The sequence below is a fragment of the Heloderma suspectum genome, chromosome 4 (assembly GCF_057233095.1).
Source record: "Heloderma suspectum isolate Gila_16-S chromosome 4, 16-S_ref, whole genome shotgun sequence".
In the NCBI taxonomy this organism is placed as follows: Eukaryota; Metazoa; Chordata; class Lepidosauria; order Squamata; family Helodermatidae; genus Heloderma; species Heloderma suspectum.
This window is the reverse complement of record NC_139461.1, coordinates 140,781,984-140,854,072: the sequence shown is the minus strand read 5'-3', so window position 1 is coordinate 140,854,072 and position 72,089 is coordinate 140,781,984. Positions and strand designations below refer to the sequence as shown.

At 44.5% G+C, this 72,089-nt stretch overlaps 1 protein-coding gene and 1 long non-coding RNA gene across 3 annotated transcripts; one reads left to right on the top strand and one right to left on the bottom strand.

Annotated features, from left to right (window-relative positions):
* Positions 1–40,014: 40,014 nt before the first annotated feature.
* Positions 40,015–44,074, bottom strand: LOC146347459 (uncharacterized). Its single transcript, XR_014790308.1, has 4 exons — positions 43,728–44,074; positions 43,069–43,169; positions 41,153–41,763; positions 40,015–41,026 (listed from the first exon to the last, which is right to left on the bottom strand). It is a non-coding gene; the product is annotated as an uncharacterized LOC146347459 (long non-coding RNA).
* Positions 43,203–54,245, top strand: MED10 (mediator complex subunit 10). Of its 2 annotated transcripts, XM_084850672.1 has the most exons (4): positions 44,252–44,495; positions 48,464–48,547; positions 49,195–49,297; positions 53,497–54,245. In XM_084850672.1, the coding sequence occupies exons 1-4, from the start codon at positions 44,374–44,376 to the stop codon at positions 53,590–53,592; spliced, it is 405 nt and encodes a 134-aa protein (XP_084706798.1). In that variant the 5' UTR covers positions 44,252–44,373; the 3' UTR covers positions 53,593–54,245. The 2 variants fall into 2 exon arrangements, with proteins under 2 accessions (XP_084706797.1, XP_084706798.1); XM_084850671.1 differs by lacking the exons at positions 48,464–48,547; positions 49,195–49,297 and having other exon boundaries at positions 43,203–44,495.
* Positions 54,246–72,089: the final 17,844 nt, after the last annotated feature.

Below are 72,089 nucleotides of genomic sequence, written 5' to 3'. Positions count from 1 at the left end.
TCAAACAAAGAGAAGATTGCTGATCTTTCCCTTCATGCTGCATTTGTACAAGCGAAGTGTGACTGCTTCAGAAAGAACTTTCCATTATACTGTCTCTTTTTCTTCATGAGTTTCATAACATAAGTATGATGTAGTGGTTAGAGTCCAGCCCAAAGTCACCCAGTGAGATAACTAACAGGTTTGATAATGAGCTGGATGTGGAAATACAAAGCTGAGCTGGGGGCAAGTGGGGTGCTGACATGTGTAGGAGTAAGTTGCATTGAACTCAGTAAGACTTACTTCTGAGTAGACATGCACAGAGTTGGTTCTCTCTGCTCAGCTCTGTATTTCCACATCCAGTTCATTATCAAACCTCCTATTAGTTATCTCAGAAGACCCTTGGGTGAATGGGTTTTTTTTCCCCCCAGGGAACAGCTGGATTGAGGGAGATTCCCCCCCCCCCACACACACACACGAAGAATATAGTTCTTCATATTCCCTGGTATGTTTATCCAGTGAGATAACTAACAGGTTTGCTAATGAGCTGGATGTGGAAATACAAAGCTGAGCTGGAGGCAAGTGGGGTGCTGACATGTGTAGGAGTAAGTCGCATTGAACTCAGTAAGACTTACTTCTGAGTAGACATGCACAGAGTTGGTTCTCCTCTCCATTTTAGCCTCACAAGATCACCAACAAGGCTGGTTGTGGAAACAGAAAGCCTAGCAGGGGGAATAATACCTCGTGCAGGGCTCCAGACCGGCATGGTCATTTTAAAAGGTTTTTTCTTTCTTTCCAACAGCGTTGCTTTAAGCAAAGAGTGCATCCCTCAGGCAAACCTAGGGCAGCCTTGTTTTGGGAAGCCCCGAGGAGGAGGAAGTGTTCTGGCTGAAAGTAATTACTGCACGTCTCAGGGCAGGAGAAAAAATACGTAAATATCTACGAAAAATAGCCTTTCTTATGGAAGTTATGCAGACTTACGGCTGTCGGTATGGATTTATCTTCGTAATTCTTGGAGCGGAAAAAAAAGAGGAGAATTCCGGGGGCTTGCGAATATGGATGTACGAAAGTCACTTACCTTTCCGTGGATTATGTTGATGGTGGGGGGGGAGGCGTTCCGTCCCTCCCCCTGGAATCCTCGACGGGGGGGGAGGCAATCCGTTCCTCCCCCCCGGAATCCCCGATGGCTGGCTGTGCTCCGCAGCAGCTCTGTGGAGCAGCTGGCCAGGCCCAGCCAGGCCAGAGCCGTCCGCAGCCGGATTTCCGGCCACAGAGGGCTCTGGGGGGAAAAAAAACCGCGTACGCAAATGGCGGCAGCTACAGCCTCCGCCATTTGTGTTCCTTATTTTTGGCTGTCTGAATCTACATAAATATTTACGTAGGCTAAAACGGCAAATCAAAAAGGGACGCAAATAGTGCCCGCTATGCTATTTGCGTTCCCCTTTATTTTCGCCATCATAGTCTACGTAAATATTTATATAGACTAAGACGGCCAAAAATAAGGAACGCAAATGGCAGCGGCCGTAGCCGCCGCCATTTGTGTACGCAGTTTTTTTTTTTAAACCCAGCCATGATAGGCTATGTAAATCTTTACGTAGCCTATCACGTCATTGTTGGTTTTTTTTAAACCCAGCCATGATAGGCTACGTAAATCTTTACGTAGCCTATCACGTCGTTGTTTTTTTTTACAAGCCTGGAAATGGCAGCAGCGGCAGCCGGTCGGAAGACCAGCCGCCGCAGCTGCCGCCGCCCGGAACATCTGCCCCAGGTGAGTCTCGTCCCGGGGGGGATCCGCGGGGGGGGGCAGGCCGTTCCACCACGGAATTCAGGGGCTGAATGCACTGGCATTCGGCCTCACTGAGATCTGTGGTGGAATTCTCTGACATCCCTACTTGCGAACGATGGTACGGAGCACTGGCCGCAAACTGCGGAAGTCAAGCAGCACGGAAGGTACACAATTCATACATCCCTACTTTCAGTGAGGTTTTTTAGAGCAGGGGAAATGTGGTATTATTTCTGAAAAGTGAAAGAAAACACAATTCCACTTGTGTATTTGCACTATTCTGCTACATCACAGTGCCACCTAGAGGTTATTTAGCAGAAAGCAGGAAAGAAAACTCTCCTTGCGGAGTGCTCAGATCTCAATTCTGTGATATCTCAATTCTGTGATGAAACCAAAAGTAGATGCAGTAGATTAACAGCCTTGGGTAGAAAAGCCCACCGGCTGAGGAGCTATTGCATGAAAGGAAATAAACAGGGTAACCCAGGTACATGCACCCAGGTGCTCTTATGCACCTAAAAGGGCTAATTGGATTGGAGCCACAACCACTTGCATTTGAAATGTGAGTGGCTAATTATATAGGTACCCAGAGACAGGACAGCTACCCATTTACAGCAATAAAAAACTTCCTCAAGTGCAGACATTTTATAACTTTTTTTTTGGTCAACCCTTTCAAAGTAGTGTATACTTTCTCTCCACTTACCTGCTGACTTGCTGAATTAAAAGAGAATATCCCCAAGGAACAGCTTCATAACTTGAATTGTGCTGGCCTTTTAAGAATAAAGCAATATTTAATTTCTGCCAAAGGGTATGCTGGGGGCAGGCTCAAGACCATCTGGAAACATGACCCTCTTATCTAAACACCATTCTCCCTCATGCCTGATGTGTGCAGGAACGCTATGATGTTACTTATTAGTGATGAAGGAAACTTTTGTATATAAGAACAGCAATACATACCAGATGTCTTCAGATTGAAGAGTAATTTATTATAACTTACAAGTATACAGAGCAACAAACTTTAACTTGCAAGAGGAGCATAAATAGCATAACTGAACAATGCTTCCAGGAACTGGTACAGTTATATAGGCGCAGGATTGTTCTGGCCTCTCAAGAGCTTCTGCAGGCCCAACCGCTCCTATGTCTTTTGCCCCAAAGTGAAACCATTCTCTTCTCTTCTTCTCACATGGCATGCTAGCCCCAAGGCCTTCAGGCTCGCCTCTTAAAAAGGTAGTACACAACAGAAACACACTTTTGTACCTAGTCAAGGGCATTTTTCATCAGTTTTACTTCATACAGAACATTACAGGATTGTATTTTTGTACTATTGTTATCTTTGGGGCTTTAGATCTTGTAATCTTGCATTTTGTATTTAGTGTTTGATGTTTTATTGATTTTATGCTGTTAGCCACTTTGGATTAATTATTTTGATAAATAAAACATTATTTAATGTATACATAATATACATTATTAAAACAAAGAAAGACATAAATGCATAAATAAATTCCAGAGTTCATCCCTGGCATGAACACCACTACCAAGGGTGAGCTGTGCTGGTAACCGTGGGTCCCCATACAAATTAAGCCTTGAATTAAAGTTACTTTCTACAATATCTATGGCTGTAACTTACCAGGGAACCAATCTGCAAATAAGGACTAGTTAATCTCACTGTCATTACATTTTTCTTTGATAGTCTGAGGCTAGGCATGTAGTAAAACCTAAGAGCCTTTTTTTAAAAAGGGAAACACAGCTTTGGGAGGAATGGCCTGTAGTAGAAAAACACTAACAGCAGAGGAGAGGAGACAGGGTACACTCCAAGGTGTTTTTCCTCCCATGGCAGGTCTTTTTTATGGAGGGCAATTACCCCGGGCTTTATGCAGCATCTACGTTGACAAACAGTACTATTTCAAATTTTGAAACAATCAGATACTCTCCCGCCCAAGGCAGTATCACTGGCCAGTGGAAATGCAACCCCAAGACAAGGACTCATTTTGGTGCTTTGACTCTGTCTGGCATTTCACTTACTGGGCAATTGACTTCAGTAGAGGGATCCCCACTGAAGCAATCTGCTCTTATGGTTCTGGTGTTTGACCCGCTCATTTATATGAAGGTGTAGCCCAGTGAATGAAATGTTTAAAAAATAGATCCCATATGTAGGAGGAGTGGATTTTGTTTTTTTGTTTTTTACAATCTTTTTGAGACATTAATATCAGATATCAAATATAGATGATTCTGAGAAGATTATATGTATATCTAAAGGTTTTCTCTCACAAAAAAATGACACTGAGACAGATGGCAGTGAAAAGGAAGGGGGGTTTCCCACCCCTGGGTTTCTTAGTGTTTTAAAAGGGATGCTCCCCATGGGATTCAAAATTTGTTTGCCTTCACAAACTGTCCAGTTGGCTTCAGAGGGTGGTTTGGAGTAGAGAAGCAGCAGCAGGAGCTCTAGGGATCACAGATCAAGGGAGAATGGGCAGAATATTTAGGGGTGCTGAGTAGACATGGAGGAGCATAGGTCATTGCTGGGATATAACAGGAAATAAGGACAGACAGGGCAAGGCTGCAGAGAACTTTAAAGGTAAGAGCAAAAGGAATAGTCTAGGATACAGGCGGGGCTGGAAGACAGTGTAGGGATTTGGAAAGGGGTGGCAGTAATTCCCACACTGTGAGAGAACTGTTGATGTGTCATGATAAATTAACGAGTTAAATAATTAGACACTTATAAGCCCCAAGCACCCATCCACAGAGGAGATGACCCACTCTGTCTCTGCGTGATCTGCCTTGCCTCTGCAGGTTGCATCACTGCATGAATCCCTGCTCTGGGCTTACCCCCTACCAATCAGGGAGCAAATGGGTAATTCTTACTCTGAATCTGAAACACTCTAAAAGTAAACCTTTTGGGGTGCTAGACTGAAATGTCTCCAAATTTAATTCAGAAAAGCAGCAACACATGGGCCGTAAGTATCGGAGTTTTGGGAGAACGTGCATTACGGTATAGAGCTGCATGCTATGCTGCTTTTAAACTTCAAACACTATACAACTCCACATTTATGTATCTAGTTAAGGTAATCTAATTACGCCTTGGGATAAACTAAATTTCAACAATTGGCTTTCCCATTCTAGATGACAGATGCTTTAACTGATTTACATTTGGCATTGGTTGGGTGCCAAATTGTCTTGAAGCCAAACGTAATCAGAATGAATAAAGGCACCCAAAGAGGCACAAAGCATCAGCCGAAATTACTTGAAATATTTAGCATGTATACAGTGCCTTAAGGAGCAATCCTAAGCATGTTTAGACAGAAAAAAGTCCTACATCTCCCAGCATGCCCCAGCCAGGACTGTTTTCTGTCTAAACATGCATCGGATTGTGCCCTTAGATGGGATTCACGTCATTATCCTGACTAGACCCCTTAAAGAAGAACTATATTATCCCCATATTGCAATTGGTGCTGAGGCTGAAGCTGAAGCTGAGAACTTCTCTACACCAACCTAAAATCCTGCATTTAAAACAGCTTTCTTCAATATGTTTCATTATACAGCCACTAGATGGAGCTGTGGCCTAGCTCCAGTTATTGCTGGTTTTCCTCCTTTCATGGAGGGAAGTTAAGTGGAACTCAAGCAATGTAATTTGATAGCTCACTATCCCCGATCTTTTTGAAAATGGGATAAAGGTAATGGAGGGAGCAATCCTATGGCCGCTAGACAGCGGCTAGATGGCCACAGGATATCTTGTTTTCTGGGAACCAACCTCCTCCCACTTCCGCACTGCCAGGAGTGTGTCTGGGGGCGTTCCAGGGCAGGGAGGGCGGAAATGCCTGTACGACACATCCAATGTGCCATACAGCAGCCTCCTTTCCCGCTCAGCCCTCCTGTGGCTAGACAGCTGCAATCGGCTATCTAGCTGAACATGCAGGGCAGGAGGAGTGTGGAGGGAATGATCCCCTCCATGCTTCTCCTGCCCTGCATTGGATAGGCGGTTGCCTCCGAGTTCAGAGACGGCCGCTTATCTGGATAGGATTGCGCCCTTAGTGCAGGAGACACCATGGAGGTTGACAACGTCATCTAAAGGACACACAAACTTCTGTGAGTAACCAATCTCAATAGCAGGATAAAAACTCCGTGAGAAGAAGCCCTGAGAGTGACTTGCCTAAGACCACCTAGCAAATTAATGGCTGAGGTGAGACCTGAACTAGAGGCTCATAGTTCAGTCTTTTAAGCACTAGATTACTCCCATTGCCAAGCAACTGTATGCTGGTGTTTCTATAGTAAAACTAAATTAATATGTGTCCATGAATGCATGTGTGTGGTTACAAATATCTGGTTTACACAATTACATGTAAACTGTGGGAAAGGCAAAAAGAGGAAATATTTGTAACAGCATATAGGGGCTTCTCCACATGGAGCTTTTATCTTGCTACTGAGATTGGTTACTAACAAAAGTTTGCAGGTCCTTTAGATGACGTTGTCAACCTTCAGGGCATCTCCCACACTAAATGACGTTTACTCCACTTTTTAAAAGATGAGAGATAATGAGCTATCAAATTACAGCACTTGAGTTCTGCTTGAGTTCCCTGTGAAAAGAGGAAAATCCTCAATAAGAGGAGCGAGACCACAGCGCCATCTAGCAGCTGTATAATGAACTATATGGAAGACTCAGATAAGGGGGAAAGAGAGGGGGAAAGGGGAGGGGGGAAAGGAAGCGCGTGTCAAGGGAGTCTGTTGTGATCCTGAATTTAAAATGGAAGCAGAAAGCCCCGTTTCAAGTATGGGATTTTAGGCTGGTATAGAGATGCTCTCCCCTTCATGGATCACTGCCTTGTTGTGGTGAAGGGGTTTGCGTAACTCAGTGAAGCCATAAACTATGCCGTGCAGGGCCACCCAAGACGGACAGGTCATGGCAGAGAGTTCTGACAAAATGTGGTCCACTGGAGAAGGAAATGGCCAGTATTCTTGCCAAGAAAACCCCATGGAATGTATCATAAGGCTAAAAGAGATGACGCCGGAAGATGAGCCCCTCAGGTCGGAAGGTGTCCAATATACTGCTGGGGAAGAGCAGAGGGTATTTCCAAGTAGCGGCAGAAAGAGTGAAGCGGCTGGGCCAAAGCCGAAAGGACACTCAGCTGTGGATGTGTCTGGTGGTGAAAAGAAAATCCGATGCTGTAAAGAACAATATTGTCTAGGAACTTGGAATGTAAGATCAATGAGCTGGAGGTGGTCAAACATGAGATGGCAAGATTGAACATCGACATCTTGGGAACCGGTGAACTAAAATGGACAAGCATGGGCGAATTTAATTCAGGTGACCATTATATCTACTACTGTGGGCAAGAATCCCTTAGAAGAAATGGAGTAGCACTCATAGTCAACAAAAGGGTGGGAAAAGCAGTACTGGGCTACAATCTCAAAAACGATAGAATGATCTCAGTACGAATCCAAGGCAAACCATACAACATCACAGTAATTCAAGTCTATGCCCCAACCACTGATGCCGAAGAAGCTGAGGTTGATCGGTTCTATGAAGACCTACAACACCTTCTAGAACTAACACCAAAAAAAGATGTCTTCTTCATCATAGGGGATTGGAATGCTAAAGTAGGAAGTCAAGAAATCACCGGGATAACAGGCAAGCATGGCCTTGGTGTACAAAATGAAGCAGGACAAAGGGTTTTAATAGAGTTTTGCCAAGAGAACACGCTGATCATAGCAAACACTCTTTTCCAACAGCACAAGAGGCGACTCTACACATGGACATCACCAGATGGTCAATATTGAAATCAGATTGATTATGTCCTTTGCAGCCAAAGATGGAGAAGCTCTATACAGTCAGTAAAAACAAGACCTGGAGCTGACTGTGGCTCAGATCATGAGCTGCTTCTTGCAAAATTTCCGCTTTAATTGAAGAATGTAGGGAAAACCACTAAACCATTCAGGTATGACCTAAATCATATCCCTTATGAATATACAGTGGAGGTAAGGAATAGATTTAAGGGATTAGACCTGATAGACAGAGTGCCTGAGGAATTGTGGGCGGAGGTCCGTAACATTGTTCAGGAGGCAGCAACTAAATCCATCCCAAAGAAAAAGAAATGCAAGAAAGCCAAGTGGCTGTCCGATGAGGCTTTACAAGTAGCTGAGGAAAGAAGGGAAGCGAAAAGGTAGGGAGAAAAGAACATTTTGTGCAAAGACGGGCATGAAAAAGGACAAAGAAGGCAGGGACCTAACAGAAGCAGATGAGATTAAGAAAAGGTGGCAAGAATACACAGAAGAACTATACAGGAAAGATCTGAATGTCCCTGATAGCCATGATAGTGCAGTCACTGAACTTGAGCTGGACATCCTAGAGAGTGAAATCAAGTGGGCCTTAGGAAGCATTACTAACAACAAAGCTAGCGGAGATGACAGTATTCCAGCTGAGCTATTTAAAATCCTAAAGGATGATGCTATTAAAGTGCTGCACTGAAGATGCCAACACATTTGGAACACTCAACAGTGGTCACAAGACTGGAAAAGGTCAGTTTACATTCCAATTCCAAACAAGGGCAACGCCAAAGAGTGTTCAAACTACCGTACAATTGCGCTCATTTCACATGCCAGCAAGGTTATGCTCAAAATACTACAAGCTAGGCTTCAGCAGTATGCGAACCAAGAACTACCGGAAGTACAAGCAGGGTTTCGAAGAGGCAGAGGAACTAGAGATCAAATCACCAACTTTCGCTGGATCATGGCGAAAGCAAGAGAATTCCAGAAAAATGTCTATTTCTGCTTCATTGACTACGCTAAAGCCTTTGATTGTGTGGATCACAACAAACTGTGGCAAATTCTTAAAGAGATGGGAGTACCAGACCACCTTACCTGTCTCCTGAGAAACCTGTACGAGGGTCAAGAAGCAACAGTAAGAACCGGACATGGAACAACTGATTGGTTCCAAATTGGGAAAGGAGTACGACAAGGCTGCATATTGTTGCCCTGCTTATTTAACTTATATGCAGAGTACATCATGAGAAACGCCGGGTTGGATGAATCACAGGTCGGAATTAAGATTGCTGGGAGAATTATCAACAACCACAGATACGCAGATGATACCACCCTAATGGCAGAAAGCGAAGAAGATCTAAAGAGCCTCTTGTTGAGGGTGAAAGAGGAGAGTGCAAAATCTGGTTTGAAACTCAACATTAAAAAAACGAAGATCATGGCACCTGGCCCCATCACTTCCTGGCATATGGAAGGGGAAGAAATGGAAGCAGTGACAGATTTTATTTTCTTCCCGCAGATGGTGACTGTAGCCATGAAATTAAAAGACGCTTGCTCCTTGGGAGGAAAGCTATGGCAAATCTAGGCAGCATAGTAAGAAGCAGAGACATCACCTTGCCGACAGTGGTCTGTCTAATCAAAGCTATGATTTTCCCAGTAGTAATGTATGGCTGTGAGAGCTGGACTATAAGGAAGGCTGGAGAAGACTCTTACGAGTCCCCTGGACTGCAAGGAGGTCAGATCAGTCAATCCTAAAGGAAATCAACCCTGAGTGCTCATTGGAAGGACAGATACTGAAGCTGAAGCTCAAATATTTTGGCCACCTAATGCGAAGAGAAAAACTCTCTGGAAAAGACCCTGATGCTGGGAAAGACTGAAGACAAAAGGAGAAGGGGACGGCAGAGGATGAGATGGCTAGATAGCATCACTGATGCAATGAATATGGACTTGAGCACGCTCCGGGAGAGAGCGCAGGACAGGAAGGCCTGGCGTGCTATGGTCCATGGGGTCATGAAGAGTCGGACACGACTGAACAACAACAGGAGATGCTCTAGGTATCCAAAGTGGTTGCTAAGTCACAATTCTACTTGGAATTGATGTTTCAGATTAAAAATCTCCAGTCAGCCTTCCCCAACCTGGTTCCCTCCAGATGTTTTGGTCTACTACTCCCATCATCCCTGATCATTGGCCATGCTGACTGAGGCTAATGGGAGTCGTAGGCCAAAACATCTGGAGGGACCCAGGTTGAAGGAGGGTGGTTTACATTTTCGTATGATTCGCTTCAAATAGTCTAACCTAAAGTAACTGCAAGACTGCAGTCTTCAAACCATTTACTCAGGACTGGTACCAGTATTTGTGTAACTCTGGGGCACTGGTACTTTCAAGGATCCTAGGCAGATGATATATTGAGGCCTCCAAATGGCAAAACCACATTCATTTTTTCCCCATAGTACTGATACTACGAGCTCATGCAGTTGGATGCTGAGAATCCAGTCAATGTTTCCCCCACACAGTTTCCGTAGCTGGTATTCTGTCCCATCCCACCTCAAGTGTTTGAGGTGGTTTAGTGGGTTTTACGGTGAAATCCTATTGCATGTTTAGACAGCAAAAACGTCCTACAACTCCCAATATTCCCCAGCTAGCATGGTTGTCTGGGGCATGCTGGGAATTGTAGGATTTTTTTCTGTCTAAACATGCATAGGATTGCACCCTTCTTTATTTATTTATTTATTTATTTATTTATTATTAATGTATTAGCAATATTTATAGGCTGCTTCTCATGTGAAACAAATCTCTAACAAATTGGAGGTTCCATTGCAATTGTAGTGTTAGAATTTGAAGTTTAGCTGATGTGGTGTTATTGCATCATCTGGCTTGAAAGTGCAGTTTCTGACATGGTAAACTACAGTGTTGAACTCTGTCTCTCCTTTACCAGCTCCTCTGTCATTAATTGTATACATTCCCTCCATAGAGACAGAAACATGTTGAGTCACATACTGAAGTCCTTACTGGCATTTTTGGTTTAAATTTGAACTGCTCTACTACTCTTCAATTGCAAAGTTTTCACTATAGAGATGCCAAGGGATAGGGCAATAGCACTATACACATTTAGAGGATAATGGCCTTTTTACCAGAAGTTTAGTGATGCATCACTCTACATTTTTACTGTCTTTATAGTCCCCTCAACTTCTATTATTTTATAAAATGTCATGCTTTGTGTACAGCATGCATTTGTGTGCATTTCTTGAAATTTTTTTAAGTGGCTGGGGAAGTGTCCTAGAGTAGGAGCGGGCAGAAGGAAGACCTCTAGATGTTTTGGACTGCAACTTACAGAAGCAAGTGCCAGCATGGCCAATAGTCAGGAATGCTGCGAGTTGAGTCCAAAAACCTGGAGATCTACTTTCTGCCCACTCCTATTCTAGAGTTGTTGTTGTTGTTTATTCGTTCAGTCGCTTCCGACTCTTTGTGACTTCATGGACCAGCCCACGCCAGAGTTTCCTGTTGGCCATCGCCACCCCCAGCTCCCCCAAGGTCGAGTCCATCACCTCCAGAATAGCATCCATCCATCTTGCCCTTGGTTGGCCCCTCTTCCTTTTGCCTTCCACTTTCCATAGTAAACGTCTTCTGATTTCCTGGCTGCAGTCAGCGTCTGCAGTAATCTTTGTGCCTAGAAATACAAAGTCTGTCACTGTCTCCACGTTTTCTCCCTCTATTTGCCAGTTATCAATCAAGCTGGTTGCCATAATCTTGGTTTTTTTTTAGGTTTAACTGCAACCCAGCTTTTGTATTCTAGAGTACCCAGCAGAAAAGCATTGCACAGTTCTAACTTTTCAAGAGTGCTTGTGGGGATTGAAGCTGCAGAGGTTAGAGGGAACAAAATTGAATGGGTTAGTGCAAGAGGAACAAAACCAAATGGATGAGATCTTGGGAGAATTACCACACTTGGGATGCTAAAGAGGCCTAGTATAGAAACATCCCAGGGGTCATAAACTTTTTGTAATACACTTGCATTGCCTGTTGATACAAAACACCCCGTAGTACAAAGCAGCTACACCCACAAATCTTACTCAGAGGAGGTATATTGCTATACAGGCAAAAAGGACCACCATTCTGAAGTCTTGTGTGTGTTTTATACTAAATGCACACCACATAACAATGTTAGCCAGATCCAGTTTAAGCAATCCTGGGTAAAATAATACAAGTGCACAAGCACACAATATCTCCTTATGGGCTTTTCTGTCCTGCTATGAAAAATATCTCTTTAGCTTTAGAGAAGATTGGCCATCAGCCATCAAAACCAGGTACAGGTGTCACACCCAACTGCCTATGAAGAACGTGGAACAGATCTGAAGAAAAAGGGCCAGTTTCAATTTGGGTCAAGAGAAAGATTGTTTGTTTTTTAACTGGCTGGCAAAAAGTGAGAGGGGGGACCGTTCTGCTGCTATTGCGCTTGGGGATACAGCAGGTTGCCATCTCTTAACCTTGACATGGATCTTCCTGTGTACTGAGAGACTAAAGACCTGTTGGCTCCTCAGTTCTGTTTTCAACATTTTCCCTTCACCTGCTGTGTCAAGCACATCTCCAGGTATGTTACAGAACAGGTGAGCCCAGGGGAAGTATGATAGGGTCGGGGAGCAAACTGCTGGAAGTAGCTTCTGTTGCATTTTCTCCTGCTACAGGGGGAGATGGCTGCAGGTAAGAGATGCCAAACCGAGAGTGCCATGGCTTATGACTAGCACTACCTGGCTGTGTATTTTTTTATTTCTTGCCTACTCTACCTCTTTTGCTTTTCTTTTTGCTAATCAAAGAGATATTACTTTTTTAAAAATTACAATTCTCCAGCACTTTTGCAAGGAACCTGACCATGTAAGCTGCCCTGGAACTTCCTACTATGGTGGGAGTAGGGAGTGCAGAATGTACAGCTTTAGGTGGAAGAGGAGAACTGCTGTAGCATAGTGGCAAATTAGGCCAGGGGTTGGCAGAAGGTAAATTGGGATCTACTGGTAGTTCTTGGAAGGATTTGCAGTAGATCAGCAAGGGTTTCTTGGCAACAATAAAGCAGCTTCTCACCTGCCACCATACTTTCTAAATCAGGTTGTCAGAATGCCTAACCTATGGTAACTCAGATGTAGATTTTTACTTGTATATGCAGGTCATCCCAGTACCTAGTTCCTGGGGTGTAGTAAGTGACTGGCTCTGCCCACTGAGCCACTTTATTGCATCTGGCTCTACTCCATGAGTTACCATTTTATACCTGTCTCTGATTGGTGGACCTTGGGGTTCTAGTAAAACAAAAACAAAAAAACAAGTAGATCCCACAAGTCTGAACTCTGCCCACACCTAAATTAGACAAGCCCCCACAGTTTTGTTTTGTTTTTTTAAATTAAAAGCAGGCTCAGGAGACTGCAGTTTTGAGTGGAGCAGCAGCAGGGGAGGAAAACTGAACCCTTTCACTGCCAACAGTTTTTATGACCATAATTCCCACCCCATCCAGCTGCTAATCCCCCATGGGTACTATTTACTTTGCCAAATATGTATTCAAAACCCCTTTGGGAGACAGAGGCTGTCTTTACATGAGGTATTTATAGTGCACTTGTGATTGGTCACTCACAGAAGTTTGCTGGTCATTTACATGACGTTGTCAACCTCCAGGGCACATCCAGCTATATTTGATCTTTATCCTGCTTAAAAAAAACCACCCTAAGATAATCCACTATTTAAATGTAAATCTGCTTTAATGGCTGTGTGTAAATGTGCGGTTCCACTATAATCACAGCCTGGAAGATGAAGCCATTGAGAAGAGCAGGAAAATCACAATTGCTCTGCCCACCCTCTCCTCCTCCAGCGTGTCTGCCTGTTAACCTGGGCTGGGAGGAGAGTTTTCTTGGCTGGGCTAGGAGAGGCTTAAAGCGAGAGCAGAGTTGGCCAGGGGAGGAGGAGAGAGAAGAAATTAATCCCCCCCCCCCCGTAAACGGCTGACAGCAACTAAGCCACCCCCACCCACCACGCGCTGGTTTGCAAAGAAAGAGAGAAAGAGATACTTGAATTCCTTGGGAGACCCACTGATTCATGGACTGCTGTCTGCCCTGAGGCTGCAGGGAACAGTCTGTATAAAGAATTGGTCTTTATCTTGCTTAGAATGAGGAAGCAGAAGCCCCCTTGTGTGATGAACCCCAGAATAAACACCTTTGCGTGATGAACCCCAGAATAAATTTCAGGAGGATTTTGGGCAGGTGAAGGCAAATGGATTAAGCATTTTCCTGAGGCTGGTCTTCATAAAAAAAAAAAAATCTGTTGGGACTTGATTTCTTGACATTGCCTGTAATGGCCAGTTTGCCCACAAGAGTGTGAAATGTCACTTAGATATGTCACAGCTTTCTCATGAACATACCAAACGGCCTTAGCTCAGTCAGTGTCTCAGCCCCCCGCCCCTGCTCATTTGCAATATAGAACTAATAAAATTTGCTTACCTTACAAGGCTGTTGTAAGGAATACTGAGAAAATGTATGTATGATAAGGGAGGACAATCTCCAGCCCACAGGCTCAAACCAGCCCTTGGAGGGTTGGGCACCCTCTGCGAGCCCCTTTCCTTCGCAAGCTCTGCCCCCTGGCCTGGATGCTTGGGGAGGAGCAGGGGAGATGAATCCCCATGCGGGGCCAGCACCAGATGCCAGTGTGCTTTGGCATAGTGCTGCCAATGGCAGCTACCGCCACCACCACTGAAGCCCACGGCCAATCGGAGGGTTCAGTGCAAAGGGGAATCCCTTGATTTCCAATCTGAAATAACATGGGGATTCAGCCGGGGCTTGCAGGATCAGCTCCTGCAAGCCCTGGGCAAGTCCCTTCCCATGCTGTTTGGTGAGCAGCACAGGAAGGAGGGGCCTGACTTGGGTGATGACTGCAGCAGCCAGTTTCTGCAAGCACTGCCCAAATCCCTTTCCCCATGCCACTCTGAATGGAGAAAATCAAATAAAAAGTGAGCAGGGAAGGGCTGGATGATGTCATGGGGAGGAGCAGGACTTTGGGGCAGTATGACACACGTCTTGCCCACCAGCTTGGTCTAGGGAACAATCCAGCTCCTGGAGCAAAAGCAGCTGTCCACGACTGATAGTTGTGAAGTGCTTTGAATGGTCTCTAAGTATTATTTTTGTTATTAGGCCCCTAAACCACAGGATGTACTGCCAACATTGTTCTTATACCACCATGCAAACATGGACAGGTATAGGGCCAATTCTATCATTACCCAGCTTTCCTGATTCAAATATTACTAGTGCAGGATGGGATGTATTCAGATTAGGAGTGTCAGAGAAATCTGCAATGGAAGCCAATGAGTTTGGATTTTTATGAATTTGACCCACTGATTCCACAGCGGACTGGCTTTTCCCCTGTTGGGTGGATTCTGCAGACTTGTGGGCCATTATTCTAACCTCTGGGAGTTTTGCGCAAATTCGTCATAGAAAAATACACACGTGCACATGTGCAAAACGGCCAAAAAGGTGCATTTGCCTCATAAGCTAAAGTGTGCAAATGCACATTGGGGGGGATTTGCACATTTTTGGATGTGCACATTTGCACAAATTCAGAAACTCAAAAAATCCACAATTCTGTCGATGGGCAGACAACAGAACAAAAAGCGCCTGACCACCCAGGAAACACAGCGGGAACGTATTTTACAAAATCTGAACATCCCTAATTCAGATACAAGCTGCAACGTGTCAGAAGAAAATGTGAATTAGGCTACAGAAATAATACAGGCTGTGTAAAAACTGAACAGCAGAAATACATAGTTATGGAATACAAGCACTGTTCTTTTGTTTAATTTCTTACTTGAAATTTCACTGAAGTTTGTAATTACTTTGTTCAGAATATGAATTTGAGTGGATATCCCCCCAAATATAAAATGAGATTCTGTGCATGGGTGGTCACCATTCAGTCATCCCAACACAAGTGCTTTGTAGGCATATGCTCAAAAGTTCTGTAATGTTAAACCCTTCCGGTCACTGAAACTCCCACTGATTGCTGTGAACTATGTCATCAGGTGACCCAACTAAACCGCAAACATTGTGTGTGGTTGTTGTCCATCTGGATCCAAAACATTCTTGTTCCTGGGTGTGTTTGTTTTGTGGAGAGGGCTAGGGTCAATTAATTAACGTGTTTATATACCAGTCTTCATCAAATAGTTATTAGGCTGGTGAAAAATAAGTATAACGAAAAATGATCTTACATCCACAAAATATAATAAAAACAGTAAATACAATCATAGAAGAATTTTTGATAAAGCAGTAAAATACAATAGGACAGACTAACCAACTTAAAATACCCAAGCAAACAGAAAAGTTTGGGCCTGGCACCGAAAAGACTGCAAGATCTACACTAGACACACCTCCATGGGGAGGGTGCTCTACAAAAGTAAGGCCATAACAGGGAAGGCTTTCTTCCCAGTTGCCATGTAACATATAGAAAGTACTTTAAGGAGAGCTTCACTTGCAGGTCTTAAGATATGAGCAGGCTGATATAGGGAGAGTTACATCTTCAGGTATTTGGAGCCCAAGCTGTTTAGGGTTCTAAGGGTAAGCATCAGCACCCTGAATTGGGCCTGAAAACAGTAGGCAACCAATGAAGCTCCCTTAGAATCGGTGTGATGTGATCCCACCTGACTACACTCATTAGCATTCTAGCAACCATATTTGGTGCTACCTGAAGCTTCTGGGTCACCTTCAAAGGCAGCCCCATGTACAACACATCACAATAATCCAGTCGCGAGGAGTATTGATCTGGGGTCCTGATTCTGCCAGGGCCCAGTCAAAATAGATTCTTCAAGATGAAACAAACCCACTTGTGCAAAAGGATGACAGTTTGATAGAAAATAGATGCAGAATAAATATGCAAAGAAAACTCACACCTCTCTTCAGTTGACAAAGCAGTTCTCTGCCACACTCTTTGTACTCTGGGGACCCCAAACAGAGTATGAGAAGTCATTCTTCCAAGACTGGCAAAAGTTCTCCAAGCTGGTAGTGAGTACGCTGCCCCTTGGATCAAGACCAAAGTGCAAAGCCTGCAGACTGGATCTTATAAGTTTCTCTGTTAGATGCCTCCTTCCTGCTCATGAGCTGACAGGCAACACACACACATTCAGGAGAAGGGGGGTTTCTCTTCCACAAAGGTGCTTGAAGCATTGCAGGCTGGGAAATCAATCACCCCTTCTCTGAGACCAGGGCCTCAACAGTCTAGCATGGGAAGCGAATCCTATCTCATTATGTCTAGGTTTACATAATCTAGCTGGCATAAATAGCTTCAAGGCAGGCTGTGAATTACCAGCCTGTGTGAAAGGGCTTCTTGATTAACTATAAAGCTGCTGGTTAGGCCAAATTAGACAGGTCTACTACCAGCATATAGCAGTGCTCTGAACTCCACTTTTTTACTCACTATTTCCCCCCCAGTCTTTTATTGTGAACTTTTACAAAACAAAACAAACCGAAAACATAACCTAAGAAACCTAAGAAAAACCTAAGAAAAGGACAAAATTAAAAAATACAACAACATGTTCAAAAATCTTCAGTTTCAGATATTACAATATTAAAGAAAGAAAGAAAAAAAAGGAAAAAAATAGGTTACACATAAACTTCAGTAAAAGCAGACCAAATATCCACATATAAGTCCATCTGCAAGTTACGCCCATATACTACTCTTTCAAATGTTGCTAGTGTTGTTAAGACTTCAGTCTATTGCATTGTAGGTGGTGAGCTTTTATCCTTCCAATATTGTAGTATCAGTCTTTTAGCAACCAAAAGGGCTCAAAAAATCAATTTACGGTGGCCATGTGTTACATTCCAAAAAGCAGGTAAATAATTTAAGAGAACATTTACATCATTAAATATTAAAAAGCTTTCCAATACAAAATTTATCCATATAATAACTTCCTCCCTAAAGGAAGCAACCATTGGGCATTTCCAGAACATATGAATAAAGAAAGCAGTGACTGCATTACCCCTCCAACAATTAGCCAAATTTGACAAGCTTTTATTAAAGACATTGTGGTGTCCAATAGACCCAAAACAAAAGTTTTTGCTGAATAAGGCATAACTAAAGATCCATTGAAATGTCTGATACAGATGCCAAAACGGCAGTCCATTGATTAAGCAAAATAGGATGTTCCAATTCCCTGTTCCATTCCTGCTATAAACCACTTGTATCATATTTATTCATTGATAAATATGTTATATATGAATATAAATAAATATATTCATTTGTTAACATGAATCATAGGTTGATATATCTGATCAGCTTCAATAAGTATTTCCAATGGCGAAAGAGACTGCGAGGCAGTAAAAGCAGCAGGACCGAATCTAGATACCAACAAATGTTTCAACTGCAAGTACTGCCATTCTGCTGTAGCAGGCAAATCAAATTGATCTCGAAAAGCTGAAAGTAACAAAAACTCATCATCAACCCCCACTAATTGAACAACAAAGATAATTTCATCTGTCCAGGTCCGCCATAAAAACATTTTCTTGCCAGTTCTTAAACTTGAATTTCCCGATAAAGTCAATTTAGCATGGGAAAATGAATCAAACTGTAATTGATGTGACATTATACGCCAAGCTTCCCTAACTGCCAAAATTGTAGGAGGAGTTCTGTCTACTTTAATATGCTGAGAACCTAATGTCATCCATTTAAAGAGAGGCTCCAGACAAGAAGATTCCAATACAGACCAAGGAGGAACATCTAATTTGAGTGGAAAAGACCAAAATTTAGTAATTGTTGTTCAGTTGTTAAGTCGTGTCCGACTCTTCGTGACCCCATGGACCATAGCATGCCAGGCCTTCCTGTCCTCCGCTCTTTCCCTGAGTGTGCTCAAATTTATATTCATTGCATCGGTGATGCTATCTAGCCATCTCATCCTCTGCAGTCCCCTTCTCCTTTTGCCTTCAATCTTTCCCAGCATCAGGGTCTTTTCCAGGGAGTTTTCTCTTCGCATTAGGTGGCCAAAATATTTGAGCTTCAGCGTCAGTATCTGTCCTTCCAATGAGCAGTCAGGGTTGATTTCCTTTAGGATTCAGTTGACTGATTTGACCCCTTGCAGTCCAGGGGACTTGTAAGAGTCTTCTCCAGCACCATAGTTCGAAGGCATCAATTCTTCGGCGCTCAGCCTTCCTTGTAGTCCAGCTCTCACAGCCATACGTTGCTACTGGGAAAACCATCGCTTTGATTATACGAATCTTTGTCGGCAAGGTGATGTCTCTGCTTCTTACTATGCTGTCTAGGTTTGCCATAGCTTTCCTCCCCAGGAGCAAGCGTCTTTTAATTTAATGGCTACAGTCACCGTCTGCAGTGATCTTGGAGCCCAAGAAAGTAAAATCTGTCACTGCTTCCATTTCTTCCCCTTCTATGTTTCAGGAAGTGATGGGGCCAGATGCCATGATCTTCGTTATTTTAAAGTTGAGTTTCAAACCAGCTTTTGCACTCTCCACTTTCACTCTCAACAAGAGGCTCTTTAGATCCTCTTCGCTTTCTGCCATTAGGGTGGTATCGTCTGCATATCTGAGATTGTCGATAATTCTCCCGCCAATCTTAATTCCGACCTGTGATTCATCCAACCCAGCGTTTCTCATGTTGTACTCTGCATATAAATTAAATAAGCAGGGCGACAATATACAGCCTTGTCATACTCCTTTCCCAATTTTGAATCAATCGGTTGTTCCATGTCCTGTTCTTACTGTTGCTTCTTGTCCCTCGTACAGGTTTCTCAGGAGACAGGTAAGGTGGTCTGGTACTCCCATCTCTTTAAGAATTTGCCAGAGTTTGTTGTGATCCACACAATCAAAGGCTTTAGCGTAGTCAATGAAGCAGAAATAGACGTTTTTCTGGAATTCTCTTGCTTTCTCCATGATCCAGCGAATGTTGGCGATTTGATCTCTAGTTCCTCTGCCTCTTCGAAACCCAGCTTGTACTTCCGGTAGTTCTCGGTTCACGTGCTGCTGAAGCCTAGCTTGTAGGATTTTGAACATAACCTTGCTGGCATGTGAAATGAGCGCAATTATACGGTAGTTTGAACACTCTTTGGCATTGCCCTTTTTTGGAATTGGAATGTACACTGACCTTTTCCAGTCTTGTGGCCACTGTTGAATGTTCCAAATGTGTTGGCATATTGAGTGCAGCACTTTAACAGCATCATCTTTTAGGATTTTAAATAGCTCATCTGGAATACTGTCATCTCCGCTAGCTTTGTTGTTAGTAATGCTTCCTAAGGTCCACTTGATTTCACTCTCTAGGATATCCAGCTCAAGTTCAGTGACCGCACTATCATGGTTATCAGGGACATTCAGATCTTTCCTGTATAGTTCTTCTGTGTATTCTTGCCACCTCTTCTTAATCTCACCTGCTTCTGTTAGGTCCCTGCCTTCTTTGTCCTTTATCATGCCCGTCTTTGCACAAAACGTTCCCTTGAGATCTCCGATTTTCTTGAAAAGATCTCTAGTCTTTCCCATTCTATTGTTTTCCTCAATTTCTTTGCATTGTTCAGTTAAGAAGGCCTTCTTGTCTCTCCTTGCTATTCTCTGGAACTCTGCATTCAGTTGGATCTATCTTCCCTTTTCTCCCTTCCTTTTCGCTTCCCTTCTTTCCTCAGCTACTTGTAAAGCCTCATCAGACAGCCACTTGGCTTTCTTGCATTTCTTTTTCTTTGGGATGGATTTAGTTGCTGCCTCCTGAACAATGTTACGGACCTCCATCCATAGTTCCTCAGACACTCTGTCTATCAGGTCTAATCCCTTAAATCTATTCCTTACCTCCACTGTATATTCATAAGGGATATGATTTAGGTCATACCTGAATGGTTTAGTGGTTTTCCCTACGTTCTTCAATTTAAGCCGAAATTTTGCAAGAAGCAGCTCATGATCTGAGCCACAGTCAGCTCCAGGTCTTGTTTTTACTGACTGTATGGAGCTTCTCCATCTTTGGCTGCAAAGGACATAATCAATCTGATTTCGATATTGACCATCTGGTGATGTCCATGTGTAGAGTCACCTCTTGTGTTGTTGGAAAAGCGTGTTTGCTATGATCAGCGTGTTCTCTTGTCAAAACTCTATTAGCTTTTGTCCTGCTTCAGTTTGTACACCAAGGCCATGCTTGCCTGTTATCCCGGTGATTTCTTGACTTCCTACTTTAGCATTCCAATCCCCTATGATGAAGAGGACATCTTTTTGGGGGTTAGTTCTAGAAGGTGTTGTAGGTCTTCATAGAACCGATCAACCTCAGCTTCTTCGGCATCAGTGGTTGAGGCATAGACTTGAATTACTGTGATGTTGAATGGTTTGCCTTGGATTCATACTGAGATCATTCTGTCATTTTTGAGATTGTACCCTAGTACTGCTTTTCCCACCCTTTTGTTGACTATGAGTGCTTCTCCATTTCTTCTAAGGGATTCTTGCCCACAGTAGTAGATATGATGGTCACCTGAATTAAATTCACCCATGCTTGTCCATTTTAGTTCGCTGATTCCCAAGATGTCAATGTTCAGTCTTGTCATCTCATGTTTGACCACCTCCAGCTTACGTTGATTCATTTTACTAGAGGTCAGCAAATAGCTAGATCTGGAAAACTGAACCCGACTTCATTAATTGGAAGTTGCATCCTTTTTAAAGATATTCGTGGTGGAGAGGAGCCCCAAAAGAATTTACAAAATAAAGCAATAAGTTTTTGGAAATATTTACCAGGCATAAGTATAGGGATTCCACGTATAACATAAATAAATCGAGGTATAGTATTCATCTTAAATGTATCCACCTTACCCCATAAACTCAGCTTTAAAGATACCCATCTATCTGTATCTCATGAAATATCATTAATCAACTTGTTTAAATTTAAACTAATCATTTGAGATATATCTCTAGGAATAATTATTCCCAAGTAAGTAATGAACTCTGGGCACCGTCGAAATTGCCAATTGGCTAATACACTGGAGTATATCCTATCTCCCATCAGCATTATTGCCGACTTTGATCATTTAATTGAATAGCAGGACAATTCACCAAAGGTATTAATCAATTGCATCAAAGCTGGAACCACGACTGGAGTCTCGAGATAAACAACAGAAGATCATCAGCATAAAGACTAATTCTAAATTCCAATTCAAAATGGACAAATCTATGAATACTATTATTTTGTCTAATAGCACACACCAGGGGTTCCAAACATAAATTGAATATAAATGGGGAAAGTGGGCAACTTTGTCTGGTACCCCACCCAAGTAAAAAAAAAAGCTGAGAATAAACCATTAGTTGTTACTCTTGCTCTAGAAACTTGAGTATAAAATTTGAACCCATTTCAAAAATTCTATAGGAATACCAAAATTAGTCAATGTAGTACAAATAAATTTCCAATGAATTTTGTCAAAGGCCTTTTCTGCATCCAAGGAAATGATGGCCGCCTGATCAGTTCTTTCAGAGTTTAAAGCAACTAGATTAACAACTAATCTAAGATTATCAGCCCCCTGTCTATTTTTAATAAATCCCACCTGATCTGGTCTAACCAATACAGCCATGACTTGTTGTAATCTATCGGTCAAGATTGCTGTTAATATTTTGATATCTATGTTAATTAATGATATAGCTCACTAACTAAGTCACTACACAAGGTTACCAGAATGTAGATCACCATGGCCAGATTATCCCTATCTAGGAACGGTCATAACTGGCAAAAGCTGATAAAAGGCAAAAAGCAGATAAAATCGGTTAAAGCTGATAAAAGGCACTCTAAGCCACTGTCAGACACAGGGCCCCTGGCTTTCTTTGCAGTCAAACTGCTAAGTATTTCCAGTCAATTACTTTTATTATGCAAACTACAAGCAAACAGGCATAGCAAATCAGGCTATAGACAGTATCCTTATGCCTCCAGACAGGCTTTTCTAAGAGACTTGGCATAATACAGGATCACATAGACTCCAGGTAGTCACCTGGGTTAAGGCACCATGAGAGTTGCTATGAAACTGCCACTGATTACTATGGGTTTCCCTTCTCAAGCCGAGTGGACTACTAAGACCTGCCCTCAAGATGGGTCTTTCCAGAGGGTCACCTCCCTGGCTGCCAGTCTCTTGGAGCATCTCATGACCCTACATTGCCCCTCCCTTTTCAACTGACATCTCACCTTTGGGTCTCTTATTCCTACCCCCTCCTCCTTGTCTTTAGGAGCATGTGTTCCCACAGATTCAGAGGCCTGTGCCTGGTGGTCACCCAAATGATTAGGCTGCAGCTGGGCTTCATCCTCTCTGGCACTGTTATGCTCACCAGCCTCCTGCAACCTTGGTGGCTCAAGAATGCCTTCTACCTCTCCGTCTGTGTCTGACTCAGAATCCATTCCCATATCTTCTTGGGTGTGTCTGCAGAGGTGCTGGGTCCAACCCCTACAGCCTCAGAGGTTACCTGGGCTTCAAAATAACAAAACTGGATTCAGGAGTATCTCAAGCTACACACCTGCTCTTTCAACAGGAGTGCTACTCCATCTGGAACAGGCTGTACACCCAATTCCTAAACATGAGAACCACCTATCCACAGGGCCTCTATCTTGTTGGGATTCATCTTCAGTTTATTGCCCTTCCCTGGATTACTGAATCCAGACACTGGTTCAGCATCTACAGAGCTGTACCTGACTCGGATGACAAGGAAAAATAGAGCAAGGTAACATTAACATATTGATAGCACCTCTTTCCAGATCTCCTGATGACTTCACCCATCAGCTTCATATAGACGTTAAAAAGCCTGAGGGATAAGGTGGAACTTTTCAGGAGTCCACAGCATAATTGCCATGGAGTTGAGTAGAAGTGCCGTAGTGCTATCTACTGAAACTAGATCTGCAGATAGGAGTGAAAACCACCATATCACCATGCCTTCTACCTCCAATTCACAGAGCCATAGAGTCATGAAGTTGATCCCATAAAACTAGATCAGATAGTCCTCTAGACAACTCCATAGAAGCTGTTATTAATGACGGCACCAAGCTCAAGGTAAATATGAATGACTTTATCCTCAAAGTGTTTTGCAAACTTCATTCATTTTTCATTTCATTTATTACATTTCTATACTGCCCAATAGCCAAAGCTCTCTGGGCAGTTTACAAAAAAAAAATCTCTAAAAATATAACATAATAATATAATATAAAACTAATTTACAAAAATAACAATTTTAAACAATCCACAGTAAATCCCAGGACCCATTAAAAACCTTATCATATGCTGTCAAATGCCTAAGAGTAGAGGAAAGTCTTAACCTTCCAGACCAAACAGTGCATGCATGCAACCTGTGGTTGATATCTAAACTTGCAATTTGCAGATCAAAACAATGTGTTCAACAGCATGCATACATTTGAAAAATGTGCACGAAAAAATGTGCACAAATATGCTTTAACTGATGAGAAAAGAATGGGTACATTTCAAACATGCACACAACGTTTGTAAAAATACTCATGAAAATATGCACAGATTTTCATGCAAAAAGAAAAACGAAGCTCACAATCTGATACAGACATGAGACAAAATGAGCTTCAGTGTAGAATTTGGAGAACTTTGACGAGCTTGCGCATTAGCTGTATGCCCATCCCTAGATTTTAATAGCCTATTGATCACCTGGAAAAACTCTTTAGGATGGCTACTTGAGGATACAGTGGAGGGAGTGAAGTACAATTGCTTCACCGACAACACCTCCACAAAGTAGCCACAGTAATATACTCTCACTTGTGTTTTGTCATGCTCACTGGGAGAGTTGTGTCATCTGTGTTCTAGTCATTGTACATCTGTTTCATTGTCCACAGCTCCCCATAGCTAAGCTAGATACTACATTAAATGTTAGGTGATCCTAACTTTTTTCTACCCTAGTATAAGTGTGTAGGGACCCAATCTAGATCAGGACCATTGCGCATGAATAGGAGCAGGGGGTATACTTTCCCATCCAGCCATTTCCACCACCTAAAGTCCCCCCTCCCCATGCGATGGCTAAAGAAAGGGGAAAAATCCATTTGTGCCAATGGACGTTTCCCCCCTTTCTTTAGTCCCCACACAGGACCAGAGTGAATTTAGGGGAGGGGGACATGGCTAGGTGATAAGGTATAACCTCCCTACTCATGCATGGTGGCCCCAATTTGGATCATGCCCCCAGATGCTTACACTAGAAAATTTAGGATCACCTAGATGCTACGCATTTAACATAGTGTCTAGTTTAACCCCCAATAAACCAGAGAGCTGGCTAGGCTCAACAGCGCTGGAAAGGATGCTTGGGAACAATCCTGATGACAGCCTGCTCCATCTCATCATTCTGTAGTAAGACCAGAGGTTTGACAGGAGCACCAGCCATGTCAACCGGAAACTTCTGGAGAGCACTGAGGAATACTTTGGGTTCCATAAGTCTCCAAAGGCAGGCCATTTTTTTAAATCAATTTTTTATTATGAATTTTAACAAAACAAACAAAAAATAACAATGTATTCTAAAATCCTCAGTTTTAAATATTACAATATTTTAGGGGGAAAAAAAGAGAACGAATAGGTTACACGTAAACTTCAGTAAAAGCAGACCAGATATCCAAATATAAGTCCATTTGCAAGTTACACCTATATTCCACTCTTTTAAATGTTGCTAGTGTTATTAAGTCTTCAATCCATTGCATTATAGGCCGTGAGCTTTTATCCTTCCAGTATCGTAGTATCAGTCATTTAGTAACCAAAAGGGTGCAAAGGATCCATTTACACTGACTATGTGTTACATCCCAAAAAGCAGGTAAGTAATTTAAGAGAATATTTACATCAGTAAATATTAAGGAGCTTTCCAATACAAAATTTATCTGTAAAATAACTTCCTCCCAAAAGGTGGAAAGGATTAGGCATTTCCAAAACATATGAATAAGAGAAGCAATAACTGCATTGCACTTTCAACAGGTAGCCAAGTTTGACAAACCTTTATTAAAGAGACGCTGTGGCATCCAATAGGCCTGAAACAAAAGTTTTTGCTGAATAAGGCGTTAGCAAAGATCCACTGAGATATCCGAAACAGATGCCATAATGGTGGTCCATTGATTATACAAAATAGGACATTCCAATTCCCTGTTCCATTCCTCCTGTATACCACATGTACCATATTTATTCATTGATAGTAAGTATTTGTAAACATGAATCGTGGGTCAGTTTATCTGGTCAGCCTCGATAAGTGTTTCCAGTAGCAAAGTAGACTCTGAAGCAGTAGAAACAGCAAGACCGAATCTAGATACTAACTAATGTTTCAGTTGCAAATACTGCCATTCTGCTGTGGCAGGCAAATCAAATTGATCTCGCAAAGTTAAAAATAGCAAAAACTCATCAACACCACCCAATAATTGATCCAGGGTAAAGATCATTTTATCTGTCCAGATCCACTACAAGAACATTTTCTTTCCAATTCTTAAATCTGGATTTCCCCATAAAGTCAATTTGGTATGGGAAAATGGGTCAAACTGTAATTGGCATGACATTATACGCCACACATCTCTAACTGCCAAGATTGTGGGAGGAGCTCTATCTGTCTTAATATGCTAAGAACCTAATGCCATCCATTTAAAGAGAGGCTCCAGACAAGGAGTGATATCAAATCTGAGTGGAAAAGACCAAAATTTAGTACAGGTCAGCAAATAAGCCCAATGGTATGTAGCAAGATCTGGAAAACCGAACCCACCTTCATTAATTGGAAGTTGCATCCTTTTCAAAGATATTCTTGGTGGAAAGAAACCCCAGAAGAATTTACAAAACAATGCATTGAGGTTATGGAAATATTTGCCAGGTATGAAGGCAGGCCATGTTAATTGATCCGTCTGTCACCCATGTGAAGGGGAATGGTCTCTTGAATTGCCAAGCAGCTTGAATTCCAAGCAGTTCTCTGCTATGGCTTCTGCTGTCCTGTCTCAGCCAGCCCACCTTTTCCAACAGTCTACTTACCTGGGCTGGGAGCCCTGCCAGCAAGAGTAGTAAGGAATGATAATGGTCTCTTCAAGGCTGCTTCTACTCACAGCAAACTGACAAGAGGTTTGCTCAAAAAGCCATTTGTCAACCAGTCTAAATGTCACACCAGGCAAAGTTCTGAGCACATGTATCCAGACAAGGGTGAAGCAAGTCAGGTTCAGTCTGAATTCTCAAGAGAGTCCAATTTCCAAGGCAGAAGTTCAGGATCATGGAAGATGCACAAACACCAGAAGCATACATGGACATTGTTTTTCAGTGGACACTGGGGCTGGCCCTGCTGGCTTATATACAGGCCCTTGTCTGGACATGTCCAATTGCCAGCTACAGCTCATTAGAGAGCTTTCCGGCAAAGGCAACTATATAAGGATGGCCTTCGCAGAGCCAAGGCCCTTGCCTGCAGCCCCACACTTCTCCGAAGATGCTAGGCTAGCTCTCTGCACTTCATTCGTCATTCCGAGGGCTGGGTGGTCTAATCAGATCTGGCTCATCCTGGGCAGGGAGTGGGGTAGGGTGGCCCGCATCAGGCATTCCAGAGGGGCTAGCCTCCTCCTCTGGTGTACCACTATCCTCCTGCAATGCTATCTCTGGAACATCCTTGGGGGAAGGAGAGTTCTCAAGGTCAGGTAAGCCAAGTTCCTCCTCAGAAGGAGACTTCTCAAGGGGGCCATGACAACTGCTGAGAACTACAATTCCCACAGGAAAATATGATACGATACCATCAGCATGCACCAACATCTCAAGCCAGGAGGCATTGTGAGCAAATTCTGAATTAAGCCAAGGGGAGTTTTCCATCACTACTTTTCATGCTACCTGGTTTCGTTCTCTTTAAATTTGTTCTTGTTCACACAGTCACACACAGAATGGGAGATACCGTGTGGCTGAGGTGTCACATGGTTAAAAGAATCATAGTCCGCAATACTGCGCTCCCATTCCTTATTCGGAAGTAAGCCCAATTGAACAAATATGAGATGACTTCTAAGTGACCATGCATACAATTGTACTGCTAAACAATTAATGAACTTTAATCTGTATGAATTTTCATATGAATATAGTTTTGAAGAAGAAAGTATATTTTGTTTTAAATTGATGCTTGTGTGTATCACAGCGAGCACCTACTCCCGTGTTGAGAGGGAGGGGTAATGCGTCTTCTAAAACTCTACCAGCTACATGACTTTTTAAAAACATACTTGCACTAAAAATAATTGTAAATGTTTTTAATCCACTGCTTGATTAATCAGGGAAATTAAATCTTTTAAACTGATTAATTGACTGGCATATGTTCCAGTCCTTATTATGTCACCACCAGGAAAGACAGGAATAGACCTGATCATCCAGTGTGCGCGCACACACACACACACATTAGACCTGATCATCCAGTGTGTGTCTAGTAAATGCACGGGATGTGGGTCTCCTAAATACTTATTTTTAATTTATTTTTTAATTAATTAATTAATTAATTAATTTCTATACTGCCCAATAGCCGAAGCTCTCTTTTTATAATTCATTCATTTTAATTAATTAATATTCTGGTGTCACCTCTCCAGTTTATTCAAATTCCTAAGACAGTTTACTAAACTGAAATAACACAAACATTAAACAACACCATCACATTATGCTGAAGAGTTGCAAGACTGCAGAAAAACCAGGCAAAATATCTCACGGTCTTTGGGGAAGACGGAACTGACGTAAACCAGGGACCAGCAGATTAAAGGGAAATGTTTTGAGACTTGGTCCCAAGAGGTTTAATTTATGTCATGGGGAGAGCCTTTGGTTTATTATTTTCAGCTGTGTTTGTCACAAATAAACTGTATCATCTGTGTTCTTGATGTCTGCAAACTTATTTAACTTCCTGTTATGTGTTTCAGCTATTTTTCATGTGAATGTTTAGGTGTACTTGTAACATACTGTTACACGCACCTTGCCTTCCCCAGATGGCAAGAGGTTCCAGGGAAAGTAAGCAGTGTTTAGTTGGGATGAGAGAGTAGTGGAGGCTTATGGTGTCCGTATAATATTTCATAGAATCATAGAATAGTAGGGTTGGAAGGGACCTATAAGACCATCGAGTCCAACCCCCTGCTCAATGCAGGAATCTAAGTTTTATTTACAAAAATACAAGCAGAGCATTGGGGAGGCAAATACACCCCTTCAGCTGCTCTGCATCAGATTCCAAGAAAGCTATTTCTGTAGCTAGGACCCAAGCATCATTTTTAGGGGACCAGTACTAACTAGTAACACAGATCCCCTACAACACATGCATGCACCATCATCCGAATCCATGCATACTATCTCTCATGAAGCAAGAAAGAAAAGTTTCTATTTTAATTCTGAAGTTACATTTTTTACATTTCTGAAATTGGACCATAGTCCACCCTGGAGTTTTTCTACCATGCCCCCAAACATTCACCATATTTCGTTATTTTTGTTTAATATAACTTCCGGCCTGAAGAAGAGCCCCTCAAAGCTTGTTGACTATTTTGTAACTTTTTGGGTGGTCCTAACTTCTAATAAAGGCCTTATCCTGTCACTGTTAGAGGGGGTGGGTTGGTTGGTTTTCTAATGGACCAATGCGGCTGCAAATATTTTATAATTTTATTTATTTATTTATTTATTTCTATACCGCCCAATAGCCGATGCTCTCTGGGCAGTTCACAAAAATTAAAACCAAACAACACACAATAAAACAATTTAAGATATATAGAACATTAAAACCACAATATAACAATACAACCACAATAAAACCTAGCAGCAGTACAGGAGTTTAAAATACAGATTTAAAACAGCAAAGATAAAAATTTAAAAAGCTAAAATGCTAAAATGCCTGGGAAAATAAAAAGGTCTTCACCTGGCGCTGAAAGGAATACAATGTAGGTGCCAGGCGAACCTCACTAGGGAGCTCATTCCAGAGCTGGGGTGCCACAGCAGAAAAAGCCCTCCTCCTAGTAGCCACCCGCCTCGCTTCCTTTGGCAGAGGCTCACGGAGAAGGGCCGCTGATGATGATCTTACGGTCCGGGCAGGCACATATGGGAGGAGGCAGTCCTTCAGGTAACCTGGCCCCAAGCCGTTAAGGGCTTTGAATGTTAATACCAGTACTTTGAATCGGGCCCGGAAATGGACTGGCAGCCAGTGCAGCTGGAAAAGTACTGGCGTAATATGAGCTCGCAGGCCAATCCCTGTTAACAATCTTGCTGCCCTATTTTGGACCAGCTGAAGTTTCCAGACCGTTTTCAAAGGCAGCGCCATGTATAATGCATTGCAGTAATCCAGATGAGAAGTTATCAGAGCATGGATACTGTAGCTAGGCTATCTCTGTCCAGATAAGGGCGTAGTTGGTATACCAGCCTAAGCTGATAAAAAGTGCTCCGTGCCACTGAGTTCACCTGTGCCTCAAGTGACAGTTCTGGATCCAAGAGCACCCCCAAACTACGAACCTGATTCTTTAGGGGGAGTGCAACCCCCTCCAGAACAGGTTGAATATCACCTAGCCGGGCAGACGAACCACCCACTAACAGTACCTCCGTCTTGTCTGGATTGAGTTTCAGTTTATTGGCCCTCATCCAGTCCATTACCGTGCCCAGGCACTGATTCAGAACAGCCACTGCCTTACCTGGTTTTGATGAGAAAGAGAGGTAGAGCTGGGTGTCATCCACATATTGATGGCACCTCAGCCCACACCTCCGGATAACCTCCCCCAGCGGTTTCATGTAGATGTTAAACAGCATAGGGGATAAAATAGAGCCCTATGGAACCCCATGGCACAATTGCCATGGCACAGAGCAATAATCCCCCAGCACCACCTTCTGGAATCGGCCATCCAAGTAGGAGCGGAACCACTGTAGTACAGTGCCTCCAATTCCCAACCCAGACAACCTATCCAGAAGGATACCATGGTCGATGGTATCGAAAGCCGCTGAGAGGTCCAGGAGAATCAACAGGGTCGCTCTCCCCCTGTCCCTCTCCCGGCAGAGGTCATCCCACAGGGCGACCAAGGCAGTTTCCATTCCAAAACCAGGCCTGAAGCCCGATTGAAATGGATCTAGATAATCCGTTTCATTCAAGAGTGCGTGGAGCTGTCCTACAACCACCCGCTCAAGCACCTTGCCCAGGAAGGGGATGTTGGCCACTGGCCTATAATTGTTAACATCCTCTGGGTCCAGGTTAGGTTTTTTCAGGAGTGGTCTAATTACCGCCTCTTTTAAAGCAGCAGGCACCACTCCCTCTCTCAAGGAGGAATTTACAACCTCCTGGACCCAGCCAGACATCCCCTCCTTGTTTGATTTAATAAGCCATGAAGGGCAAGGGTCAAGCACACAAGTGGTCGATCGGACTTGGCCAAGCACCTTGTCCACATCCTCAGGCCTCAGTAACTGAAACTCATCCAATAAAGGCCTCTACCAATGGAACTGCATTAATGGTGGTGTCCAATTCATGACGAATCTGAGCGACTTTATCTTCAAAGTGCCGTGCAAACTCGTCACAGCGTGCTACCAAGGGTTCTACCGTCTCCCTGGCCCAGAATGTAACAGGCTGTGAACCACTCAGAAAATCTCTGCTGGACGACACTGAGAAGATGCAATGCTGGTGGAAAAGAACTGTCTCTTTGCCACCCTCACCGCCACAGAGTAGGCTTGATAGTGGGCTCTTACCTGTGTTCGGTCAGACTCAGCATGAGTTTTCCTCCACCTGCATTCTAGCCGTCTTCCCTCTTGCTTCATTGCCCTCAGCTCAGGTGTATACCAAGGAGCTGGCTGGGCTCTGCTCAGAGGGAGAGGGCGCTTGGGCGCAATCGTGTCAACCGTCCGAGTCATCTCTGCAGTCCACAGAGCGACCTGGGCTTCGACAGGAGGACCAGCCATACCAGCAGGAAAATCCCCCAGAGGCCTCTGGAATCCATCGGAATCCATTAATCTCCGGGGGTGGACCATTTTAATAGGTCCCCCACCCTTGCAGAGGGGGAAGGCTGCCAGGAGTCTAAACTTCAGCAGGAAGTGATCTGTCCATGACAAAGGGACAGATGTTAATTCCTCCACTTTCAGATCACCATCCTCCTGCCCAGTTGAGAAAACCAGATCAAGCGTGTGTCCTTTTATATGCGTTGGGCCGATGACATGTTGGGACAGCCCTATGGTTGTCATGGCAGCCATGAAGTCCTGAGCCGCCCCGGATATAGCGGCCTCGGCATGGAAGTTGAGATCCCCCAGAACCATCATCCTAGGGGTCCTCAACACCAAGTCCGAGACCACCTCCGTCAGCTCAGGCAGGGAGTCTGATGGGCAGCGGGGTGGGCGGTACACCAACAGAATCCTTAATCTGTCCCGGATACCCAACACAAGGTACAAACACTCAAGATCTGCACTCAAATGAGCAGGAAGCCTGGAGAGGGAGATTGAATTCCTATAGACCCTCCCCGACCCTCAAGTCGGTGTTGGTGCTGCACCGAGTACCCAGGAGGGCACAGCTGGGAGAGAGTGACCCCTCCCAGTTCCCCCACCCAGGTCTCAGTAATACATACCAGGTCAGCCCCCTCATCCACAATCAAATCATGGATGAGGGAGATTTTATTTTGGGCCGACCTGGCATTCAGCAGCAGCACCACCAGACCCGAGGGCAGACTGGTAAGGCTGCCAGGAACCATCTATAAATAGACCAATTCACTTCAGATTGTTATTTTTCTGGCCTTTTTCATTGTAAATTCATGAATTATCTCCCCAAAGTCCATTTCTCTTTTAAATTGACACCCAGTCAACGAAATAGCTAGGTGGCTTAACTATTCTTGCCCCCTCCCCATAGTAGAACTCCTGCAATTTTTGATGAGTGCTAGTTTGCTGAAACTTCTTTCAGCTTGTCTGAAAGTCACTAGCAGTGTGCAATTAAAAAAGTTATGTAGGGCTATCACTTCACTGAAAATTAGTTGCTATTATTATTATTATTATTATTATTATTATTATTATTGGTAAATCTCACTGAATAAGATAAGTGGGAGTAGTTCAAACTCTCCCAAAAATAGATTATTTCTTTTCCAATACTAAGAGTTCTCACTGTCCCTGGGATCAGTGTCCCTGATTATCATGGTGCTTTGTCCCCCATACCAGCTATTTCTCCCTCCTACTTATGCACAAGGAACTCAAAGTGTGAAACTTCTCATAGTAATAGGATTGCAGTTTGATCTGGGACCCCTGGGACCTCTGGGCCTGGCAGAGTGTTCCCCACCCCGTTGCCCCTTGCTTGGGCCCTGTAGCCTCCACAAGATGACACTGTAGTTTCCAGCTAGAAACTCCCAGCTGTTCCTTTCATGTTCACTGCAGAACTTGCCTCCAGTTTATCTGCCTCTGTCAGCTGGAGGGTGCCACCTTCCCAAACAGATGGTACCACATTCCAAAAGCTGGAAATAGATTCCCAGCTATCAAGAAACATGATCATCCTTGGCTACTCCCTGTCAACTCATTTACAGTGATCAAGATGGCCAACTCGCAACAATGCTTACTTGTCAGTGACATAAACACCCTATTAAAGAAGCAACTCTTCTTTCTTGCATATGTTACATTTCAATCTTCTACTTAATCTATTGAGACCTTTCCACTTTCCACAAAGGCACCTGACCAGCCCTGAAAGAAAGCACTGTGTCTGTGCAAGATGGGTCGGACTCCTCGTTAGCATGGAAGCCTCATGTAAGAACTATGGATAGAATAATAGAATAATAGAATAGTAGGGTGGCGTGCTATGGTCCATGGGGTCACGAAGAGTCAGACACGACTGAACGACTGAACAACAACAACAACAACAAGGGTTGGAAGGGGGCTATAAGACCATCGAGTCCAACCCCCTGCTAAGTGCAGGAATCTAAGTCAAAGCATCCCTGACAGATGGCTGTCCAGCCTCATCTTGGATGCCTCCAGTGTGGGAGAGCCCACTGTCTCCCTAGGTAATCGGTTCCATTGTCGTATCGCTCTAACAGTCAGGACGTTTTCCTGATGTTCAGCCAGAATCTGGCTTCCTGTAACTTGAGCCCATTATTCCGTGTCCTGCACTCCGGGATGATCGAGAAGAGATTCTGGCCTTCCTCTCTGTGACAACCTTTCAAGTACTTGAAGAGTGCTCTCATATCTCCCCTCCGTCTTCTCTTCTCAAGGCTAAACGTGCCCAGTTCTTTCAGTCTCTCCTCACAAGGCTTTGTTTCCAGTCCCCTGATCATCTTTGTTGCCCTCTTCTGAACCCTCTCCAGTTTATCTGCATCCTTCTTCAAGTGTGGTGCCCAAAACTGGACACAGTACTCAAAATGAGACCTAACCAGTGCTGAGTAGAGGGGAACTAGTACTTCCCAGGATTTGGAAGGTATATGTCTATTAATGCAGCCCAAAATAGTATTTGCCCTTTTTGCAGCCACATCACATTGTTGGCTCATATTCAGCTTGTGATCTACAACAATTCCAAGATCCTTCTCGCTTGTAGTATTGTTGAGCCAAGTATCGCCCATCTTGTAACTGTGCATTTGGTTTCTTTTTCCTAGGTGCAGAACTTGGCATTTATCCCTATTAAATTTCATTCTGTTATTTTCTGCCCAGTGCTCCAGTCTATCCAGATCACTTTGAATTTTGTTTCTGTCTTCCGGTGTATTAGCTATCCTGCCCAATTTTGTGTCATCTGCAAATTTGATCAGCATTCCCTGCACTTCCTCATCCAAGTCATTAATGAAAATGTTGAAGAGCACTGGGCCCAGGACTGAGCCCTGCGGTACCCTGCTCGTTACCTCTCCCCAGTTTGAGAAGGTCCCATTGATAAGAGTCCAATTCCGTAGCCAACTGTGGATCCACCTGATCGTTGTTTCATCTAGCCCCCTTTGAGCTAGTTTGCTCATCAGGAGATCACGGGGCGCTTTGTCGATAAAAATTGCATGCTGCCCAAAGATCAGCAAATGCCAGCTGCAACAGAGTTGGTGCCACTAGTGGGAGGCTCACTAGGTGGTAGAAAAGTTTGAAATCTGCAGCACGGCTTAATTTTCTGTTTTTGATTGGAATTTTCAAATGTAAATAGGGGAAGTGGAAGGTGGAGAGATTGTCTGTTGGCTAATGATATCATAATGGTCCTAAACTCTGCTTTGAGAGAGCCTTTTCCTTACTGCTGTTCCCAGGGAGATATTGCACAGTGGGGGTTGTGTTCCATGTGAAAGGTCTTATGCTCCTCAGATTCCATCTATTTTCTTCTTGTGCTCTGCCCAGAGCTGAAGGTGTCCTGGAGCCCTCTTCATAGCCAGTCATGCCTGCTGCAAGGTGGTTTGGCCCTAAAGCAATCCAGCAGGAAAAGTCAGGTTTCAGTTTAAATCTGTGGAGAATCATTTCAGGCCTGCTTGACTATCTCAGTGAGGAAAGTGAATTCATGGGTGTCTGCTACAGAAGCAACATCTGTCGTCCATAACAGTCCAAGCTCAGCTGTCCCACTTAGTGCTCATGTTGCTCAGCATTCCCACGCAGCCTACAGGATGAATCCTTGTTTGCTGCTTTTCTAAAGCATAGAAAAGCATTATATGTACATGGGGCATTATAGAGTAATATTAGCAAGCAAATAAACAAAAGTGGTCCCTACTTTGATCTAAATTTTGACAGTGGGGGAGTCAGCAATGGATGGGGCAGGGGGAGAGGCAAAGGTAACAAAACAGAGAGCAGGGAGGAATGGGAAAAGCAAAAATAACAAGGGACAAATGTGAGTAAATGCAACTAATGTGTACCGAGACTTTCTTGCAGTTGGGGATGAGAAGTCAAAGCCTTGACCAAAAAGGTGTGTTTTGAAGATGGACTGGAAAGAAGAGAGAGAAGTGTCACCATGCAGGTCGTGTGGGGAGGAGTTTTGCGCAAAAAGGGACAGCGAGAGAGAATATCATAAAAGATAAGAGTTGCAGAAGTGAAGGCTATGGACAGGGACATAATAGGAACTAAGGGCAGGCAAGGCCCTAAAGAAGAGCATTGACAATGAGGACAAGATGTTTGTGCTGGATATGGGAGGGAAAACTAGTGTCATTATTTGTGGAAGAGTGACATACTACACCTAGTCGAATCAGAATAGTACTTTTGGACAGGTAAATGGCTAACTTTATGGGATTGGACTATTCTTTGCCTGATAAGTTCTCAAGGGCATATATAATGAGGAGAGGGTAATGCTTACTCAAGTAAATTGGTATTATTTATCAAGGCAGTGGTATTCCATGGCATGGATTTCAAGCAGTTTAATCTGCCATGCTCATTAATCCTCAGATACGTACTGATTAAAATGTGGGAAAGTCTTGGAAAACAGATGGGAATGTATGAACTGGCAGCACTTCTTCCAAATCCCCCATGCCATTTTAATTTGCACATCTATAGATTACAAGGCATACAGCTGCCATCTCACCTGGTGGAATGGCTCCAGTTCTAGTCCCAAGAATTTGCAGGCAGGGTGAATATTCTTTTCTGTTGTCCCAGTTTTTGCCTGTGCTTGTAAGAACAAAAAGTGCCATTGGTTATTAATACACATTTTTTCCTCCTAATGGCTTTGGCGCAATGCAAATCGCACATCTTGCACTTCTCTGCTGCATGAGTTTGTCTTTCTGACTCCAACTGTGCTATCTTAGGGTGAAAACCCTGAGTCACTGTTTTGGCTTTGAGCACAATACTAGTATTCGAGACCTGAGGAATTAATATGTTAATTAACTGCAATTGTATTCCAGCCTTTCTCCAAGGAGCTCATGGCAGTGTACTGGACCCCCTCTCCCTTTTATTCTCAGTATAGTCCTATGGAGTATGTTAGGCGTGGGACAATGAGAGAGCATCATTGGTGAAGAGGGATTTGAACTTGTGTCTCCCCAATTCAAGTCCAGTGCTCTGTGTTCCACACTACACTGCCCCTCACAATAAAGCTGAGTATGCAAAAAAAAAAAAAACCCCAACCCTCACCCCTGTACACTCCATATCATTTTGGGCATCTTGAGATGAAATCACTCTCACCCCAAAGCATTTTTTTCAACTGCAGTAACAGTGGTCTCCAACTCTCTTATCAGTTAGTCCATCACTTTTGAAATGCTGATTTCTTTGGTCTGATCCTCATTCTGTTTGATACCAGTGTTACATTTGATTATATAGTTTCATTCCAGAAACATACATGTAAAGCTGTAGAGAAAAGAACATGCTCCACCGGGTGGTGGAAGCGGGTGGGCAGAGAAAACCAACCATCTGAGCCCAGCATGCCAAACCATGAAGGAGCTCATTTGCATGTGGAATAGAGTTCATATGTTCTACTGTAAATATTAACATGAACTAGAAAACAAAAGGGGTGTTTGGGACACTTGGTGTTTTTTGCTTGTCAACCACCCTGCACTATGAGTGCTGACTATGTGCTGGCTCAGCCCGAGCTTAAGTGGCCCTTGGAGAGCAGGGCTCACATTTCTGGTGAGGAAGAGATTGAGGTATTGGGAAGTAAAGAGTTGTTGGATTGGTTATATATTGGAGGTGGGTTCTTGTTAAAGAAGAGAAGATAGGGAGTTGCTAAATTCTATTGTAGTATTCCTAAGCTTAATCATTAGTGTCTGAAGTCCTTAATAGGTGTGCTCTTACCCCCTGCCTAAAGTTACTACTAGGTTGGGAGGCTTAGAGTTACATTAATATTAGTGTTACACTAATGTTACACCATGAACTTGAACATGCTCCGGGAGAGAGCGGAGGACAGGAAGGCCTGGCATGCTATGGTCCATAGGGTCGCGAAGAGTCGGACACGACTTAATGACGTTACACTGTTACACAGAGCCAGTGTGGTGTAGTGGCTAGAGTGCTGAACTGGGAGTCGGGAGAACTGGGTTCTAGTCCCCACTCGGCCGTGGAAGCTCACTGGGTGACTTTGGGCCAGTCACATACTCTCAGCCCAACCTACCTCACAGGGTTGTTGTTGTGAGGATAAAATGGAGGAGGAAGATTATGTACGCCGCCTTGAGTTCCTTGGAGGAAAAAAAGGTGGGATATAAATGAAATAAATAAATAAATATTATAGAATTGGTTTAGCAATTCCCATTGCCTTAGAACTGCAGAGTCATAGAAGTTCCCCAGCCTGCATGGTGTGAGACATTGTAACATTCTCCAATCTTACACCCATCTACCTTCCTGCTGTCACCTGCTGGTTGTAGTCCCTTATTGCAATGCACCCCACTCATTGTTGCTGCCCCCTGCAGGTGCAAAATGTTGCAACAGTCTCCAGTCTTGTGCCTAGAGGATCTCTATGCACAGATCACATCCCTGGATTAACTGTAAGGCCAGAGTAAGGCCGAAGGACACAGACTTGCATTGCCATAGCTAGACCTTGGGAGAAAGTGAGACATGTTGGACAAAAATATATTTCTGGTTTATGTGGCTGATCTCTTGTTGATTGACTGCTGACTTGAATAAATACCATTACTTGTACATATCTCTGGAGCGTGTGTTGGGAGAAGGTTGCTACTCATACATCCAAACTGGAGTCCCAGGTTTCCTTGGTGGGGGCTTGAGCCAGAATGAAAAATAAGAGAAGACTAACCACATAGATTCTGAACCCTGCCCTGGGTGCTGACCCAATGGTTACATAGAGAATTGGTGCACTGCAGTGTTACAGTTTCTAAGTATAAATCCTTAGGATCAGGTCTTACATCACGACTGCACAACTTGTGACTTACTGAGGTTTATTGAACCTTTGCTCGACTGCCATACATGGCTAGCGGGCTGAGTTTGTCCCAGTGGGTCACAAGTTATGGAGGCTTGACATAAGGTATCACTTAAAAACAAAATAAAACATAGTTGTGAATGCAAAACATTATGGCCCTGATCCAACTGTGCACATGTGGCTGGGATTGTGCAGGTGAGCCATCTCTGAAGCACAATATTGTGCCGATCAGTTGTTGGTGGGGAGGGAGGAGCAGGGAGGACTAAATCCAGCCCACCTGCATCCTTACGCAAGCAGCTGATTGGTGCAATTATTGCTGATGTGTGCAATTATTAAAATTACTGTTTTAAACAGGGCACGACCATACTGCTGGACTGGGGAGAAGAACCACATGTGCAGTGGCTGTTTGCGCATGTTGTTCCTTGTCCATCTAGGCTTCTGCGCACAGATTGGAGCATATGCTGGAAGAGGCCCTAAGCCAGGAAATCTTGCTTCTTGGCATTAAATTCTAGAGGATTTTGTCACATCATGGGAAAATATAATCTTCCCTGATATAAGAAACTTCTGGAATTGGAGAAACTGGACTTCCAACAATATGAAGAACATTTTCTGATCTAATCTCTTCTGATGAAGCACTGGCAAAGCTTTATTACAAAGAACCCTGGAAACATATTGCCTGCTTTTTATTAAGCAAAGATGGCAGAAACACAGAACTTCTAAAAATAAAGAGTAATAAAAACACATCAGCAGCACAAAGGCAGCAGGAAAGATAAAGTGCTCCTGAGTTATTCATAGAAAAAGGGGGGAAATCAAGAAGTAATGTAAAATCATAAGCACCTGGCATTTGTAAATTATTCCAATTATTATAAAGTATTGATTTACCTTCAGGAAAATAAAGTACGCCTGAATATTAATGTTATTTGTTTGATAGATATGGCAGGCTTGAAGTCCTTGCAATTGGTAGGACGTAAGATTTATATTTTCTGCTGTTGTCCAGAGCTGTTTTTGCATGTTATTACAAGCTCAGCACTTCTTCGGTTTCAGAAGGTACTGGGCTGATAATTAATCACAAATTTGTTGCATAACAAAAACAAGACTAAGCTCTATACACATAAAAATGTTACAGAGAATTCTCTTGTAGTTATATCATCACAATTACACCAATTCTGGGCAGTTAACTTGTTTTGAGAAGTTGCACCTTAACTGAGCGGCTGAAGTCCTCTTCATACCTTAAGTATTTTGAGCGTACACTGAAAAGTTTTAAGTATACACCTAAAAAATATGAAGTGTGAATGTGACAAAGTTGTTTGAAAATATCATTCTGGCACTCTCATCAGATAGCTGCTGTGTGTTGGCTGCAGCTTCCTGTTGAGTGCACAAACTGTGACCAACATGGATTTGTTACTGTGTAATGTTCTGTGTGAAGTGGTCTTTAGGCATAAGAAATAGTCTTCAAAACTGTTTCCTCCCTTGTCTTCCATCATAAGATCTAACATCCACTGAGGGTTCAAGGTCTAAAGAGATGGTTGTCTCCAGTTATGGAAACTTCCCACTTCAGATTTGCCAGCTTGTCAAAATTTCCTATTGTGGTATATATCCTGTTTTTGTTGGACTAAGAGGCCAGTACGTGTCAGAAACCAGCCCTTGGTAACACACACCAGCTGTCCCTACTTACTAGGGTCGATCTCTATTTTCTGGTCTCTGATAAATCACTGCCCCTGTTTTGTCCCTATTTTTGCCTTTGGGGGGGGTGCCTTATTAAAATGTTGGGAATGAAAGTTACTACACTTGTCATTCTTCAGTTTCCAGCACATACATATAAATGTGCATGCATGAACATAAGATATTATAAAGCGCACAGCCATATTTCCCATGCTGCTGAGGCACATTTGAAATGGTTATTATTTATTAAATTTCTATACTACCTGAAGCTCTCTGGGCAGTTTACAGAAGTTAAAACATTAAAATACAATATACAAAGTTTAAAAGCCATTTACATAAAAGCACACACAAACAACATAACTAAAAACAACTTTGAACAGTCAGTCATTGTTCTCCTTCTTCTGTGTTGAACTTTAGCTTGTGAGCTCCTCAGGGCAGGGCTGTGGCTACTTGTACTCTGCAAAATGACAGACGCACAGATATCATCATTGTCATCATCCCCATTAATCTCCATTATTGCATTTCCTTGTTGGGAAAATCTGTGTTTGTTGAATTTCTGCCTTCTTATAGTTGTTTAAAACCACAGCAGGCATTTCAGGTTGCTCAGAACGGTTGATAACAGGCAGCCCTGGATCTTTAACTAAACAAAGAAGTGCAGTTCTTGATTTTTCTAACAGTGCAAGACAGGGTGCTGCAGAGTAAATGAACACAGCACACAGCAGATGGAGTAGTCCAAAACATCTGGAGGGCACCAGGCTGGGGAAGGCTGGAGTAGAGAGATTCAGGCAGTGATCCTTAGAATGAGTATAGGAATGCTACAAGTATGCCCTATTTTCATCTGTGAAATGTTGAAGGCCATGTGATACCAGCATCAACACCATGCCAAACAAGGCACATTTTATTAAAACTATTAAATTTATTTTTGCACCAATTAACTTTTGTCAAAATAAATAATATTGTACCTTCCTCCTCTAAAAATGTTTCCCCTGTTGGTATGTAAAATAACACATTGCACAGTCTTGGAGTCTCTTTTGCCTAATATAGTTTTATTTCTGATTTACATCATATTATATAGGGTCATGAAATCTCATTCCCAGTGAGAGCAACAAAAGAACACAGGTTCTCAGTTGCTGCTCCTGTTGCTAGCATTAGGTTGAGAACACAGGAAGCTGCCTTGTACCAAGTGAGACCATTGGTCAATCTTGTCTACAGCAGGGGTGGGCAACTTGTGGCCCTCCAGATTTTTTTGGCCTACAACTCCTATGATTTCTCACCATTGGCTAAGCAGGCTAGGGCTGGTGGGAGTTGTAGGTCAAAAATCTGAAGGGCCACAAATTGCCCACTCCTGGTCTACAGTGACTGGCAGCAGCTCTCCAGGATTTCAGGCAAGATTCTTTCCTAGCCCTACCTGAAAATGCCAGGAATTGAACCTGGGACCTTCTGCATTCAAGCCATGTGCCCTACCACTGAGGTATGGCCCTGACATATCTTGGGCAGCACCATGCTATATACTCATTACATCAAGAGTGCATAGAGAGAGATACGTTGCTGCTATACTGGTGGGATGACTAACATATCTTGTACATGGAGGGGAGAGGAAAAACACAACACCAGGAAAGACACAAATGGCATACAAACGGCAGATATACCTCCAATGTTCTTGGTAACTCAACCACAGCCCACCAATCAGGGCTTGTGCCACCAAAAACATCCACACGGAGGGAGTCAATGAACTCACAACAATGAGGACACAACCCTACATCACAACACACACAACACAGAGCACTCCCAATTAATCAGCTCCACTAGCAGTCAGGAATGACCCTGCTATGGCATGTCCCCTGGCATCCCTCCAAGCAGATATTTGAGTTCTCTTGCTCCTGGCCACTGCTGCTGGTCATGGGGTGGGCCTCCCTCACAGACTGCACAGAACAGGGCTCAGGATGGGTCCTGTACCTGTGGGACAGTAACCTGTGGAGAGCAAGGGAAGACACAGACAGTTTCACCCTCGTTAGACGGAAACCCCCAATCCAATGCCCTGCTGGGTTGCTGCTGACGGGCGGGAGGAGTGATGGAGGCGATTTTCACCTCTCCACCCCTGCCCCCCAGACGGGCCTCTAGCAGAGGCATACTGGAGGGATTGGAGAGGCCATAGGATTTATTGTACTCTGCCCTCTCCCCACTGCAATACCCCCTTTGAGACCTCTCTGAGCTCCTTCAAGGCCACTTTTATGACCTCATAATGCTGCGAGGGGATGGGGGAGGGAGGTGGGATCAGATTCTGGAGTCCCACTTCCAAAGTCATAGCAGTGTCTATGGCCTTGGAGGGGGGACTCCGAACAATCCTATGGTCCTTGGGATGCCTTCCAAGGACCTTAGTATTGCTCTCTTAAAAGTCTCACGGGACTGCCCTCTTCAGATGGTAACATGTATTACTTCCCTTACTTCAAAATGTGGTAAGCCGGCCATTGGAGGCCCTCCTGTTCATTCAGCTTATTGGAGCCTTGGACATCTGCCCCAAAGCCCTTCCTTGATGGAGCCACTGCACACTGATGGAGAGCAATGAGCAATTGTCAGCAGCAGAAGCACATGATCCCTTAACTCGGGGTACCTGAGGTATTTCACCAGCATATTTGTCTTGGCAGCAGCATGCCTTGCATTCTGCTGGTGTAGTGGGGCTTCTGCCAAATCCTTTAGGGCGCAGTCCTATGGGATCTGCACAGGCTACTTGTAGCCCTCCAATCTTGAAGGCACCTCCAATCCTATGCAGAGTGGGAGGCATGTTGTGTCTTTTGCTCTGCATTTAAGCTAGGTGGGCTAGGATTTGTCATATGGCTGCCACTGAGGTCTGCTCCCCTCTCTGCCCCAGGGAATGCCCCCTTTTCCCTGTCTCTGCACTCCAATTTTTGTGCGTGGAGAGCTAGCTGGCATGTCCGAACCAGCTACAAAAGGGAAGGGGTGAGGAGTGTAGTTTCCTGGCTCCGAACTTAGAGCCCTGTCTCTGAGCTCAGAACCAGGAAAGCGAACAACTGTATGTCCCTCAGACACTGTCTAGGGGACATAGGATTGCTCTCCCAGTCCCTCACCTCGCAGATCTCAAGTATGAGATTGCTGTTAGTTGTTGCTCCTTACAGCCTTACTCAGAAGTAAGTCCAGCTGAATCCAGTGGAGCTTACTCTCAGGTAAGCGTGCATAGGATTGCCGTCCTAGGCTGCGTTCCTAGGCAAACGTCTCAGGGATAAAGGTTTACTGAACCTCATTTGGAGTCAGACTTACTTTTGAGTCAACATGCATCGAATCTGGCCGCTACAGTAAAGCCATTGTCTTCCATGCTGAGACACAGTCACTCCTCTGAAGCAAATGGTTCCAAGTCTTACCTAAAACACATAATCACAACTGTGCAGCCCTATTATTTATTTATTTATTGCATTTATACCCCGCCTTTTTTCCTCTTGCAAGGAACCCAAGGCGGCTTACATTATCCTTCTCCTCTCCATTTTATCCTCACAACAACAACCCTGTGAGGTGGGTTGGGCTGAGAGTGTGTGACTGGCCCAAAGTCACCCAGTGAGCTTCCATGGCTGAGTGGGGACTAGAACCCGGATCTCCCAGCTCCTAGTCCAGCACTCTTGCCACTACACCACACTGGCCCTATTAGGGACACATCCTGAGAGAATTAATAATTGCGCTTCATTTAGAATAAGAAGCCCGCGCGGCGCGCGCACGTATATTTAATCACAACTGAAACAAAGCACGGCAGTAGCCAGAGGGGTAGCTGTGTTAAGGCTGTTGTAGAAAAATAACAAAGGGCCTTGTGGCACCTCCAAGACTAATGCTGCGATCCGATGCCCTCGTTCCTGGGGGTGAGGCCCACTGAACTCAGTGGGACTTGCTCTTGAGTAGACGGGCGTAGGACTGCACCGTCACAAATTTACCGTGGCATGAGCTTTTGCGGACCAGCGTCCCCTTCACGAGGCTTAGAAAGCATCACCCTTCAAAGGGCAAGCGCTGGTGGGCGGGCGGAACAGCGGAGGTCGGTCGGGGGGAGGCACCGTGCAAAAAGAGCATCCCCGCCCCGTGCCTGCCAGGTCGCGCCACGCGTCCGACGAAGCAGAGTCTGCTCCGCGGGAAAGGGTGGCGTTCAGCGGGAAGCGGGTGGCAGCCGCACAGGCGCCCCAAAGCGAAGGAGCCCCGCTTGCTCCCGCGAGCGGGATCCGGCGGGGGTTCCGCTGGACACGCACGACGACGACGCTCCTAATAGCGGCGGCCCCGCCCCCTCCTCAAAAAGTCAAGCGCCCGTCAAAGAAGACAGCAGGCCTGAGTGCGCACGCGCAGGAGGGTACCTTCAGAGGTTCCCCCCCCCCCGCCTACTGTGGGGCGGAGTCTGGAGCAGAGCTGCTGTCCAGTCCTCTGAGGGAATCATGTTTCAACGGGTAGGAGAGAAGGCGGGCCTTGAGCCGGAAGCGGAAGCTGCTGGCCTCCATGGCGGCGGCTTTAGCAACGGAGGTACCGAGGGGGCCTTGAGACAGCGGCGGGCGGCCGCGCTGGGCTTCCCTGCTTGCCGACGGAGGGCTCGGGGCGATGGCGGAGAAGTTCGACTCCCTGGAGGAGCACCTGGAGAAGTTCGTGGAGAACATCCGGCAGCTGGGCATCATCGTCAGCGACTTCCAGCCCAGCAGCCAGGCAGGCCTCAACCAGAAGCTGTGAGCGTCTCTTCCGTAGTCCTCCTCTTCGCAAGCTCCCCCCCGGCCCCCAAACCATCGTCCTCCGAAAAGGTCCACCGCGGTGCTCGCCTGGGAGCGGGCGGGGCTGGCGAGGAAGCGGGGGCAGGGGATTCCGGGGTGGGGGGGAGGTTGAAGGGGACTCCTGCCCTTCAGTAGACAGCTGCATTGTGTGTGATTCCCGGTGTTGTGCAGGTAGCCGAAATGGCATACCTGGCAAGTGACACAAAGTTGTTCAGGGTTTCACTGGAGGGTTCAAGAGACAATGTACGGACAGCTGTCGTGGTTCTTGTTAGTCACTGTTGGAGATCTAATATTGACTTAGCCCAGTCTTCCCCGACCTGGTGCCCTCCACCATGTTCTAAGCACCCTTGACTTTAGCGAGGCTTAGGGGAAGTTGATTAAGAAGTGATGTTGTCTTCCTGCTACTTCTGATCTAGCAAGTCAATCCCTATGCTTTTCAAGGGGGCGGGGGTACTTGGCTCAACAATACTACAAACGAGAACGATCTTGGAATTGTTGTAAATCACAAGCCGAATATGAGCCAACAATGTGACATGGCTGCAAAAAAAGCAAATACTATTTTGGGCTGCATTAATAGAAGTATAGCTTCCAAATCCCTTGAAGGACTAGTTCCCCTCTACTCAGCACTGGTTAGGCCTCATCTGGAGTACTGTGTCCAGTTCTGGGTACCGCACTTTAAGAAGGATGCAGACAAACAAGAGGGTTCAGAGGAGGGCAACAAAGACGATCAGGGGACTGGAAACAAAGCCCTATGAGGAGAGACTGAAAGAACTGGGCATGTTTAGCCTTGAGAAAAGACTAAGGGGAGATAGGATAGCACTCTTCAAGTACTTGAAAGGTTGTCACAGAGAGGAAGGCCAGGATCTCTTCTCGATCATCCCAGAGTGCAGGACACGGAATAATGGGCTCAAGTGACAGGAAGCCAGATTCCGGCTGAACATCAGGAAAAACTTCCTGAGTGTTAGAGCAATATGACAATGGAACTAATTACCTGGGGAGGTCGTGGGCTCTCCCACACTGGAGGCATTTAAGACGAGGCTGGACAGCCACTTGTCAGGGATGCTTTGACTTGGATACAGCTGCAATCAAAAGTATTCAACCCCCACTGCAAATCAGGTTTATTGTCAAAATTTACAGACTTTCAGCTTTTTGCAATGAAGAAATCAAACAAAAGTAACTGAAATAGCTCAACATAATGAATGCTTCAAGTGGTTTCCCCAAATTCAACTGAAAATGCAACTTATAATGACTTCTCCAGTCTCAAAAGTATTCAACCCCTTCATGGCAAGCATCTTTAGTACTTAGTAGAGCACCCTTTTGCTGTTATGACCTGCTGCAAACGAGATGCATAGCCAGACACCAGCTTCTGGCAGCATTCCTGAGGAATCTTAGCCCATTGCTCATGAGCAATGGCCTCCAGTTCAGTAATATTCTTGGGTTTGCATACTGCAACCGCCTTCTTCAAATCCCACCGGAGATTTTCTATGGGGTTCAAGTCAGGTGACTGTGATGGCCACTGTAGAATCTTCCAGGACTACTTCTGCAACCAAGCCTTGATGGAGTTTGAGGTATGCTTGGGATCATTGTCCTGTTGGAAGGTCCACTGATGCCCAAGCTTCAGCTTCCTCACAGATGGCATGACATTTTCTCCTAGGATTTCCTGATACGTCACTGAATCCATCTTGCCTTCCACACACTGTAGGTTTCCAGTGCCAGAGGATGCAAAGCAGCCCCAGAGCATCACCAAGCCACCACCATGCTTAACTGTAGGTAGAGTGTTCTTTTCAGCATATGCTTCATTCTTCTTTCTCCAGACATACTGCTGATCCATTGGGCCGAAAAGTTCCAGTTTTGTTTCATCGCTCCACAGAACAGAATCCCAAAACTTCTGTGGCTTATTTATATGATTTTGAGCATATTGGAGCCTACATTTCTTGTGCTTTTGGGTCAATAGTGGTGTACGTCTTGGAGTTCTGGCATGGAAATCTTCTGTGTTTAGTACGTGCCTTACTGTGCTTACTGAAACCTCAGTGCCTGTTGCCACCAAGTCTTGCTGTAGGTCTTTTGCAGTCACTCGAGGGTTTTTCTCAGCCTGCCTTCTCAGAAATCTGGTTGCAGCCGGTGATAGCTTCCTTTCTCTGCCCCGTCCAGGTAGTGTATCCACTGTTCCTTTAACTTTGAACTTGCGAACTATGCTTCTAACTGTGTCTCTAGGAACATTCAGTGCCTTCGCTATCTTTTTGTATCCTGTTCCTTGTTTGTGAAGGGCAATGATCTCTTCTCTTAACTTTTTGGACCATTCTTTTGACATAGCCATATTTCTAACATGCAGTCAAACGTGACACTCAGCAAACCCCTAGCCAGTTCAGGTATTTCATGTGTTCCAGCTCAAGCACACCTGGTGCAACTAATGAAGTCCTTGATTAGTTGTATCAGGTGTGCTTGAGACAACACCTGTTTTGCATATTTGTGCTGTTGTGAGGGATTCTATTCAGGGGGTTGAATACTTTTGAGACTGGAGAAGTCATTATAAGTTACATTTTCAGTTGAATTTGGGGAAACCACTTGAAGCATTCATTGTGTTGAGCTATCTCAATTGCTTTTGTTTGATTTGTTCATTGCAAACAGCTGAAAGTCTGTACATTTTGACAATAAACCTGATTTGCAATGGGGGTTGAATAATTTTGATTGCAACTGTACCTGCATTGAGCAGGGGCTTGGACTTGATGGTCTTATAGCCCCCTTCCAACCCTATGATTCTGTGAAAGTTGTTCTACATGCTGGGCAGATTAAAATAGTAGATGTACCCTCTGTAAAACAGTAACACCTTTTATTATCTGGATATGGTTTTATTTACTGCACTTGTACACTGCTTTTCTGCCAATGCGCTCAAGATGCCTTGCTATTTAAAAAAATGGCTGGCAATCTATATGACAAGATACAAAAGGATATTGGAGGGAAGAGGGGAAATAAGCAAGTTCAGGTACTGGCTCTGCACAATATTATGTAGTTGAATAATGACAATTGTAAGAGTTCTCCAAGATGTATACTTGTACATCATGGAGAAGGCTATATTAATCTTTTCTTTCTGATACAGAAAATGTGGTGGATCATTCAAATATATGATGCTGAAGTTGTGAAGCCTGGACGTGATGTGTTCTGAAATGCTTTAGTCTACCCAATCATTCTGTGCACATCTTAGATTGTGGCTGCTTATTGTGACTTACTTCCATATCCACATTTGTGAAGTAGTTTTTCTGAACTGGACCAATGGCCCACCTAGCCCAGTACTGTGCTTTGAAGAGACAAATTCTCTGCATAGTCTCAACGAGGTTTATGTATCTGAACATGGAGGTTCCATTGCTATTATGACAAATAGATACTGAAATATTGAAATGTCCTTCCATGGTACTAGAAACTCTGTTCATGAATTTGTCTAATCTTAAATAGTCACTTAGGGTGCAATCCTATGCATGTTTAGAAAGAAAGAAAAAAGTCCTACAACTCCCAGCGTGCGCCAGCCAGGAGTTATAGGACTTTTTCTGTCTAAACATGCATAGGATTGCTGTCTTAAGCTAGTAATTCCTTTTGGATTTTAAGGAAACTGGAGAAGATATGCTCCAAACCTTGATTTTCCTGTAATTGTTCCCTTTGTTTTGAGAGCTTCTGTTGGGTGACTTATCTTTTAAAAAAAAATAAAAAATCTGGGGACAGTTCATGGGGTTGTTTTTCAGTCGTTAAGTCGTGTCCGACTCTTCATGGCCCCAAGTTCATGGGGTAGACCAAAATTATTATCTACTCTTTTTACTTGATGGAGCATACTCTCCATTAAAGGTTAAAAAAATACCCATAGGGACACAAACTTGTGCAGGTTGTCTGATATTACTGACTTCATTGACTCGTGAATAAAAAATCTTTCTTCCCAGGAATTTTATGGTTACAGGCTTGCAAGATATTGACAAATGCCGACAGCAGCTTCATGATATCAGTGTGCCTTTGGAGGTTTTTGAGTAAGTACTTAACATCTCAACCTTACTGCTAATATCTAGCTTTAAGTGCCTGTTGGTACTGTTCATAGAATAACCATCTTGCACCTCTTTTTAGTGAGGACTGGTGTGTGTGCATGTCAATTTTTATACTCCACGGTGTAATTGATACTAAACTGTTCTGGTTTTAAGAAGCATCATACAGAGCAGCCTTCCCCAATCTGGTGCTCTCCAAATGTGTTGGACTAATCCAATTGCCCACAGCCAGTGCTGGTGGGAGTTATAATTGCAACACATCTGGAGCGCATTAGGTTTGGGAAGGCTGCTAATAGAATGGCCTTCCCTAGTTATTCTTTCATTTGACCCTAGATATACTTCTGGCAACTGTCTCATTCTGTTTTATCCTCTTTGAAAGTTCTGCTTCCAGCATTTACTTGTTTCTGGATGCCAAGAGTTGGCTCACTCAGTGGTGGTTGTTATAGCAGTTTGTATGTACAATCAAATGCTCAGTGCGGATATAAGAACATGTCAGCCAACATGTTCTTAACTGCAGATCAAAGACATATTCTGGTGTGTATTTCAGAAAGTGATATGGATATTTGGTGTGTGTGTGTTTTACAGAGTATGTGAACCTCACTGCCAAATCTGACTTACAACATTTATTTCTTCAGATATATAGATCAAGGTCGCAATCCCCAGCTCTATACTAAGGAGTGTTTGGAAAGGGCTCTAGCTAAAAATGAACAGGTGAAAGGCAAAATTGATACCATGAAGGTAAGATGCAAGTATATCTTCCAAAAACTTTATTCCTTAATAATAGTGATCACATTAAAGGGGCTTTGAAGGCAGTAAAGGTATCAGACTTTATATAGCATAGTCTGTGTGGAACGTCTTCATGATTTATAATTATTTATAAATTTTGTGACAAGTATTCAACACTTTGTATTTAACATTCCGTGGTCTGTCAGTTGCAGCTAGCTTGTACATTTGTGTCCAGTGTTATTTCTACTTAGAGTAGACCCATTGAAATGAAGTTAGTCATGACTAACTTAAAACCCATTCATTTCCATGAGTCTGCTCCAAGTAGGGCTAATATTGGATACATCCATAGTGCCCTGGTTCTGCAAGTAGTTCTGTTGTCATACCTTCTTTCTTGTGCTGATGACCTATTGCTCAGTGTGTACATAAGTAATTGGGATGTGGCATATCTATTACCATGCCAAAATATAACTCCAGAATATAGCTTGATGTTGGCCCTGCAAGCAACATGTATGAATGTTTATGGACAAATGTACAGGTATAATTAATGAGATTAATCTTGGTTAATCTTTCATGCATTCCAGGTGTTAGTGCTACTTAAACTGTTCAGGAAATGAGAATTGTTACTTGAAAGCACTAACAACTAATATCATGTTTCTTTCTTTCTTGGAGTATGCTAAAATATATCCAGGTTAGAGTAGTATGTTTCCCAGTTACTGTGAAATCACTGCAGTTATCTGTACATATTTGTAGCCTTTATTACCATGATAGGCTTCTGAATAGGCTCTCCATGTTGTGAATTGGAGGCACTGCATTTCATGTGCTTAGTTTCAACCTGGAGGGTTGATTCCAGAAGGTGGTGCTGGGGGGATAGTTGGCCCCATGGTTATTATAGAGCCCCAACAGGGTTCTGTCTTGTCCCCTGTCATTTTGAACATCTTCCTGAAGTTGCTAAATGATGTTATCTGGGGATCTGGAGTGAGGTCTCTCCAGTATTTTAATGACATCCAACTCTAGTTCAGATGAGGAAGTGCTGAATCATACTCTGGGATTGGCGATAGACTGGATGAGGGCCAATAAGCTGAAGCTCAGAGTTGAAGCTCAATCCAGACAAGGCTGAAGTGCTGTTGAGCCATCTGTCTACCTGGGATGTAGCATTCAATATGTTCTGATGGGGTTGCACTCCCCATGAAGTTCCATGGTTTGGGGATGAGTCTAGATCCAGTTTTGTCACTGGAGACTCAACTGGTCTTGGTGGCTTGGACCTCCTTCTACCACCTGAAGCTAGTGTACCAGCTACAACCCCTTCTGGGCAGGGCGGTCTTGGCCATTGCTACCTATACTCTGGTAACCTCCAGATTAAAGGTAAAAAAGGTAAAGGTGTCCCCAACCAGTCGTGTCCGACTCTAGGGTGCGGTGCTCATCCCCGTTTCTAAGCCGAAGAGCCAGCGCTGTCCGAAGACGCTTCCGTGGTCATGTGGCCGGCATGACTGAACACCGAGGTGCACGGAACGCTGTTACCTTTCCCGCCGAGGCGGTACCTATTTATCTACTTGCAATTTCTTGCTTTCGAACTGCTAGGTTGGCAGAAGCTGGGACTGAAGACGGGAGCTCACTCCGTCACGCAGCACTCGGGTCTCGAACTGCTGACCTGCCGACCTTCCAGTCTGCAGTTCAGTGTCTTAACCACTAAGCCACCGCGGCCCTAAACCTCCAGATTAGACTACTGTAATTCATATGTGAGACTGCCTTTGAAGACTATTCAGAAGCTGCAGTTAGTTCAAAATACAACTATTTTAACTGGGATCAGTCAATGAGAGCACCTGCTAAATCATCTTATGAAACGCTTTTGTGGGTATACTTGTCATCTGAAGTGCGGCAATTGGAGAGAGGGCTTTTTTGGTTGTGGTGCCTTGCTTATGCAATGGGCTCTGCTTAGGAAGGCTTGCCCAGTGCCTACTTTGTCTTTTTTGTACCAAGTGAAGACTTTTGCATTTCCCCAGGCTTTAAATCTGTGACAAATTGTTCTTAATTGCTGTTCACTTCGTATTTTTTATTGTGTCATTTAGTTTTTATTTTGTAAACCACCCTGAGAGTGTGTTTTACACTAAAGGGTAGGATATAAATTGGAGTAATGCCATATCTGAAGATGCAAATAAAGACTAATCCTGCAGTATATAGTTCTGATGGCCAGGATCCAAAGAACCCCATGACTAGTTCTGTGTGGCCCATGGTTCTTTGGATTTTGTTTCTCAAAAGAGAATTCCCTATGCTACTACAAGTTTCTTTTGAAGCTAGAGGAGTTCTCAAAGCAGTTTATGACATAGTTGGGTAGAAGCTGGAATCTGTTGTTAACAGGAAATCACAGGCACCGCTAGATGTTCCTAATGCAGCTTTTTGCATCTCAGCTATTATATTCCTTGTATTTTCCAGATTAGGAAATAATCCTGAGATTCTATAATGTAGGCTAGTAGTTTGCTTAATGGTACATAGTTGGAACAGTCTTTATTTTCTGTCTAGTGCAGGGGCAGGCAACATTTTCAGCCCCAAGGGTGCCAGGTGGTGGGTTGGGGGCTGTACACGCACATGTGTTATGTGGGCACACATACACAAGGAATAGGATCACTGTGGGAGGGGGAGGCTGAAGCCTCTCCCTGCCCCACCTCCCAGTTATCCTGGCGGAATCGGGATTGATTGTGCTGGGGACGAGAGTATGCACGGATAACTGCCCCTGTATGTTCCCTTTGCCAGTTCAATCAGGCTCTTGGAACAGTCAGGACTGTTGGAAGTGCTATTGAGCAGGGGAAGAGGGTGCATAGGAAGAGTCGTTCCTGTGTGCCCTCTTCCCCAGCCCAGTCAAGCCACCTCAGTATGGGAGGTGGGAACCCACAGTTGGCCTCCAGTGGCTGCCTCCTGGTTGCCCATCCCTGATCTAGTGAGACTAAAATGAGGTCATCTTGCTTGTTCAAATGATGCTACTGCTAGTACTGTTCAGAAACTTCAGCTGGTCTAGAATGCTGTGGCCAGACTGTTGACTGGGACTCGTTACAGGGAACATGTGACTTGGGATGTACGGATTTTGTTAAATCCGTTCTGTCTGTGTTTCGCAGATTATCAGCTGTCTTTCATTCTGTCACCTGCTCATTGATGGAACTGGATTGTTTTTACCAGATTTTGTTCTACTTGGCTGATGCGCACTTGTACTAATGCACAAAAGTGAAAAACTGGTCTGTGGGATCTGCTTGATTTGGAAAAAGCCAGTCCACTGCAGAATGCACAGGTCGGATTCATAGAAATCTGAACTGATTTGAATCTGTTGCGGATTTCTCCAACATCCCTACACATGGCTCCCTGGTTAGAAGGCTTCGCTGCCTTCCGGTCTTGTTCTGGGCAGAATTCAAAGTGCTGGTTATGACCTATAATGCTCTATATGGCTTGGGACTAGGTTACGTGAAAGACCACCCTTTCCCATATGAGCCTGCCTGTTTCTCCAGATCTTCTGGAGAGGCCCTTCTTCGAGACCACCATCTTCAGAGGCATGTTTGGTGATGACCCGAGATAGGGCCTTTTCAGTGGCTACTGCCAGACCATGGACTCCAAGGGAGGTTAGGTTCAGTTCCTTTCTGGTGTTCTTCTGCCCGCAGGCAAAGTCCGCTTTATTCAAGAAGGCCTTTGGCCTGAAAGTGGGTCTGTTGGCTTGGATGCTGTTTTTAATTCTTAATTTAAAAAAAAAATCCCCTATAATTGTTAGGTTTTCATTTTAATGTATTTTATTGTTTTAATCAATTTTAATTGTTTAAGACAGGGCTCTGACCTTGGAGCCAAGAAGCCGCGCTCCCCACCTCCTCGTACCTGGTTTGGAGAGAACCATGCCGGCTGTCTCTCCACACTCGGAAAATGGAGCACAGAGGTGGGGAAAGGCAGCATTCCTGGGGAATGGTTGGAGACTGGGGCAGCTGCAGTGGCTTCCACTATTCCTGCCCTGCATTGGATACTCGGCAGCCTCCAAGTTTGATGGCTGCCAGTAATCTGCATAGGATTGCTCCCTAAACTGCCTTGAGTGCCATTTTTTGGTAGAAAGACAGTATACAAATCAAATTGATGATGATGTTGATAATGATAATAATGATAATGATACTGTCAGGTTCTGTTATTTCCACCTCTAATTGAAGCCCAGTTCTCTTACGTGACATTTTTATTTTCTTTTTTTTTAGAAATTCAAAAGCCTATTGATTCAAGAGCTGACTAAAGTGTTCCCAGAGGACATGGCCAAGTACAAAGCTATTCGGGGTGAAGATCCTTCTCCTTAATTACATTCTTAGTTGTCCAGCATTCTTGTCTAGACACTGCCAATAGGCTATTGTGACAATATTTGACTTAACCAGAGGAATGAAGGTATTCTATCCAACAGAAGCATTTATTAAATCTTGTATTTCCTGGCCAGGATGGAACCTTATTCACCTGTGCTACTTCTGAAGCCATTAAGATTTTCTAAGGATTTCCAGTAAGAAGCCAACAATTTCCTCTTTAATGTGACTTCAGGTCCATAGTTGAGCTGAATGCTATCAGCGTTGCTTTTTGTAAGATACTGTTCGAATTACTCAACTTATCTGCCTTATACAAAGTTAGGTGGGGTCAGGGAGGACGCTTTGTCTCCTATTGATGCACTGTGACTTACAAAATGGAAAAGTAGAATAAACATGTTGTCTCTTCCTGGATAATGTAAAGGTTTGGGCATAGGTTTTTTTTTTTGTTATGCTTTAGTCTGCTGAAACAGTAAAAAAAAAAAAAAAAGTTTCTGTGGCTTGAGGAATAAGCTGAAATATTTGTGATATTGTACATGGGATGCTTAAGATGCCTTTAAGAACAATCTTTCTAACATTCTCAGTTTTGTATATTTATCTGTCATTTAATTATTCTGCAGTCTTACTATGTTAATGTACAGTAAAGACTTTGAAATAAGTTTTTCATCTTTTATGTGGTCTCTTGAGGTTTTGCAGAGTACCTGTTCTGACAGAGCTCACAATCATGGGAATTGAGTACCTAAATTTTAAGCAACAAAGGACCGTGCATCTTATACATTCTAAACATATAGTAATGATAGGCTGTTTCATACTGGCATGTTCGTCTCTTGATGACTGTGGAAGTCAGTGTTGACTTGAATGGAAATGAGCCATCATTGGTAAACACTAGAGACCGCCTCCATATTGCCTCAAATCCAATATTTTTCAGTGGGAAAATTTTATACAGTTAACTAATTCATAAAATACATAAGGAAAGGCCAACTCTTGGGGCATATCCAAACCCTGTTCTTGAATGTGGAGGTGAGGCAGGGGCTTTGCTAGGCCTCGGCCCAGGGTGCCTGAGTCCTGAATCTATTTTTCCAGAGCCAAGAGTGTCCATCTGTGCCAATGGAAGGTTTTTTTGATGCTTAATTGCCATGCATGGTTGGGATTTTCAGTGGGAGGAGTCACGGTTGGGGAGGGAAGGGTCTCTGTGTCCTCCAAATCATCATGTGAGTGGCAACTAAGCTTAGGGGGGAAATACCCATTTGCACTAATGAGAGCTTTTTTTCAAGCCTAGTTGTGTAGGGTGAGGGCAATTTTCCCCTAGAGGGAAAGGGAGAAGTATGGGAAAAGACAGAGATGAGGGGGGTCAGGGGTCGGGGTCAACGTGTGGAAGAGAGCTGTTTTTCCATTACCAGCACCTTGCCTCAACCTCTGCTTTCCAGACTCCCTCAGTCTCCTCCATGCTACCCAGTCATTGCTCTACCCCAGGGGTTCCCAACGTGGTGTCTATGGGCGCCTCCAGCAGCACCTACAAAGCTCTCCTTGTTTGTGTCAAACATTAATTTTTAGTTTTAAAAAAACTTGAAACACATTAGGGGGCCAGGAACACATCCTTCCTGTTCCTGTTGATTAGCTGTTTGGCAGGCAGGAAGAGAAGGAAAGAGTTACTTCCTGCCCAGCCCAATCTTCTTCCGCCCACATAGACCTTTCTCCTTTGTTCTCTCTTCACGCCTAACCTCGCTATTTCTCCCCAAACCCTTTCCTCGCTCTTTCTCTCCCATCTCCCCTTTGCCTTGCTCTTTCCCCTCCCAGCCTCTAGCTTTGGTATTTCTGTCTTCCTCCCCACCTCTTTATCTCATTGTTCCTTCCCCTCTAGCCTTGCTCTTTACCTACTGTTTCTTCCACTCCCCAGTCCCTAGCCTTGCTCTCTTTCTGTCCCTTTCCAGCCCCTTCTCTTGTTCCCAGCCTCACTCACGCGCGCTCGCTCTCCCCCCCCCCCCCACACGCAGGGTGAGCGCACAGTCCTGGGCGGGGACTGTGATGGCAGAGGAGGAGATAGGAGTGCTGGGTGGGGAACAGAGTGGATGAGCTTGGAGTTGAAGTAGGGAAAACATTTTCTTACCTTTTCGTGATGGCGATTCCACATGCACAATATGTAAATAGTGAAGGTTTGTATGTATGCATGGTGGCTAGTATGTATCTGGAATGATTGACAGGTGAGTGTGAGGTGGGGGTTTGGCAGAGTGTGGGCAAGAATGACAGTTTCGCCAATGGAAGAAAGGGGGAGTGGCTGAGTGAGAATGGAACGCAGTGTGATTGGATGAGAGCTTGTGCAGAAAAAGGTGGGGTGATTGCTTCTGGAGAGTCAGATAGGTCTGGGAGTAAAATAGATTGGGAACAGCTAGATAAATCTGAGATTAGGCTGGGAAATAAGAGTGAGAACATCTAGTGAGATGGCCTGTGGGTTAGAGAGCGTGTGAGAGAGGGTGTGAAAGGTTTTGAACATAGAACTAAAAGCAAGAGTTATATTGTGCAGTTTATAGTGTTGCCTTATTTTAATCATCATTCCTGATATCCTTTCCTCATCCCAACCCAGTTCCTATTTCCAATCCTGTTGTACCAAATAAACCTATGTTTTCAATTTTAAAAGACAGTTTCCTTTTTCGTTATTAGGAGGGGTTTCGTGCTGGCTGCTTGGTCTGTGCTACCAAAAAGAAAGCAGGTCAAAAAAGGGTTATTGGTGACAGCAATTGAGAGAGTGGTGAAGCATCAGAATACACAAACAGAGGGTTGTGAGTGAAAGCCTAAAAGTGGCAGTGCAAGGGGAGACACTGACCAAAGCACCTGACCTGGTGACTCGAAGTAGGGTCGTGAGGTGGTTAAAAAGGTCTCAGGTCCTAGAATCATAGAATAGTAGGGTTGGAAGGGGCCTACAAGGCCATCGAGTCCAACCCCCTGCTCAATGCAGGAATCCAAGTCAGAGCATCCCTGACAGATGGCTGTCCAGCCTCGTCTTGAACGCCTCCAGTGTGGGAGAGCCCACCACCTCCCTAGGTCATTGGTTCCATTGTGGTATTGCTCTAACAGTCAGGAAGTTTTTCTTGATGTTCAGCTGGAATCTGGCTTCCTGTCACTTGAGCCCATTATTCCATGTCCTGCACTCTGGGGTGATCAAGAAGAGATCCTGGCCTTCCTCTCTGTGACAACCTTTCAAGTACTTGAAGAGCGCTATCCTCTCTCCTCTCAGTCTTCTCTTCTCAAGGCTAAACATGCCCAGTTCTTTCAGTCTCTCCTCATAGGGCTTTGTTTCCAGTCCCCTGATCATCTTTGTTGCCCTCCTCTGAACCCTCTCACGTTTGTCTGCATCCTTCTTAAAGTGTGGTGCCCAGAACTGGACACAGTACTCCAAATGAGGCCTAACCAGTGCTGAGTAGAGGGGAACTAGTACTTCCCGGGATTTGGAAGCTATGCTTCTATTAATGCAGCCCAAAAGAGCATTTGCCTTTTTTGCAGCCACATCACATTGTTGGCTCATATTCAGCTTCTGATGGACAACAATTCCAAGATCCTTCTCACTTGTAGTGTTGTTGACCCACATATCCCCCATCCTGTACCTGTGCATTTGGTTTCTTTTTCCTAGGTGCAGAACTTGGCATTTAATAGGGATACTGTAATCCTTACAGTATCTTTTATTGTTCACTGCTCCAGAATCTGTGGAGCGGTATATAAATGTTGTAAATAAATAAGTAGTTATAATTATGCCTAGAGAAGGCTTCCAATTGTAACTGCAATCGGCAGCCATGCAAATGAAGAGCTGTTGACCTTTTAAGGCTACTGATGATGAAATGCAAAATTCTCAGTATGCAGATCAAATGTTCCCTGATCAGAAGCTGTTCTTCCCCATTCTGCTTCCCAGAAATAACAAAAATCTGCTGGCAGCTACTGCCTCTAGTTCTTTCCTTTCAAACCAGCATTCAATGGACGAGTATGCTATAAGATTTTAGGATGTCCCCCCTAAGGCAGCTAATATATTAAGAACTCCCTTTTTATTTACAGTCTTAAAAATAGCATTCTAAAAAGAAAACATTAATTTTTATACTATATGACCTTGACTCATTCTGTGCCCTGATACAGTTTGCACACAGGACAGTCCCCCTTGTCCCGCTGGCAACAGTTACATTGGTAAAGGAAGGAGTGCTGGTCAGGAGTAAGGAAAAAAACAAATTTACTCTGCCAGAAAGAACAGACGGAAGGCTTGGCTTTCTAGGTTACAATTGCAATATCTGTCTGTTAAAGGTCTCTAATCTCCTGCTAAACCACGTTTTTATATAGGTGAGTTTAAAATGTGGCTTGTCTGTTTGAGTCCAGCAAGCATGCAAAAGCCATATGTATCCCTTCTTACTGTGATTAGCAGGATTGTAGTAGATCAAACTCAAGTCCCTGCCTCCATGAGCCTTTCTGCGCAAGGCATTTATTGTGTGCTCGTTATTTCTCACTCACGGTAGTTTGCGGGTGCTTTACACCACATCATCTTCCTCGAAAGCCTCTCCTGTTCTTTGCAAGCATTTGGGGGGGTGGGTGGTGGTTCTTTTTTACTAATGAGGACAGTCTGGTATTTCCTTGAATTGTGGCATGAAACTCTGGTGTATTTGTGCAATTCCGCTCTACCACAGCACTACTTAGTGGTTGTGTAATAGAACATATAGAAAGGCAGGGAAAGAAACCCCCTGGAAAAAACACATGTAAAGGAGCCAAATTTAATCCCACAAAGAATCCGGAAACAGAAGCCTCGGTAAAATGGCAGGTTAAAAGTCTCATATAGAGGAAGCCCCACATTTGCAAAAGCTGAATGCAAATTATTCCCTTCCCTTCTTCTTTTAGTGTTCATTAAATGTGTGTAGGTTGCAGTGATTCAGCATCTTTAAAAATGTAATCTATTGCCAAAAGTTTGCTCAAACTCACATTTCAACATTTTTTAAATTACTGACTCTATTTCATATTTTTTTAAAAATACGTATTTACCTATCTTTCAGTTATAGCCTTTGATAGAAAGAGCTGCATGCAGTTCCTCCAGATTTGCTTTTATCATGCAAGAGAGTCATCTACTCCATTATCAAATATATTATTGAAGATGTTGGATATAATTAATAATAATATTTGTAGGGAACTAAGTCCTCAAAGCACTCCGCGCATATTTTGTTAGTAAACCTTATAACAGCCCTGTGGGGTAGAGCACTGTTATAGCCCTCCAAGGGAGGGCTGTGACTCAGTGGTAGATCTGCATTAGAGAGGACCAATTACAGCTTGGCATCGGCTACCTGAAATGCCACCCAACTCTCATGCAAACTAGCCTGGGTAAAGCAAACCCATGGAGCTATAAAGGAATGGATGCCTAAACCCAATGGAGCAATAAAGGGATGGATACCTAAAAATAAGATACCATTGATAACATACAGAAAACTAAGGCAGCTGTGTTGGCCGTAAGCAAAATTCCAAAAATCCATATAGTGTAATACCTTTATTAGGCCAACTCAAAGTTCACAAAAAATATGCCAGCTGGCCATAGCTTAGTGACAGAGCACTTGTTTTGCATGCAGAAGGTCCAAGGTTCAATCCCACACATCTCCAGAGAGGGCTGGGAAAAATCCTGCCCCAAACCCTGGAGAACTGCTGTCAGTCAGTGACCGGGTTCGCACGATCACAGAGGGAAAATAAGCCACCGTGGCTTATTTTCCCTCTCTGCACATGCCAGTTGCAAGCCACCTAATTAGCATAATTACTCTTTCAGGGCATGGGTTGTTGTGACGTCTGAACCCAGTGAGGTGGGCTGGCTGGGGTGGATTACAAACCACCCAGCAGCCCTAGGGTTTCAGGGTGGTTTGTAAACCACCCCAACCAACCACCTTTCGGACATCACAACAACTTGCAACCAGTGAGGGTAATTATTCTAATTAGGTGGCTTGCGACTGGCACATGCAGGGAGGGAAAATAAGCCACTGTGGCTTATTTTCCCTCCATGGTCATGTGAACCTGCCCAGTTTTGACAATACTGGGCTAGATCTGACTCGGTAGAAGGCAGTTTCCTATCACTACTACAGATATGGGGCTGAGACTGATAGACTGGTGAGTTATCTTGTGAGTAAGTGAGAAAAGCGAGATCTGAACTGGCTAGACTTTCTGGTTCACAGCTCCTTCTCTTAACCGCTAGAGCATGACAGGCTCCCTGGTATGATTTGTGGTCAGAACTAGCCTTGGAGTCTGCTTCAGTTCCAGTTTTCAGCACAGAAAAAAGTGTGTCCAGCTCTTTAATAATGTTTAAAAAATCTAACGCAATGATAACTGCAACCAGCTGATACGCACTGGTAACTGCTCATGTAAGTACTCAGGTGAGCAGTTATGTGTACAGGTAAGCTGGCTGCAGTCATGACTGCATTGTCTCTTAACTAGAAATTGCCACCGTATCCTGCGTCAGCAAATTCCACAAGCCAATTACGCTTTGTCGACTTCTGGCTGGGACTGATGTCGCTCTGGCAGCTTCCCACGGGTGCTCCGTGGGAGCTTTCTCAAACAGCTTTTTAAAAGGTTGAAAAACCTTTTCATCTCCCCACTGGAATTGAAAGGGGGGGCAAGGCAGCAGCTCTGGATAACATCTTGGAGAAAAGTAACCCCCACGAGATAGTGGGGGGGCTGGATTCCAGGGTTATCTCCCCAGAGTTTTACCAATGCAAAAAGCTGTACTGAGACTCCTATTTTATAGGACAAAACAGGGCTGATGTGTCCCATAACAATATATGCTTTAAGAAATGTCAACAACTTCTGAGGGATGATTTAAGAAATGTTAACAGTATTTGAGAACATCTGAGGACCTGTAAGATCTGTTTGAGAGAAACATGTCTGCGCTGAGGAGAAGAAAGGAGCTGGCATCGACTCCCCCCACATCCTCTGTGTCAAAAGTGTTGAGAACAGAAGATATAGGGGAATTATTTACTCTGATAAAGACTTTATCTTCACAATTTACGGAACAAGTCAAAAGGCTGGATTTATTCACCGCCCTGCAAGGAGCTGTAGATTTAATTAATGCATCATGGCAAAAAATGAAGACGAAAATTAACGAGCTGGAAGACCGAGTGGCAGGAAATGAAACTATAACACAAATTTGTTTTAAAAATATCTCTCATAGAATTTCTCAACTGGAGGCCTTCATGAAAAGTTCCAATGTACTTATTATTGGGATTAAAAATTAGCCTAATATTGTAAAATTGCCTATTTTTGTGGATAAACTTTTGCATGAGATACTCCCTATCCTATCTGATTATTTACTTGATATTGAGCAGGCATTTCATGTGCCAAATGCTAAAGGGACTGATTATGTGATCATAGCTCAATTTGCAAAAGTCTCCACAAAGAATTATATCCTGCATTTGGCAAGGGAGGCTGGAAGCCTTTCCTGGAAACAAGGTAAAGTTATGTTATTTCCAGACTACATCAAAGAGGTAGCGAATAAAAGAAGGCAATTTATCAAAGCAAAGAATATGGCAAAACAAATGAACTTACAATATTACTTAAAATATCCTGCTACACTTTGTATTGTGTCTGAAGGTCAGATGAAGAAGTTTCTAAATCATGAAATGGTGGAGGCATGGCTGAACGTAAAATTGCGTGAGAATTCTGTTACAACCCCATGAACTGGAATCTTTAAACAAGCTTTGTTAACTGTTTGTGTTTAGTCTACATGATCCAGGCTAATTCAGAAGATAAATGATTATATATATATTGGTTTACTCTCTTTCATCTTTTATTCTTTCTTGCTTTTCTTTATATTTTTAATTTCAAAATATATAATATATCTAGAATAAAATATATTACTGATGGTTGAAGGTTTATATTGAGTCTTATTATTATATAGTACTATATATTTATTATTAATAATAATATAGGCTTTTGGGAATGAATTGTAGACTTGTTTCTTTGATACAAGATTGATGATATGATATAGAAATGTAAGGTTGTTTATTAAACTGTAAGATCGTTAAGGTTATAGATATAGTTTTTAAAATAGAATGGCATTGGAGGCTGGGGGGTGTTGGAGTTTAAACTCAATTCTTTTAAGGGGGAGGGAAAGGGAGGGGAGGGAATTTTCTTCTTTTTTCTTCACTTCACGTTTTTTCCTCCTCCCTTTCCCCTTTTTTCTTCTTTTTTTTCCTCTTTTTTCTTCTGTCTTTGTTATTGTGGTGTCCTCATCAGAATATTGTACTGTTGGGAAATTGAAGTATTGATTAGGTTGTTGGTAATTTTGGTATTGTGTATTTCACTTATAAAGATAAAATAAATAAAAATATATTTAAAAAAAAGCCAATTACGTTTTGTCTGAAGGAGTACTTTGTCCTGAAACTTACTGCAAATCAGCTTCATTGTATTACCTTGAGTCCTGTGTTTCAGGCAAGAGGGAGAAAAGCTTCTCTTTCTATCCACACTCTTAACACCATCCACCATTTTATAAATAGCATGTCCTCTGGTTTTCATTCTTTTCATTAAAAAGCAATATTACTCTAGCGATTCTGAGTAGAAAGTGTGTTGTAGCTCCTTGATTTTTTTTGGGGGGGGGGATTACCTTGTCCAAGTAGTAAATTTTGAAGTGCAGACACTCATCACCTCTAAGGGAGACTTGGAAGGTGGCAACAAGGGAGAGGGCCTTTTCAGTGGTGGCCACCTGATTATGGAATGACCTTCCCACTGAGGCCTGCCTGGTGCCAACACTATCATCTTTTCAGCGCCAGGTTTAGACTGTCTTCTACTCCCAGGCATTTAATGGCACAGAATGGGGTAGCTGTGTCAGGTGTCTTAACAAGTCTAGTATTTTATTGGCATTGTTTTTAGCCATCTAAATTGTTTTAAATTTTGTATATTGACATTTTATGTGGCATTTTATTATCTTATGAATTGCTGTGAACTGCCCAGAGAACTTCAGCTATTGTGCAGTATAGAAATGGAGTAAATAAGAACATTAGAAGATTCATGCTGGATCAGACAAGGGTCCATCTAGTCCAGCATTCTGTTTACACAGTAGCTGACCAGCTGTCGACTAGGAACCCACAAGCAGGACACAAGTGTACAGCACCCTCCCGCCCATGTTCCCCAGCAACTGGTGCACATAGGTTCAGTGCCTCTGGTACTGGAGGTAGCACATAGCCCTCAAGCCTAGTAGCCATTGCTAGATTTCTCCTCCAGGAATTTGTCTAACACCCTTTTAAAACCCTCCAAATTGGTGGCCATCACCACATCTTGTGGTAGTGAGTTCCAAATCATCATCATCATCATCGCCCCCATAGTCATACCCCCAAGGAGTGTGTGCAAAGGTAGGCAGTTGTGTTGAAACCTACCAGTTTTCGTTTTCATCAGGAGGTCTTTTGTAAAGCGAAAGGGTCTTAATTGGCCATTGAAGACCAAGATACCCCACAATACTTCGTATAGCATCAGGGAAATATATTACTTGTGGGAAACTCCATCCCCCGCTCCCAGCTACGGTGAGGATTGGAGCTAAGCTTGGACAGAACATGGACGCCTGAGTGGGGTGGCCAATAATGTCATTGTCTTTGCTTATCAAAGTCTCGTCGCTTCCACTGAGTGAGCCCTGGCTCTTGCTACAACACTGTGCGTCCAGCTCTACAATGTCCTTTTGGAGATATGGAACCCAAAAATGCTAAACTGTGTGTCCAGCTCTACAATGTCCTTTTGGAGATATGGAACCCAAGAATGCTAAACTATGTGTCCAGCTCTACAATGTCCTTTTGGAGATATGGAACCCAAGAATGCTAAACTGTGTGTCCAGCTCTACAATGTCCTTTTGGAGATATGGAACCCAAGAATGCTAAACTGTGTGTCCAGCTCTACAACGTCCTTTTGGAGATATGGAACCCAAGAATGCTAAACTATGTGTCCAGCTCTACAATGTCCTTTTGGAGATATGGAACCCAAGAATGCTAAACTGTGTGTCCAGCTCTACAATGTCCTTTTGGAGATATGGAACCCAAGAATGCTAAACTGCACACAACTGGAACACACAAGTGTAAATTATATAATATTCTACTATAAGGGGACAAAAACAACGTGGACCTAATAGTCATAATAAATAGCTCCATCCAGATTGCAACACCTTTACGTATTGATGTGCAACCTCAGATGGGGACAATTATATTATTTACAGTGCACATGGTACTGATATGAATATGTGATGTCTTTATTTTCATCTCGTATGATTTTTACTTCTGAGGAAGCCTGTTGCGAAACAAGAATACATCCAGATTCCTGTAAAAACTAAAGGCCACAACTTCTACAGCACAGTTCTTCCAGCTGCAATTAATTAGTTTGTCTTTGTAGCATTTAGCCAGTTTCATCTACAATTTTACAGTTCTGTTCCTTGTATTGTGCTGTTACTCACTGTGGTCTTTTTTTGTATACACACTGTTTTTGTCCCCTTATATTTGAATATTATATAATTTACATTTGTGTGTTCCAGCTGTGTGCTGTTTAGCATTCTTGGGTTCTGTTTTGTTACCACTGGTGCCCTTTGTACTCGTTCATTTCTTTTTGAGATATGGGCTGGATCTATATTTACCACCTTTTTTCACTTCCAGTGAGGTTTCACCGCCTGCCTTTCACACTACGCAGTACTCGCCACAAATTGGAAACGGAATTTCCCACTTCTGTGCTCCTGCTTTCAAAACCCTAATATCCCCGTATTTCCCCTTAATGTGCTCTGATTTTCCGCCTTCGCTACCGTATCCGGTCGTAGTCCCCTCCCCTGCCTGTCCATATACGGCAGTGTTTGTATTTCCCTCCTGTCCAATCACAGCTCTCGATGGCCCCATGTCGTCTTCTGGCTGCAGATCGCATAGCTTCCTCAGCACTCAATGTTTCCTCAGCAACAAGCAAAGGGCTGGATGTGCACGCGCTTGTCTGATCTCGGAAGCTAAGCGGGGTCGGCCCCAGTCAGTAGTTGGATGGGCGACCGCCTGGGAATCAGGCTTCCTGCATTGAGCAGGGGGTTGTTCTATCCCTTCAAATGAGATTAAGTTTTACCCCCTCCTATCCCCCGCTCTGGATGTTTATTTTAAATTAAGGCATTATCCTCGCAGAATCGGGGCTTCTCTGCGATGTTGTTTTTCCTAATTCAGGCATGATCTTCGAAGATTCAAAGTTGTGAAGCTGATTGTGATGTGACTGAAGCCTGAGTAAACGTGCTCAGGATTGCCTTGCAGGTTGTCTATTATTGTCACCTGAGTCCCTGGTTGCCATAAGAGCATGTTGATACATCATGTACACAGCTATCTTTATTTGTAAATACACCCTGCTCAGGGACAGCCCTAGGAAATGGGGATTTCAAAGTAATGCCAACCATCCTCTTGGTTGGGTATCCCTTGCCTGAGGCATAAATGACTTTCCCATGACAAATATTTACTCCTCCCCTAAAGCTGGAGAATGCTTTGTACTCACTACTAACAGATCCTGTGAATTCTAGCTTCTAAGGATTGTCACTCACTATGGACTATGGGAGTCTTGAGCACTCCTCCTCCATGTATTCAGTAAATGCATAGTGGAAGGGAAAGGGATATGCCTGCTTGCCCTTGTGTCTGCTTGCCCGCTGGACTTGTTCCTGATCTACACATGAACAGTGTATGCTGTGAAAGGGCTTCTGTATACCTACAGCTGTCTGCGTGTGAGTTCTTCACTGGATTGGGACCCCTGCTTGATCAGCATTCCCAATGTTATGGAGAGAACTTACACATGCATATAGCTGTATGTGTGCAGAAGCCCCTTTCACGTCACATGCTGTGGGCTAAAATAAACCCAACATTGTGCTAGCACAAGTCTGCTAGCACAAGACTTTCTCCCTCTCTTCCCTCCCCGCCCCCCAGTCCTCTGTACCTCCCATAAATCTGTCCTGGAGGGGTTCCCAGGTCTCCGGAGCAGATTTTGAGGGCACAGGGGTGGGGGAAAGTGGGAATCATCTCCCCTCCTGGTTCCACTGATGGAAGCAGTTCTGTCAGTGTGATTACACTGTTGGATACAACTCTATATGCATGGAGGTCCCAGGGGGGTGAGAACATATGAGCCTGCTACCTATCCTAGTGTTCAGCGAATGCATGCAAGGAACATATGAAGAGGGCTTCCAACCTGATTTTGGACCTGAGATGACCTTCACCAGGAGATGTATTGGATGGGTGTGTAGTGGGCTTTGTTGTATTAAATACCACCAGACATGCTATCTTTCTGGGTTGCCTTGCTGGGATGGGCCTGGGAGGTACCATACTTCAGTTCTTTCTGGAGGTACAGTAGATTCCAGTAGGTGGTCCTGTGAGTCAGCAGCTAGTGATACAGCTTTCAGAGTGCTGCAAAGGTCCATCTTGTGTCTCATGCTTTTTAACATCTACATGAAACCACTAAGTTTCATGTGGAGAAATCTCTATGAGAACTCTGAGACAGAGATTTGGGCTGCTCTGTTATCAGCATGCTGGTGATGTTCAGCCCTACCTCTAATTTTCATCCGATCGTAGGAGGGTGCTCCCACTGGCAGGAGCACAACTCCACTCATGGAATGATTCTGGTGGTGGGAGCAAATGCTGGATCCACCCATTAAATATTTCTATAGTAGAGAGAAAAAGGTGTATGGTGTCTTGATATTTATGGTTCCAAAAACTAACAAATGAAGAACATTGCTCTAGAAAACAATCTGTTTAGGATCTAGATTTAACTTTGTGTAAAATAGGTAAACTTTGTTAATCATACCATTTTTCAGACTATTTCTTGAACCAATCTGAAATTTGTGAAGCTGAAGGAAGTGAGTGTGGTTTTTCTTACAAGGTCTTCTGAGCTATTGAACCCTGGTTAACCATTCTGCAGCTTGGACACATTCAGGCTGTCTGAGTCTTCTCTGACATGTTCCTTTGTTAGCTTGACCAGGGTCCCCTCCTCCTGCCTTGCTTCTGTCAATATTGTTATATCTCATGACAGCTTTCCTTCTTTGTAAAGACTCAAGCAGAGGAGGTAGGTATTGAACAGTTCAGCTTCCTATGTGTTGTCTCTCCACATTTGCCCTTGAACTGAACTTGAATCTATAACTCCTAGCATTCCCCAGCCAGCTATGCCTTTTCTGTCTAAACAGGCATAGGACTGCACCCTTAGTTACAAAGTTGAGCAGACCATGGAGCTGGATCTAAGCACAATGGAAGCAGCCCACTGCTTCCTCGTTCTCTCTCTCCCCCCCCCCATGGCCTCAGTAGTGGCAGTTGGAAGCTGGAGGGAGGGGGTTAATGGTAATGGTGATATTTTGTATTGTGAGGGAATTCTTTTCCACCCAATGTCTGGACGGTACTTTCTCCTTCTGCCTTCAGTCTAGTGAAGCCACGTTTCTCCATTATACCGAATAGTGGGTTTCAAAGAGTCTGAAGCAGGTAAAGCTGCTGCGGGGGGAGGAAAAGCACCCCCCACTGATGGATTCTTGCAACAACAGGGTTCTCTGTGGGGGCTGAGCCTCCCCTCCCTAGCATTTTGCGTGTGGAAGCTGCTGGAAGGGAAGCCCACCGCTTGCAGAGGTCCCTGTTTCCCCAAGGACCCTCTGTGGGAAGCAGGTGATCCCACCAGCAGCAATTTTTGTGGGTGCAGCAGTCAAGGCCAATCAGGGATTGTGTGAGGTTACAAGCTTCCCATGATCCCCAGCTGCCTTTATTGCTTCCCATGGCCAGGAGTAGTGCTGTGCTATTGGGTTTTCACTGGGCACATGAAGCACTGGCCAGCAGCCAGGACTCTGGAGAGGCTTACAAGGGTCCTGTTGCCTTAGAGTGGCCCTGTCTCCTCTTTTACAGAGGACAGTCCTCCATTTGAAGGGCCGCCAGGGGACTGTCCTCTATTTTGAAGGTGTTCTCTATCTGAAGGACTGTCCAGTCCAAAGTCCTGTTTAAAGAGAACGAACCATCTGGAGGAGAGCTGGGCCTTGACGTTGCCCATCAGCAGCACCTGGGCAGCCGGCTGAGCAACGCATACGGATCAGTCTTCAATACTATGGTGAGGTGTACCGGATTTCTACTTAAATTATAATTATTTCTAAATTTGCATATGCACATGAATGAGCAAATGTATTTTTATGCAAATCGTCCTTTCAGTGACACGTTTCCGCTTTCTTGGTGATTCACAAGTGCTCACCCTAGTATGTGTATGTGCATGCGTGTGTGTGTGTGTGCGCATGCACATGTGGACAGAACTTGGCCTGATTCAGTCAGATGGTTCTCTAGTTACCTACTTGTTCAGTGGACATCTTAATACATGGAAGCTGTATGGGGACTTGTATTCATTGCTGTGCTGATCCCTGCTTGTCCAAATGGCAGCTGAGCAAGTAGCGGGAGCTGGGGTGGGGGTGAAGATGGCATATTACAGAACAGTAATCATGGTTCAAAACTTTGCTCTCATTGGCCTCTCTCTCTTGGTAGCTTTCCCCCACTGTTTATTTGGCGATACACCACTAATCCAGTTGTGGGGGAAGCTGCCATCTGAAAGAGCCTAGACATCCAACTGAGTCTTCTGGGCTGGTGAGTCTTCTTGGCCCTGAGATGATTTCCCAATAGGAGGAGTGCCAAAAGAATGGCTACCTTCCCAACAGGAAATGGGAGGTGCTGGAGAAGGTGGAGAGAGAAGGGTGCCCCCCTTCTTTTTAGCCTTGCTGGTACTAAAAGGGGTGGGAGAAAATAGATTTAGAAATGTGTAGTTTGAAAAATAGTATTTTACATTTTAAAATACTTATTAGAACACATATTTAAAAGCAAAATTTCATGCGGATCTTTTAAAAATTGCAGATGAATGTGGAAACAGGATGAAAAGGAAAGTAACATAGACCACCAGCATAGACCTACTAGAGGCATACTTTTTTTGAGAGCAAGAAAGACATTCAAAGAAGGCATCATGCCTTTCAACCCAATCTGCCATCGCAAGCCAGGCTGCCCCATATTCCGCACCAGCTGATGACTGGGTAGAGGGCGTGGGAAGGGGAGGAGAACGCCTGACTCAGACGTTTTGGAGCTTCTAAATTTGAACACAGTGATGTCTGCAAAGTCTTCCCGATCATGCTGAAGCAGTACAGGCTGTAGCTAGCTGGCATTCCTGGGTGGCTGCCCACGTGGCCCTGGCTCAGCAAAATGCCTCATCCAGGCAATCCAAGGTGACACGAACAACACCAGCATCTTTCTTTTACTGTTGCCCCTGCTAAGATATATTGCTTTACACTCTTGGGCCTTAGACATTTAGGCTACAGTCCGACGCATATTTACCTGGGGAAAATCCCATTGAAATCAATGTGACATTTCTGAATAAACATGCATAGGACATGCTCAGCTACATATTTAGTACAGTAGAAATGAAAGGCAGCAGATCTTGGCAGCTTTAGGAATGGCAGGGTGGAAGTCAGGCAGATCTGTCCCATGGGGCACAAGACATCAGGAAGTTCTTTAAAATCAACTGCAGCTATTTTTCATTTCAGTAGGGCTTGTGCAAGCGAAATTTGGGGTTTCATTTGGAACTACCCCCTCAGGCACCAAAATATCTTGAGCCAGTGCTACCAGTATCACAAATGCATGAGAAAGAAAAGGTAAAATATACTAAATGTTGTGATTGATGGGCCACATTGGATAATTTTTTTAATCTTTCTTTTTATGTTATATTATTTATTTAGAATTAATTTTAGGCTACCTTTAAGAGTAGAACCATCTCAAAGTGGCATAAAAGAGAGCCAGGGCCTGCAGGAGAAGCCACCACCACCACCGGGGAAGAGGCGTGTTTGCTGCCGCCGGGCCTGCTGCTGCCGCCGCTGGGCCTGCTGCTGCCGCCGCTGCCACCACCACCAGGCCTTCCTTGTGGACTTCTGCCTGGCAGACCACCAGTCCCTGCAGGACCAGGCCCCCAGGTACCGAGCCAGCTGTGCTGCTCCACCTGCCCCTCCCTGGAGGGGCTATATAAGCTGGCTGGCTGAGGTGGCCTGGGAGAGCCAGGGCCTGCAGGAGAAGCCACCACCACCACCGGGGAAGAGGCGTGCTTGCCGCCGCTGGGCCTGCTGCTGCCGCCGCTGGGCCTGCTGCTGCCGCCGCTGCCACCACCACCAGGCCTTCCTTGTGGACTTCTGCCTGGCAGACCGCCAGTCCCTGCAGGACCAGGCCCCCAGGTACCGAGCCAGCTGTGCTGCTCCACCTGCCCCTCCCTGGAGGGGCTATATAAGCTGGCTGGCTGAGGTGGCCTGGGAGAGCCAGGGCCTGCAGGAGAAGCCACCACCACCACCACCACCACCGGGGAAGAGGCGTGCTTGCCGCCGCTGGGCCTGCTGCTGCTGCCGCTGGGCCTTTTGCCGCCGCCGCTGCCACCACCACCAGGCCTTCCTTGTGGACTTCTGCCTGGCAGACCGCCAGTCCCTGCAGGACCAGGCCCCCAGGTACCGAGCCAGCTGTGCTGCTCCACCTGCCCCTCCCTGGAGGGGCTACATAAGCTGGCTGGCTGAGGTGGCTTGGGAGAGCCAGGGCCTGCAGGAGAAGCCGCCGCCACCACCACCACCACCACCACCGGGGAAGAGGCGTGCTTGCAGCCGCTGGGCCTGCTGCTGCCGCCGCTGCCACCACCACCAGGCCTTCCTTGTGGACTTCTGCCTGGCAGACCGCCAGTCCCTGCAGGACCAGGCCCCCAGGTACCGAGCCAGCTGTGCTGCTGCACCTGCCCCTCCCTGGAGGGGCTATATAAGCTGGCTGGCTGAGGTGGCCTGGGAGAGCCAGGGCCTGCAGGAGAAGCCACCACCACCACCACCACCACCACCGGGGAAGAGGCGTGCTTGCAGCCGCTGGGCTTGCTGCCGCCGTCGCCACTACCACTGCCACCAGGCCTTCCCTGTGGACTCCTGCCTGGCATTTTTAAGGGGATTTTAATTGTTTTGTTTGTTTGTTTTATTTTGTTGGGGGGGATTTTGTTGTGTTTTTAGGGGTGGGTAGCCTGCCTGATAGGCGGGAGCGAGGGGGCATGTGTCCACCTGATGGAGGCAGTGGGGGGAGTGTTGGGGGCCAGAACATACCGAGGCTGGGCGGCAGGCGCTGGCGGAGCGCTAGGGGCAGGCCATGCCAGCTAAGGGGAACGAGGGAGAGATGTGTAGTATCTGTCCCCTGCTCCGGGCCTGTCCAGAGCCAAAGGATGGCTGGGGGAGGCGTGACCCCATCTTCTGGCCTTCGTTTGCTGCTCTGCAATGCCAGGTCTGTTACCCAGAAAACCTCCCTCATCCATGACATGATCCTGGACGAGGGTGCAGACCTGGCATGTATTACGGAGACCTGGCTGGCCGAGGCTGCTGCTCCAACCCTTGCAGCCATGTGTCCAGCTGGATTTTCGTATGCACAGCAGCCGAGGCCTGGGGATCGGGGAGGGGGAGTGGCTGTTATCTACCGAGAGTCCTTGGTCTTCACCAGACCCCCTCTCCGGGAGACCAAGGTTGTTGAGTGCATGTACTGGAGGTTGGGCCCGAAGGGCAGTCTGGGGATTCTGCTCGTGTACCGTCCACCCCGCTGCACGACTGACTCCCTGGCCGAGGTGCTTGAGGTGGTCTCTGATGTGCGTGTACAGTCCCCTAACTTACTGGTGTTGGGGGACTTCAACGTACATTCGGAGGCCATCCTCACAGGAGCACCTCGGGACTTCATGGAGACCATGGCCTCCTGGGAGCTGCACCATATTCTAACTGGGCCCACCCATGTAGCCGGTCATGCACTAGACCTTGTGTTTGTTTCTGGAGAAGCGGGGAGTGATCTGGAAGTCGGGGGTATATCCACCACCCCCTTGTCATGGTCAGATCACTATCTGGTGATGTTGGACTTCTCGGTTCCACAACCCCTCCGCAGGGGTGGAGGACCCATTAAAATGGTCCGCCCCAGGCGTCTTATGGATCCAAATGGATTCCTGAACGCGCTTGGGGATTCTCTGGGGCATGCCAACGGCCACTCGGTCGAGACCCTGGTGGGTGGCTGGAATGCCGCAATCACTGGGGCATTAGATCAGGTGGCTCCGAAACGCCCTCTCCCCCTGAACAGGGCTCGGACTGCACCATGGTTCAATCCGCAGTTACGAGCTCTGAAACAGGAGGTGAGACGGCTAGAGCGCCGGTGGCGGAAGTCTCGCTCCAAAGACGATCAGACACGGGCTAGAGCTATATCTTCAGCCTATCACGTGGCGGTGAAGGCAGCAAAAAAGGAATATTATGCTGCCTCCATCGCGTCTGCAGAGTGCTGCCCCAGGAGGCTGTTCCAAGTGGTCCGGAGCCTGGTCGGTCCTGTGGCTCCGGAACCACTGGAGCATTCTAAGGCCTCCTGTGAGGCTTTGGCAAGGCACTTTGCAGATAAAATTGATCAGATTAGGTGTGTTACTCTGCACGCTGTGGATACAGTTAGCGAGCAAGAGGCGGCCTGTGGCAAACCGGTTTTGTGGGATCGGTTCCAGCTTCTTCCTCC

Excerpts from the sequence above, each read along its gene's own strand:
- MED10 (XM_084850671.1), top strand. The coding sequence starts at position 43,734 with ATGAGCTTTTGCGGACCAGCGTCCCCTTCACGAGGCTTAGAAAGCATC. Across the intron at positions 44,496-53,496 it reads GCAGGCCTCAACCAGAAGCT|AAATTCAAAAGCCTATTGAT; the intron begins GTGAGCGTCTCT and ends CTTTTTTTTTAG.